Genomic DNA, 72,089 nt, shown 5'->3' with positions numbered 1-72,089 from the left:
GTTATGTTTTGTTAATTTTATAAACCACAGTAACGTCATGTGTATAACACAAATTATTTAGAGTTTAGAAATTGTGTAATTGAAGGAAAACCTAAATCTATGTTTTCTATTTTAATCTAATTTACACACAAAGAAAAGAGAGAAATATTTTTTATACAATAAATAAGGTTGTTAAATATATTAGTCTAAAGATGTTAAATTGTTTCTACTTTATGGGTTAACTTGTCTCAATTATCATAATAGCATTCTTTTTCTTTCAGTGAAGCTTAAAAGTCCTAACTTAAATTGCCTCTAACTAAGGGGTTGAAGAAGCTTTAGCTCATAATATAATTACATTTATTTTGTACCCAATCATCGGGGTATGTAATGAAAGAATACAAAACATCTCCCAAATTTTAAAGTACGATTATATTGTTAGTATTTTATTTAATTTTACGTGTTTATATTATAATATACAACGATTTTTCAATTTTCAATTTTGTATCATTTTCTATTTATAGAGATAGAATCAAAATTATAATATTGAAATAATGAATAAAATAAAATAAACTTATTTAAAATTTAGTACATAGTAGAGTAACTTATTTTAATTTTTATTTTAAAATATAATTTCTCTTCTACTACGATTTTATAACAGAAATTTATTTTAATTTGAAATTCGTTTAACTCTAAGTTATATTTAACTTTTTTTTTCTTCAAGTTTTTCACAAAATTACATTTACATTCTAATATCAAATAATTGATTATTTTGTAAAATAGATACCCAACTTATGTAGGATAGAATGATTTTCTAACTCAAAATATATGATAAATATATATTCATTTCTTATCATTTAATTATATTTCATTTATAATATAAAGAAAAAATAATTTTTTAAAATATATTAATTAGGGTGGTCATGGATTCAAAATCCAATCTAGACCCAATCCAAATTTAAATAAATCGATTGGATTTAAAATTCATATCCATTTTAACTATCAAAATTAAATGAATCTTTTTTAAATCGATTTAAAGTGAATTAAATTTATATTCAATCCATTTTGTTAATTAGATTAAATTCACTTTGTCAATTACATTAAATCCATTTTATGGACACATACTAACTTGGCTCGAACCAGGCCTAAACCGACTCAACCTGAACGCGGACCAACTCGATTCGACATCGGTCCAGGCCCGGACAACTCGACATCAGTCCGAGCCCAGATGACTCGACACCGACCCGAGCCCGGATGACTCGACACCGGCCCGAGCCCGAATGACTTAACACCGGCCCAGGCCTGGATGATTCGACATCAGCCTGAGCCCGTTTGACTTGACATCGACTCGGGCATAGGAGACTCGACATTGACCCGGGCCCAATCGACTCGACATAGACCGAGGCCCGCTCCACTCGACATCGACTCAGGCCCGTTCAGCTCAACATTGGCTCCGATCGACTCGGCTCAACATCGACTTGAGCCCAATCGACTCGACATCAGCCCAGGCCCGGATGATTCAACAGGGGCCCGGGCCTAGACGACTCGACAATGACCTGGGCCTAGATGATTCAACATCGATCCGAGCCCGTTTGACTCGACATCGGCCCGAATCGACATTGACCGGGCCGGGAGACTCGACATTGACCCGGGTCCGTTCGACTCGACATCGTCCCGGACCTGGGAGACTCGACATTGCTCAGCCCGCTTGGCTCGACATTGGCCCGTGCCCAATCGACTCGACATCGGCCCGTGCCCGGGAGACTCGACATTGGCCTGGGCCTGTTCGGCTCGACATCGACCCGGGCTTGCTTAGCTCGACATTGGCCTAGCCCATTCTGCTCGACATCGGGACAAGCCCGATGACTTGACATCAGCCCGACTTGCTTGACTCGATATCGACCCGGGCTAGCTCGACTTGACATCAGCCCGGGCCAGCTCGGCTGGACAACGGCCCGGGCGCGCTCGACTCGAAATCAACTCGGACCCACTCAGCTCAATATGGGCCCAAGACTGCTCGGTTAGACATCCATCCCAAAATGCAATTTGGATAATCCAAAAATGTATCCAATTTATATCTAATCCATATCCAATTAAATGGATTGGATTTAAAATCTAAAAATTTGAATTTGAAATAAATCCATTTAAATGGATTAAAATTAATATGGATATGGATAATTATGGATTGGATTTTGTAATTTGGATTTTTTGTCCACCCTTAATACTAATTGATAAAAAAATTATCACATCTTAAATTACTCACAAATTTTTACTCAATTTTTCACTTTCAATATTTTTAAACAATTTCATTTTCTATTTTATTTTTCTTCTTTCATTTTTTTACTTTCTTCTCACTCTCTTACCCAAGGTAACATCGCTGAGACCTACGACAACTGCTCTAGAGAAATAATTTCTAATACCGAAGTTATCAACAAATTCTATGACAATTTAGGGTGAGATTTATTTTCACAAGTTGCCATAGTACAAGTAAATGGCTCTACCAACATAGATATAATCCGATTGCAAAGTAATGTAACAAAAGAAAATGATGGTTTATTATTATCAAGACCTGGAAAGAATAATGGTTCTACCAACATAAATATACAGATAACTTATTTTGGATACAGTCATAACACATTGAATGCATTACCATATGAAGAATTTTCTTCGATTTTTTTTTCTTTTGCCATACCCGTAGGGTTTCCCAAGGCACGCCATTATGTTTGCCTTATTACTGTAGCTCCCCAACTGGTGCCTCATTGAGCCACAAGAAATGAATGAAGTCGTATAATTTTGCACTCACACTGACCTATTTATGATAAAAATAAAATAAAATAAAAAATCAATCACGATGAAAACAACACCAAAATTGTGAGTCAGGTATAACTTTTTGACCTTATATGGGGTTGGGTTAAGCCTCCTCATGTGGTCAGGTCGCATTATCTCTAGTTGCTTGATGCACCCCTCTCTAATGTCTCTCAGAGCTGGTAAAGTATCTTTCTTTTTATCTTCAAAAAAGAATTAGCAAGATGGTAAAGAAAAGAAAAAACTGAATATATGAATTGTAGATAAATGCCGGTAAGCACTTTATATATTTCAGAGTGCGACCTAGTTTTCAGATGACAAATAACCATTTCATTCAGGAACTCATAAAATAATACATTTTGCAACCGTAAGATTTACAGATGGAACGATATCTTCCTTTTCTTAGTTTAAATGGGTAATGAAGGTTAGTGTGGCAGCTTCAAAAGCTACAATACACTAGGTTAATAACGAATCATGGGATTGTCCTTAGAAACGATGTAATCTTATACAAACAAGATAGATTTAGTTTATGTATGGATAAATTTTTCCATAAATACTTATAGAAAAGAAAAAGAACAAAGAAATATTTTTCCATAAGCTAAAATTAATTTATAAATAAATTAAATTGTAGAAGCTCTTTTATACTAGCTTCATATTTTTTTTATAAGCATACTAGCTTAGATTCATATTAAAAAATTATTTTTAACTCATGCATAAACTTAATTTAGCTTGTAGAAACCTTTGTTTTATTTTTCTTTCTCTTTTTTCTCTCATAAGTGCTTGTGTTGAAATTTACTCAAACTGACTCTTGTAATACTATAAACTGATCTCCATGATTATTAATAACTAGTTCTATTCTCACCTGAACTGCCAGGCCAGTAACACCTCAGAAGCTCTTCAACTTGCTGTGGCACCACGTATGCTCTCTTGGATTCTTGAAAGGGATGACGGCACAGGATTCTTTCTCCCACCTATAAATAAAAGATAATAAAATAATTGTTAGGCCTTATTTTTATACTAGCAAAACCAACTTGCTTGGAAGCAAGACTGACAAACCAAGATGCTGGAACTTTACAATCTAAAATATGAGATAATGGTGCCAAGTCGGTCCATTATTTGGATTTATACTATGAAAAAGGATGAAGAACAGCAATTGAATATGGCATAATTTTCAGAACAGTATTATAGGAGGTTCTATCAAAAGTTGCCTCTATATTACTAAGTGCGCATTCCGTTTTTCATCCAATCCACCCACAACGAAACCCATATGACTGGTTTAGGCACTTCATCAGTGTGCTGAAAACAGTCACTTCAATGCTTAGTTAATACAAATAAACAATTAAATGCTTAAACCAAAGAATGACAGTTTTTTTCTGACTTGAGACTACTACTCCAAGGCGACAGTCCTAAAAAAGAAATCTCATTGACCAGAATTACTGACAAGTAACATTAACAACACCCACTGGGGGAGGGTGCAGAACATTGAAATAATACCTTTGGAGGGGGCTCATTTTCTCCGGTCATTATGTCAACCAGGGGATAACCTTCTTTCCCATACAACCTATAGCATCGCTTCTTACATGGAATAGAGACCTAAATACAGATAAAGAAACGGAAAATATAAAGAATAAATATCAATCAGACGATTACACTATCATGTCCAGTTTAGAATGATCAAACCTTTGACACATCTTCAGAAAGTTTGATACGAGGTTGATTATTTATTTCAACCAGCTTGAAAACAACACCTAATGCAGCTTGAGCGTAACACGTAACCAGATAGGTACCAATTCCAAAGGCATCAACCTCATGACCCTGTTGAGAAAATGCCATACAATAAAATAGAAACTACATAACCTTCGCGTAAATTTACATTTTTGTCAAGATCAATATAAAGTTTTAGAGTTTTCATTTTAAACCTCAACACACACCCACAGAAAATGAATATGTTCTATCACAACGAGAAGAAAAATCTATTAATAATTTCTATTCAATAAATTAGCAGTACCGTATTGGCATTGGTCACTATCATATATATGACATTAAGATTCCCTGATTATGGGCTTTTTGAATTTGAGCTGGGGCTAAACCGAAATGCTGGTTGTCGTTTCAAAGAGTGGCTTGGTAGCCACTTTACCACAACGAAGGAGGCAGATAAGATAATTTAAAGTATTCCTACGCTCTGACAGTTTTAAACATCTTTTTATTTATCAAGTTTTTATAAAACTTTGATTATAAATCCTCAATATCAGCGATGGCTACCTCTTCAATAAACAGCTGCATGGTCCTATGATTAAATAACTTCAGTTGGTTTATATTAACCATAGTTTATAGATTTTTTGGTAACATTTTTGTAGATTAAGATTGTGACTTCAGTTAGTAAAGTTATGTAAGTACTTCTGTTCTCAGTTACTCAATAATTAATGTCATCCAAATCATGGTAGGAAACCATGTTGCGTGTGTATCCCACAAAACTGCAATTTTGAAGGCAAAACTTACCAAAAATATAACATTTTTTAGGGGCAACCATATCAGTGAACTAAAACAAAGTTTCGTATTCCTCGCGTTTCTTAAAAATTACTAAATTACATAACTAAACTACCCATTTTTCAATCATTTTTTAGAAGGGGAAATATTATAATAACTATCCAACCATGTTACTAACTCAAAATTTGAAGATCCAATTTTATATAGCAGGAGAAATTATTAACACCACCAAAGCCAAGCCTTGATATATAGATGTAAATAAATGTGTGAGAAATTTGCAATGAAAATTTGTATAAAGTATAAACCAACAAATCATGTGCAATAGCTATAAAAGAATTTTATGCAACACTGAAATTACTCAATGTGAACACACCTACGCCGAGAAGCAAACGCAGACACTGCTCAATTGTTAGACTGATTGTGAATCAATAGTTCAGAAATAACAAGTTCCAGTTTTCATTGACTAATTACCTGTTTGTTTAAAGCATCTAGGGTTTCCTCATTAAGGTCATTACTTGCAGTGATTGCTAGCTTCCCAAATTCAGGCACTCCAAATTCCTTCTCAATAGAGCAAAAGAACTTTCTGACCTCACAAGACAAATATGCAAGGTCACCAGAGTCCAATCTAATACCAACTGCTTTGTATCTGCACGGTACATCATGAAGGCTCAGCCATGAATGGAAATTATATGATTCTTTGGAAATGATAGCTTTTTCTAAGGGGATGAACACGACTAAGAAATTAGTTCAAGCCAAAAGCATGACTCCCTTCGTTCCTTTTTGTCTTTTAAGGTTCTTTTGCAGGAACTAAGAAATATAATAAATTTTCTTGATCCTAATAAAATAGTTGCACAGTTTTCTATTTTACTCCTTTCTCTCTCAATCTAACACAATAAATCCATGTGTAAATTATTTAAAAATTATTGTAAGGGTTAAGGGTAAATACAATAAATAAATGTTATTCAAATTCTAAAAAGGAACATTCCAGAATTAAGACAGAAAAAAAATAACAGAGGGAGTATAATTTATTGGTTATAGAACAGGATGCGAGAAAGAAGAGATACTGCAGTAAATTAACAACAGGCTCAAATTGAAAATAACATTATAACATACAGATAATCTAACATTATTTGCCAACAGGAGAGAAAAAAATTTAATACAAGAAAAAACACACAAAAAAAGGTTTATCAACGAACAAGATATTTGCAACAATATACACCACAGTCTGCATATAGAAATTATGTAACAGAAAAAAACAGGACAATTTTCTAATAACTGAGGAAACATTATACATACGCACGCCCATGTAATAACATTTTCAGGAAAATTTTGCAGTAATGCTAAAAAATATCCAACCAACTACAACTTCGAGTTTAGATATTGCTTCCAATACATCCCCAATCAACATCCCAATGAGGATTTCCATTACATCCATTACTTCTAGTACTAGCCACTGGTGGCTACTATTGCTATTAATTCCTCCCATAACATCTATGCAATACTACCACATAATATCATTCTTCATTCATTTGAAAAAGAAAACAAAAACTTTGTATCCCTACCAACTAAGAAACAACAGAGACGAGGGAACAATAACTACAAAAGAAATTCATTTTAGTGTAAACCTTAGGGATACAACTGGATATAATAATAACATGAAATAATTCCTGACATACCCTAGATCATTGAGAGCTAATGCAACTGCACAGAAGTTAGGAACTCCACTTCTCATCACCTGTCAACCAATGCAAATGTAATGATCCGTAGAAATAGCTGAACTCATTTAAAAAAATACAGAATGAACCCATAAAAAAGCAACCTCGTCATTTGATATAAAGACATATGACATAATAATCAATATAACAGTTTGCACATTTGCAAAGCTTAACAAACTTTCAATGCTAGCATATACAATAAAATGATAGGCAGGCGGAAGTTGGAGGGCAATGTGTGTTGCAATATTCAAGAGTAAAATAGGTATCACATCACTTATGCACCTTAGGTATGATTTGCAACACAAGTCACCCAGCCAGTACTTTGTACCTCTGTTGCATAAGAACAATCCATTCAGTAGAGTTATACTCACTTTATTTGAAAACTGAAGGCACACTGACCAGTGATCAGTTTCTCTTGAGTATTGAGAACAAACTACCCACCCATCCTCACATTTGTTAAGCAAATAACTAATCTAACTCTTAATATATAAGGAGATAACTCATGTATGTGGTATATGTGCTCATGCATCTTTGTCCTTGATTAATTTGCAACTTAAGTTTATACATAGCCTTGAAGAAATGGGAAATAGGGGGTACCTACAATACCTACACAGATTTATAAGCACACAATAATTCACTCATCTTCCCAGTTACGTAAATCACCTATCACTTGTGTCTCAAAGTCAAATTGACAAAAGATCCCATAACTGATTCATTTTTAGTTTGTATTTCCATTTTTATTCTTAATCACAGCATCTTCATAAAAAAACCAGAACTAGTTCATAAGACATAAATGAGGGATAAAAAGATTTACCCACAATCATTGGACATTTCTAGGCAAAATGATGCCAAGATTATATATAATGGTTTTTTAAGAAGTACAAAATCAGTATACTTACATCATATGTATCTACAAGGGCAAGAAAATTATCCGGAAATGCCAATGCATATGATGTGAATGCTGCCAACTCGCTTTGATTGGTCTCACCAAAAACACCATTTGATAACTGCAGAGAGGGAACGCATAAGTATATTCACTGGTAAATCCATCTTTGGTTTTGTAAGAGTGCAAGAGCTAAACATACAACAGAGTGATGGCTTACAGCATTGGCATGGAATTTTTACTCAATTTGTTTTTCAGAAAGTGGGGAAAAGATTAGCACACATGAAAATCACGACCTAAAATACCTATATCATATTAGGAGGAATGATTATATTTTAGTTATATTATACGTATTCAATAAAGTTCTATTGTCTTATTTTTCTGGTTATCCAGGCTATATGATTATATTCCAACTTCATATGAAAAATTTAAAAGTGTAAAATATGTTTTCCTGTGTAGAATGTTCATTGAAGGATCAAAACACTTCATAATTCGTGTGTAGGTCCGTCAATCACATAAAACAATATCATGTGTAGGTCCCAAAGCTTAACTTGATAGGATGACAGGATTCTGGGAATGCATTCTATTAACATGTGTCACACACCAACTAATGGTAAAAACTTTTTCGACTTAAAACATGAATCCACCCAAAACCTTGTGCGGAGACTGAACACACCATGCTCCCCCATAGACAAAAACCCACCCAAAATTAGAAACAGGAGGTAGTACACAACTATAGCAGAAAAACAACATTAATGACGTAAATGTTTGAATCATGGTACCTGAATTTTGCTCAGCCATGTTTGAACCACAATAACAAAATCATCACATGTACTTGAACCATCTTTTCTGCGAAGTGACTTGTCTGTAATCTCGTCAAGGTTCTGCACAAATGTACACAAAAAAAGTAAGCAAAGGAAATATAACAGAGAGTGCCTCATTTGATTTAAGCCATATAAATTACAATAAACAATCAGCATAAATCACATAAAGGCGGCTAGAAATAACAAGCCAGATTTTGGACTGAAGCTCCGAATTTATAAAAAAAAAAGGGATCTACTACTCACAGGTTCAGGAAACAACTACAGGGTAAGGCAGCAACAACTACTATCCCTATATCCCCAGGCAGGGAGGGAGTCTTTTGTGCACTTGGCAACTGCTTTTTAAGGGTACCTACCTTAGTGTTTCATAGTTTTATTTGGTCAGTCAAAAACTCAAACTTTGAATGCGGTCTGGTCTGACTGCATATTATTTGGAAAAATGAATAGGACAAAATTTTCATATGATCTCTCTGAGTTCTCCAATTGTAATTGTCACACTCCAATCTTGATCCATAGTGTAAGTATTTTATCTTCCTAGACCTACATTTTCGTAATCTCCAATGAGGTTCATAAATGTGTATGAACAAATTGCAATGATTTTAATTGTTATGACTTACATATTACCACTGAACTACACAGCAGTGCCTCTTAACTAATCATTGTATTCTTCCAGGACAAATTTCCAACTATCTTTGTTATAACAAACGATCAAATTCAATTTAGTGCCTTTAGACATGTTGAAAGGAAAGATTAAACAAAAACTCTATTCTTTATCTATATAGGGAATATGTATTATATTTTACAAATGACAAGCATACTTATTGGAAATTGTTTACACAATCTTTAACCAAATATGTAACAAAATTCAGTAAATTGGTTACACACCATGTAAGAACTAACGAAGGCATGGGAATGAGTACCACGAAGGGGTATCCCAAATAACTTTCCAGCTGCAACATTGCTATTGAAACACATGAAAAAGGCAGGTTATGACCGAACCAAGCATAGCAAAGTCAGAAACAAAAAATCACCAAAACAAAACAAATTTTGCCCTGATCATTCAATTCGAGCACACTACCCCAAAATCTATATGTATAGGAATATAATATGAAACCTCGCTGACTTCAAGTGCTTAAAATCTCATTTTGTGCAAATAAAGTTTGGCTTGATCAAATTAAATTGCAGGTAAATAACTTCACTTATCATATATAAGTAGGTACAAGGGAGCTTGTGCAGGCCACTTGAACAGATTTGGCTCTATTGTACCCTAAACTTTTGGTCAGTGATCATGAATTTACCAAAGTCATTTGAACCATGCTAAAAACAGTCTAGCACATGGGAAACATTTAGTTTAGATCCAATTACAATGTACAAAAACTAACAGACCATGTCACCAAAACCATCCCTTTCCACCAAAATCAACAGCAAACAAAGTATCTTTGCTGTGATATATTACAAAATAACCCAATTTGAAACATATTTAATTAACACTAACAATAACACTCTAGATAAAATTGGCATTGTGAAGACTTTAGTCTGCCAAACCTCAAGCATGATATCTCTTCAAGTGTACCCACCATGCTAGAACTAAATTGCTTAATTGATAATACCTTGTTGCATCAAATCCACCAATATAGCAGTACTTTGATGCTCCTACTCCACCATCAGGCCCCTAAATTAAAAAAAAGAATCTCTTTTAATGAATATTAAAGAAGGTAAGTTTTCCAAAAAATTTACTAATTAAAAAACTAAGTAACCTGAGCCCTTCGCAATCCAAACTCTAGAAGAGTTTTGGATTTTCCAGCAACATGACGATGCCTTGCAGCATTAGTAGAAACTAATGATGCATAATTAATTAGATTCACAAAAGGTGTTTCCAGCAATTGAACAACCTGAATAATGAGTCAATTTAATTAAGAAATTGGTCATCTTGGAAAGCAGATCAATATTAAAATAGGGTAGTTAAAGGTGGGCAAGTACTCACAGCAATTGGGCCTTCAACTCTCATCAGGGGAACCTTGGGAAAAACAACTGTTCCCTCGGGAATAGCATACACCTCAACATCAGAGCAGTCAACTCCTCTAAGATAGTCAAAGAATCCATCCTAGATTTAATTGATTATTATTAACAAGTCAGAATATTTTGAAGTGAAAATCTAAATAAAACTGCCAGCAGCTTTAAACTTTCCACAGAATCAAAGCACATCCAACTACCGGCCATATTATTTCAGATTTCATGGCCCAATTCTGTTTTTAAAAAAGAAACAAAAACCCTCAACTCTTTCTATCCTTTTGATATCCTAAAGTTAGTTTCCAGCATATCTAGTTGAAAGTTCCGAAACAGTTGACATTAACGATAAAATTTCTGCTTTTATTGAAAATAACGTTACGCCTAAATTCACAGTAGACGGAAACTTCAAATCTTTACACTTAAACCATCCTATTAACAACCATAACAAAACGAGAAAGTTACAGCTATAACAAGTATCATAATTTACTTTACCTCACAAGAGGAAGATAAACTTTGCCTGACAAAATCAATCTCCTCCTCGGTGAGCTTGAAATTAGCTATGAACCTAATGCACTCTTCCAAACCAGCGAAGACGGTATACTCCCCACCGAACGGATTCTTCCTAAAATACAAATCGAACCTGAAAGCAAACACGATCCAATCTTTTCACAAACACAAATACACATGCATTCCAACATTAAAACACTGATCAAAAAGCCGAAAAGAATAACCACTACGCAGCCACAGATAAATCAAACAGTAATCCCAACAGAAGACAAAGAAAGCGCTCAATACAGCAAAAGCACAGAACCGCAACTATTATTCGCAGTTTCTCTTGCACTTCGTCTGCAACGAAACGCAAACGCAAACAAAGAACGAGGAATACTGACACAGCACGTTCTTGATGTTTGCCAGCTTTCCAGTACGCGTAAGCCATGGTGAATTGATAGAGATCCGTGAGCAGAGGCGTAACCATCGGGTTCGTAGGTCCAGCTATGCCGCCACTGGAAGGCTTCTTGCTCGCTCCGTTCTCCTTCGCCTCCATTAGGGTTCTGGCGCGCGCGCACTCTCTGCTGTGAGTATTAGTCCTTGTGTGGTCTCTGTTTTTATTATTTGCTGTCTTGAGTAGCGTTGCGTTGTTTTAATTTATCACCTCGCGCGCGTTCTATTTATATAGTTGGTTCTGATGCAAGCGTGAACGTCACGCACGAAAAGGGACATGCGGCGGCGAACAGAGGAGAGAGAAAGTGGCATATTTTTTCCGGAAAATTATACTTTGATCATCTTATACTTACACAATTCTTGATAATGAATTTAAAAATAAATATATATAATAAAAAATAAATTTAAAATTAAATAATATAAAAAGATACTAAAATAATAGTATTAGAAATTATAATTTAATTGTATAAAAAAATTAGTGGTATAAAAAATGTGGATTTTTCAACCTATCTTTACTCATATTTTCTTACAACAATACTCTAACCAAGTCTTTAGTCCTTCCTTAGTCCTAAGCCCAGAGCAGTGTTTGAACATTGAAGTACGATGAACGAACCAAAAAGAGAGAAAGATTCAAACGACAGACAGAAGCAGGTTGGTTAGTTGTTGTATATTCTCGAGGCCAAGTGCAGTGTTCATTGCACTGGCAAAAGCCAAAAAGAGGTTAAAAACTTTCTACAAAATATATAAATTTAATCACCAGTTTAGAAAAATTGTACCCTGTTCCGATCAGTGTCAAAAGTAATTTACTTTATCAACAACATAAACAATGCTTTTAATATTATAAAAAATATATGCATTAATGCATATAATACTTTTTATTCTTACAAATAAAGTCAACTTTATTAGTCATTTTGTTAATGAAGTGAAATCTTTAATGTTTGTAATATAAGATTAAAGATCACACTGAAAACAAGTTTTCCTTTTGTAGTGGTGTTTCTTATGGAAACTTTTTGTTGTCTTATCTTTTACATCAATTATATGATCATATTAAATCATGATTTTATTATAAGTGGATTTATATTATAAATAAAATATAATTAAATTTGGTTTTGTCTTTGAGTAATTATCAATTGATTTTTCAATAATAACTTATTCATAAAACATATGAATGTATCAGACGTAATGAGTTTTAGAAATTTGAAATATGAGTAATTTATATTTTAAGTAAATAATTAGTTTGAATTGATTTATTTTTTATGAAAGTGAAGTGATTTAAAGGTATTTCTATTAACTCTAATATACTTTGTCATAATACTTGAGTTTAAAGTAAATCATTAAAGTACTAATTTATGATGTTGAATTATTTTGTAGAAAAAAGTTGTTTGAATTTATGAAGTAATGACCAAATTTGTAATGCAACATTGAATGATTTTAACTAGGGATTTTTGTGGAATCCAAAATAAAAAGACTAAAGACTTGTACTAAAATATTATCATATCTTGTTCACTTTTTTATGTGCCTACTTTTTTTATTTAAATATGTCTAAGATATCTTATTCCGTCAATAATCTAAATGGCTCTTTCGTAGCATTCATTCTTAAGTTGAAAATGAAGTCTTTAACATTAGGAATTAATACTTTCCTCAAGTTAGAATGATTCTTTTATATATATATATATATATATATATATATATTATTAATTCAGATTTTATTATTATTAATTTATATTTTATTATCTTTAAACTATTTTACCGTTGTATTGCATTAATGGTCAATTTACAGGCATGTTAGTATTCATAGTTTATAACTTCCAGTAATTGTAATTATTATATATATGATTGAGTGAATCAAAATTAATAAGATCAGTTTTGCCATTTTGTGCAATTACGTTCAATCAGTTGCTACAATCTTTTGTCTTCTCTTATTTCCTTCAATTAGTTCCTACAACTGGTATCAAGAGCTAGTCTGTTATCATGAACTCTATCCAATTATCAGTCTCTATTCTTGATGAAAAAAATTACAATCGGTGGTGTGTGCAAATGAGAGTTTTGTTTGATTATCATGAGTTATGGGATGTCGTTGAAAGTGGAGTGTCTACATTAGCTGCTAATGCAACTGAGGCGCAACGATAACGAGTAGCGCATCGTGACCAGAAGAAGAATGACAATAAGGCTTTGTATCTCATTCATCAAGGGATGAATGACGAGACGTTTGAGCAAATAGAAGGAGCAACAACCCAGTGAGGCCTGAACAATTTTGTCAACCAATTATAAAGGTGATGATAAGATCAAGAGGGTGCGTCTTCAAACCCTAAGACGCCAATATGAACTGTTGCAGATGGAAACCACAAAGACTATTGATGTCTATATAAATAAAGTTATTGCCTTAATGAAGACCAATGGTGAAACACATTCGGAGCAGGCAAAGGTGGAAAAGATTTTGAGGTCTTTAACTCCCAGATTTGAACATGTTGTTGCCGCAATTAAAGAGGCCAATGACATTTCAAAAATGACAGTAAGGTTATTGTCTGGTTCTCTACGAGCGCATGAGCAACGGATGAATGACAATAAGATTGAAAAACCAATTGAACAAGCTTTACAAGCACAAGCCTCAATTGGTAGCTCATATCATAAACATCGTAGTTATTTCAGCAAAGGTCGTGGTGGCCAGAATCATGGAGGCGCTTGGCACGGGGAACGTGGTCGCGAAGGATGAGGAGGCATTTATAATAAATCAAATGTTGAGTGTTATAATTGCCATAAACGTGCCATTATGCAAATGAGTGCATATCAAAAGGTGATAATCATGCTGCCAATTGTGCTCAAGAAGACAGTAATCACATACAAGATGAAGAGGATCATACAATACTAATGATAGCCACATCAAATGAAACCCCAAACAATCAGACTTGGTATTTTGGATACAGGTTGCACAAATCATATGTGTGGTCAGAAGGAGTTGTTTGCAGATTTGGATGACTCATTTCGCACAAAAGTGAAATTCGGTGATGGCAGGTTCGTTCCGGTGACTGGAAAAGGGCGAACTCTTATCACATTGAAGAATGGTGATCATAGGTACATCTATGATGTTTTCTATGTACCTGATATGAAAAGTAATTTGTTGAGTATGTGACAACTGGCTGAGAAGGGTTATGATATGCACAGTTGAAAATAAATTATCAATTTTTGATAAAAAAAAGGTAATTTGATTCTTAAAACCTTTTTTATAAAAAAAAACGCATGTTTCCAGTAGATATTCAAATAGGTGATTTCAAGTGCTTGAATGCAATAATGAATAATGAATCGTGGTTATGGCATTTACGCTTTGGGCACTTAAATTTTCAGAGTTTGGAAAATCTTTCCAAAAGAAATTTAGTGAATGGTTTATTCATCACCCTGATCAATTGTGTGAGGCTTGCATTTTTGGAAAGAATAACAGGACACCATTTGTTAAGGAGCCTTGGCGTGCAAAATTTCCTTTGGAGCTTGTTCATACAGATGTTTGTGGTGGCCCGATGAACATATCATCAGTTGGAGGTAATAAGTATTTTTTAACCTTTATTGATGATTTTTCAAGGAAAACCTGGATTTATGTATTGAAAAGCAAGGATGAGGTATTCCACTGCTTTAAAATATTTAAAGCATTTGTTGAAAGAGATAGTGGCAGACAAATTAAGATGGTGCGTAGTGATGGAGGAGGTGAGTACAAGTCTAATGAATTCAAGAGGCACTGTGAAGAACTTGGGTTGCAACATAACATAACTTGCCCCTACACACCTCAACACAACGGAGTTGCTGAGAGAAAGAATAGAACAATCATGGACATGGCGAGGAGCATGCTTAAAGCGAAAGGTATGCCAAATTATTTTTTGGGCTGAGGCCGTAACATGTGCAGTATATTTGATAAACAGATCACCCACTCGGAGTGTTCCTAACACAACTCCGATTAAGGCATGAAGTGGATTCAAACCCAATGTGCAGCACTTGAAGGTATTTGAGTCAATTACTTATGCTCATGTTCCCAATGCAACAAGATCAAAGTTGGATGATAAGGCAGTGAAGACCATTTTCATTGGATATAAGCATGGGGATACAAATCGTACAATCCAATGACAAAGAAGGTGATTATTAGTCGTGATGTTACATTTGCCGAAGATGAGGAATGATAATGGAATGCAACAGTTGAAATGGATTCGAAAAAACGATATATTTACATTTTGAATGATGATGTGGAAGATAGAGTCACTCTTGAAACACCTGCAGTTCAACCTGAAGTTGTAATTCAACTTGAAGTTGCAATTCAACGTCCAATTGCAACTATGATGGAGCGACCAAGAAGGCAACAGCGACAACCTGTACATCTTCAAGATTGCGAAGTAAATCTTGATGATGAAGTTGATGACAATGGAGATTTGGTTCACTTTGCTTTTCTTGCAGAATCAGAACCTGTGAGACTTGTCGATGCCATTCAACACCCCCAAATGGCAAAAGGCTATGAATGAAGAATTGATGGCGATTGAGAAAAACAATATCATGACTCAAATTGGGAAGGTTGTTCCAAATCAGAATTAAGAGAGGATGTTGGTTATTAATTCAGATTTTATTATTATTATTAATTAATATTTTATTACCCTTAAACTATTTTACCGTTATATTGCATTAGTATTCTTAGTTTATAGCTTCCAGTAATTATAATTATTATATATATGATTAATAAGATCAGTTTTACAATTCTGTGCAATTAATTATATATATATATATATATATATATATATTCATTTGGGATAACCAGTATAAATGTTGTTTTTGATATCCAAGGCACGATAAAGATGGACTCTTCCATCACTATCACTATAGTTTTTAGACTATAGTTATAGATAAGGTTCCTACTAAGAAAAAAAAAATCTTATACATAGGAAATTATTTAAGTGGAGTACTATTAAAGGAAAAGGTATAGATAAGTTGATATAACTAGTGGAGTAAACATAGGAAATGAAGTAAATCATTATGCTTCCAAGTTTATATATGTATTAGTTATTTAATATTTTTTTTCTTGATATTTTTGTATTTGAGTTCTTAAAAGTTGATATGGTTGTGGTTGATAAGTAATAAGTCAATAATAAGATATACAAAAGATTGTACATTAATGATGATGGTTTCACTTTTATTTATGAGTATTTTTATTCAAAAATCTAGATTTCTTTCTTCATTTTACTGACTTTAAGTGTCAAATGTTAACCATTTTGAATGTTAGGTCGAGTCAACTTCACCCAAATAGTTAAATTTTTTATTTTCTAATTTTTTTTATGTCATCAATTGATTACTACTCCCACAACCACCAAGTTTATGTAAAAAAAACAACTAAAACATAACCTTGAAATCGGATAAACACTCATTCCTAGCATGGTAACCCCTTCTTTAAGAATTTAAAAAGCATATTTCTTAAAGTCAAATGTCCAAAAATTAACATAGACAAAACTTTGTTTAGCTACTCAGATCACACTCCTCGGTTTCCACTTTATTGGCCAAAGAAACGTGAGAAGTTCAAGTCCTATATTGAGTATATGCTAAGTATAGAAGATAGAATAAACATAAAATTTTTGAAACATCTTCCTTGACCTTTCAGTAGTTAAGATATCATGTCCACCTTTTATGTCGAAGATCATGCAACTATATTTAAGGGCAAGAATTACAATTGTATCTTTATATGAGTCTTGAATAAGTTATATTACATATTAATTATTGTTGCACTTTTTGCATAAACCATGGGTTGAAAAAAAAAATGTGATTGATCGATGACTTGTAGATAACTAAGATTTGTAACTTCATTGAAATAAATTTTCCTTTTTTGGTAATGATTAAAAACTTATGAATGAAAAAGATGCAAAGTTTCACAAATATGTGTTGTTTTTATAATTTCTTGTGCTTAATTTCAATCCAAGCATAAGTTTTATTTGTATAAGTAACTATAAATGAGAACTTGGTTAAAAACCAATTTTGATGAAAAAAATTCATAATATAGCTTGACTTGAGTTTAAATAGGAAAAATAAGGATTTATTAAAGTTTTTAAGTCTAATAATGAGAAAATTGATTGGAAAACTAAGTTCAAGAAATGTTTGTTCTTATTATAGTTGGTTTGATTTTAAAACTAAAGTTCCACTTATGGTTTGATTGTGTTATCATTATTGGTTGTATATGTCTTTTAATATAGTTTTGTGTTATTATGTGATGTGAAACATAATTGATTGCTCCTTAATATAACTCAATGTTATTGCATAATGTTTAACATAGTTGATTGATTATACTTTTTAACATAACTCAATGTTATAGTTCAATGTTAAAGTTGTATTGAAACTGAATGCTTACACTTATAAAGAGTGATTCATAACTTACATATAACATAACATAAAGAATAAAAAAATTAAAAATAAGTAAAAAAAAATGATAAATGGTTTAAGAGAAATTACTTACAACAAAGGATTAAATGTGCCTCAATAGAATGTTTTAGAGAAAATAAATTATTTTTTCTCATGTTTTGGGACAAATTATTTAAAGTAGGAAAAAGAAAACAACACTTAATACTTTATTTCTGATCTATTAATTATAGTATGTTTTGAGATGAGTTGCATTTCATGTCCTCGGTATCAATTCTCAATCAACTCTTCAAGTTTATATGTATCTTCATGTAAGAAGTCAGCAATTTTGTATGGCTCATCCTAATTTGTTGTCATATTTCCATCTGTTTGGTCTCAACAAGCATTGTCATGTTTTCTCCAAACAAGATCGTCTTTTTGGAAGTTATTGTCTCCAATGTGAGTATTGTATTTTAAATATGACAATCCATGTTGGCATATTACAATTTTTCAACATTGACCTCTTTTCTTTGCCTCTTACACATTTATACAATGTGAGGTTTTTGAAAGCTTCAACATTGACTTCCTTAGTTTGTCTTATCTCCTGCTCCCATGACTATGGATATGTGCTTTTTGTTTCTTTCCATGTTATCCTATTTAGCTTTTTTTTTTATGGAAATTTTTTCCTGAAGTGTGAATACATATGAAAAACACAAAATCCTTTATCAACTCTAGGTAAAAGATTTTGTCTTCATAGCAACAAACCCTTTGAAATGGAAAACATAACATATCAGGTGTAAGACATATAGGATATGAGATGAGTTTATACAAAATACAACTTTAATGCAATACAAACCTTGTGTTGGTCATAAATAAATGTGTAGAGACACACTCTAACACCCTTCAGATCTTTAATTAATATTCCAAGAACCATGACTATGATTCCTTATTCTCTCCCTCAACAAAAGCATATGCCAGTGGAAACAATTATCTTTACAAGCCTTAAAATAAATATATAATCTCTTGAATATTGGTAGACCATCCATTTTTTCAACTTTTACTTTTATTGTTGACCTAAGATTTATCTCAACAACTCATTCATTTTCTACATCACATTCAACATGCACATTGATAAGTTCTTCATGTACAAGTATCCTCATCTACACCATAATTTGATTCTTTATTAGGGTTCCCTAACCAAGAAGAATATTTAGAAACATTATCATCACTACAATTTGTAGAATATTTACAAACATCATCACTCTATTTGACATCACCTAACTCCATACCCACTAAACCCACATTACCAACACATCCATCACCATACTGCACATTTATTAAATCCACATCACCTAAATTCACATCACCTACAACAGGGTCATTAGCCTCCACATCCCCCTTGCCCTTTTTCATCACAACCACTTTTGCACAACATTCTCAGTCGCAACCTCATTCTTAGTCTCCTCATTGACCGCATTCCCAAACTTAGTGTCATTACTCTACACACTTTATATAGTTATGTTACCACATCCAAGCCCATTATCCTAATTAGACCTATATTCCAACATATCTTCTACTACCTCAGGTCTAGAAACCATATGTACCACAACCAAATGTACTTCATCATTTTGCCTTGCAATGCTCACCATATTAATTGCATGGTTTTCATCAAGTACAACCTATCTTTCAATACACACCAACCAATCAAATACCAGAATTCATTCACTGTAAAATATTACATTCCCTTTAGAACCCCAAACATATCAAAATATCTTTATTTATTTTGATCACATGACTATGTAGATGTCGAACCAACATATTTTACTCTCTCAATATTTATAAATTCCTCCAAGGTGAACTACAACTTCAAAAATTCCTCAAGTAACCAATAAATATATACAACTTTATCAAATGTGGATATGCACACATAAACCACATATATTACAAACAAATTTAACAACAACATATGCACTAACAAAGAACTTGTAGTCCATAGACAAGCACATGGTGGGACATAAAATCTTAATCAACTCACAAAGTGCAATCAAATTAAAAAGAAACTACACAGTTAAATACTTAAAACAACCAAAACCTCATCAAAACAATATTTTAATGCAATAATTAAGTCCTAAACCAAACACAACAACAATAAAAAAATCACAAAGTAGTATTAACCTTAGAAACCAAATTCCAAACTAGTCAACTACTCGAACCAATAACAATGAAACTACAGTTCACTACTACACTATCCAAAAATATGTCTTCAAATCTCGCAAACATTTAACCAATAAAAAATCATATATGTAAATTGTACTTTTTACTTCGATTTTTCCAACATAATATACTTTTCACCTTAGTAAATAACTACAGAGATCACACAATATCAAACTAACCTGAAAATGTCACATTAATACCACATCTCGCTTTGTCGTTAGTCATTACAATGAAATTAACATAAAGGATCACATTAACTTCTTTTAACTAAAATATGACTGAACTAAGAACAAAACAAATTGACGGATCACATTGAATACACTCAATAAATATTGAAGAAAAAATATATTAAACCTTAATTATATGTGTGCTTATTTTTTATCTAGACCTATGAAATTGAAGTTGTTTCTAAAAATATTAATTTTTAAAAATTATACTTTATGATCTAATTTATTTAAATTTGTTTTTAAAAAATTAAATTTATTTACACTAATATTTTATCATGTAATTTTATTTAAATTATACTTTAACATTAGTTTTTTTTTATCTAAGTTTATATCTCAAACAATTACTTTTAAATAAATTTATTTAAATTAAAAAAATATCTACAAACATTCATATATATATATATATATATATATATGTTCGCAAATACTCAACAATTAGTAAACTAAATAATGACACAGATTTGTTCAGATAGAAAAGATATCACGTAAGTAATCAAAATAAGAATAAATTATTCTTTAAAAAATATTAAATATAATTAATATTTTTAAATTTAGTTAAGATCACCTTTTCTACTTTTTAATTTGAAATTAATTTTTTAATCGATAGTTTTGAATTTTATTTATTTTAGTCCATTTTTAATTATTGTTAAAGATTTTTATAACTGAAGATTATAAACTATTTATATGATAATTTATTTCAATTTTACGCGTTTTCCATTGGACACTCTACTTTCTTTTTTAACGTATTCATTCTAATAACGTTTAGGTAGAAAATGTTTGAATAGAATAATTTTTATAATATTTTTTAAATTGTAAGAACGAAAAATTAATTCCTAAATGTGAAGTTGTAATCCCATACAGTTTCTCTAAAAAATCACTTATTTTAGCGCATAAAAAATATTTTAAAAAATTTAAACGGGAAAGTAAGATGGTTATTCTATTGTTAACATGGCTTCTAGGATTATCAAATAAATAAGAATAAATATATTTTGAAAAAAAAATCATAAATGAATTCATTTAAACAATATAAATTTAAATTTGAACTTCAAACAAGTAATATAGTTGAAGCCATTTTTCAACCCTCGAGAATGGGTTCTTTGTTACCCGTGGTGCACGGATACTAGCTGTAGAAAACTTTGAAACCATTCTTCACGTAAACATGTTTTTCACTAATTTTATGGTAAGAAGAGAATTTTCCACAAATAAGTTGAAAAGAAAAGAAAATAAAAAGTTGCATTGAATGAGGCTATGAGCAATGTTTCTTAGGGATTGGGACTTCCAAACAAGAAGACAGTTGAATAGACGAACAACAGAAAAGTTAAATGAGTGGTTTTCTTTTTCAACTTTACAGAGATTGGAAAATAAAGACAAACAATTAGGACTAGACTTGAAAAAGATTTGCATAAAAGAAGACCAAAAGATAGACTCAACTTTGTAGACTTTTTGTTGTTTCTTCTGAATTTCTTATAGTCTAGTACATTGATTATATCCTTCTTTTATATTTTTCTTGTTCCTTTTTTAATTCAGAATTCTAGGTTAGTGTAGACTTTGTATTGCATAGACACAGCACCACCAAATTCTTCTTTGTGCCTTTCAAGAGATGAATTTGAACAATGTTTGGATATGAGAAATGGTTTAGATTAAAAACAATATGTTCACTTATTTTTAATTAAAGTTATATTTATTACTTTTTTAAAAATTTATTGAGTTTAACTTTTTTATTCAAATGCAAAACATATATTTTAATATTAAATAATATTTAGTAATTCAACAATTTATATTAATTAAAGTTATTTTTTTATCAAAAGAAAATAAAAATATATAATCAACTTATAGGTATTATTGTGCAAAATAATAAAAAGTAATAATAATAACAAACTCATAACTTGGAAAAGTCAATAGTTATTTTGTGAGATATAAGAATGTTATTTTTCTTTCAGTTTAGTTTATTGAAATTTTATTTTCGGGATTTAAACCCTGTATCAATTAATGATGAGAGCCACTTATGATATGTTTGCACTTTTTTAAAAATAAAAAGTAACTCTATTTTCTAGATGATTCTATACTCTTCTATGTCCAAATATATCCCCAATTTTATTAGGAATGATAAAACAGTTAGTCCAACTTATTTTCGTTAGATTCGTTGTTAAAAGTGGAACAGATTGAATTATGATCCGTTTATGTTTATAAATTGAAATTGATTATTCGTATATTATAAATAAACAAATTGTTGAAGAAAGTGTTTTGATGTCTCTAAATCCAAATGAAATGTATGAAAATATTTATTGTTGGTTGCGTGTCTAAATGTATTTAAATTTGTTAATCCATGTAATGATCTAAAATTGTTTGATTTTAATCCTTTTGGAAAATATGTGTTTTTTACAAAAAAAGTGAAAATTCAACCCGTTGAAATGTCGATTCAACCGGTTGTTTTACACCTCATGTATTTTGAAAATGATTTGAAAAAGTTTGACTTTGTTGTCAAACCAATTTAATCGGTTGATTCGTGTTATTTTTGAAGACCTTAACATAATTTTGTTAAGTGGCTTTAATATGCTGATTTTGGCTATTATATTAAATGTTTTGACCAACTGATTGGAGTTTAAATAAGTTATTTTACGCTCTTCTTAATCAACTAAAACAAATCATCCAATTAAGTTTACCAAGATTTTAAAGAGCTTTCTCAAGTGTGTAATAAGATTGTCCTGTATTAACCCGTTACTTTTAAATCTTTTTTTTAAAAAAAAATCTCTATATTGTAGCAGTTTTGTTTAATTTGGGACAATTTATTTGGTTATAACAATTGATATAATTTTTTGGACAATAAAAATACAAGGAACAATAATAAAATTGAATCAAACTTTAATATTATAATCAAACAAGAATTAATACCTAATAAATATCAAATTTTTTTATCGACAATAAGTAATAAATAAATATGAATCACTTTAGGGATGATTCAACCCTTGTACAAGAACTCACCCATAATCTTCATCACAAGTCTTACTCCAAAGTCTGTCAAAACAGAACTCTTTTAGCTAATCCAGAGGAAGACATTTATGGGAAACAGTCAAACTGCATGAATGAATACATCATAAAATCATCCTCATACAACCCAACGGATATATGCACCAATCAAAAAATGAAAAATTCGCAAACGGTGACTTAAATGTAACTCATGACCAAGTCTTTGATTGAACTGATATAAATAATAATATCAATAATAATCCTATGAATCAAATGATATATAAATAAACTAATATATATAAAGTTTCATATATTTTATTGACAACCACCAATTTTAATTCTAAAAGCATGACATTCCTCCTAAAAAACACCATAAATAAAAAAGGACAGACAGACTGACATGTTGTTCACCTGCAACCCAACATATTAGTAGATTAGACGGATGAAATTAATATGAATTAACGGAATAAAAAATTAATTTGTTATCTTAAATAAAGACGGGTTAACAACCCACAGAGTCCAAACCACTTTTACACCTATAGATTTTAAGGTGGATTGGACATGATGGGATCATGTATAAATTAAAGGCAAAAATTACATGATAGACATACATTATATTAAATCATAAAAATAATATCAACAAATAGAATATTATTTTTTCTTAAGTAATTCATCTTAAATTTTTTAAGTTTTACTTTAAGTAATTCTTATATGTATTTAAATTTTTACTTACATTTATGGCAATTAAAAGAAATTAATAATTGAATTAAATATTAAATTTTTTCCAATTCTTTATTATTGAATACCGTTCTTTATAGAAACAATAACAATAAAAATTAAATTCTTCACACAGATCCATTTCATTTTTATGAGAAATAATTACTTTTTATCAAGTAATAAGTTAAGATTATACACGGAAGATGCTTTAATAAATAGTTTGGATGGATATTGAAAATCCTTCTAAAAAAATAATAGATTATTTCTCGTAATTAACATCAATGATTTTGGTTTGAGATATCCTTCCACAAATTCCAAATTTCTTAGTTGGCTATCTACAAGAAGGAAGAAATTAACCGGCATATACGCATCGAAATTCCAATTGGAACCCAAAAAGGATTTTGTGTGCATGTTTCTTTTTCTGTTAACGTTGCTCGTGAAATACTAGATTTTTAACTCTTGCAGGAAAAGAAATGTATGAAATATTATTAATATATTAATAAATAAATAAAGAATTGTAATTTATGCAGGGTATAACTTAAATTTTTTTCTAATAAAGATGCATGAAGTGTTTTATAGTGTAAAAATTTCGATTTTTATGTTAAAATCTTATGTTTATGTTTATCTCAAATGTTTTTAGAAGTCTTTAGTATAAATTCATGTTAGGATCAGCTAAAATATTTGAATCACTTTTATGTAAGAGTTGTTTTTTCTAATCATGAAATTTTCTGACATTATGTTTGTGAGATGATCTGGTGCATTTATTTAAAATTCTCAATAGAGTATAGATGAAGTTCATAAATATTATTATTAAAATTCATAAACACATTAGAATGACTCACAGCATGACCACCAGAAACAAAACAAAATTATATTAACAAATGGCTTAACAACCTTAATATTGAAATGTTTGAATAATAAAAAAATTTATAATAAAGATATTTTCATCAAATACAATTTATATATAAATAAGTTAATACAACCTTAAATTGAAATGTTTTAATAATAATAAATAGTACAACAAACATATTTTCACCTAATACAATTTGTAGTCGTAACTTGATATTAATACTCTATTTTGGGATTCTATTCAAATTTCAATGAAATTCTGACAAACTTCAAATAAAAAAAAATCTGATTTTTCAGTCTTGTTACCAATTATGATTGGGGCGCTTTGTCCCCCATCTGCAGTCTTACAAAATCTCAGTTAAACAACATAAAGACATTTAAGATTTGAAGCAAACATTTTTTGTAGCTCATAACATTCCAATCACCCAATTAACCGCTGGGTCAGAATAATGTTGGGCTCACTATTTCTCAACACCAGTCCAGACTGATCACTTCCAGGGATGCAGTTTTCCAAAGAGCTGTTGTCTTTAACTGCAGATTTTTGCATATCAAAGGAAATTGATGCTGTAGCCAACGTGCCTGATTCAAGTTTAAGGAGGGAAGAGTTCAATTAGTGTGAGATAGTTATTTCCCAATTAAATAATTTCTCCAGAAAGAAATAATGATCACCTTGAGAACAACCTAATGGATTGGTATCTGAATGGTTTGCATTTAAAAGTTGGTGCTGCAATATGTCTTCTCTGCACATCTGTTTTATAATTTAAAAGGGGAAAAGTGTAAAAAATGAATATTGTTATACTCTTAACTAGGCATATGTAACTAAAAAGTGAGCTAACCTCAGAAAAACTTCTGAGTTGAAATGATCTTATATTTTCAGGAATATGAGATTCCAGCCTAAAAGAAGTTTCAGAGTTGAATAAATATGATGCAGCGGACATGGATGGTTGATCTGCCACAATTTGTTTGTTAGGCAGAGTGGATGAATAGGGCATGGGGTTTTCTTGTTGGATAGGCAGAGTAGCAGTAGTGTTTGAAGGGATAGACCTGTTTTCTTCACTTGGATCCATTCTCATCTGAGGCAGTTGCGGGGGTTGCAAACCTTCTGGAAAGAACATAGGATGCAAACTCAACCTATTTCTCATTGACAGCATCTGGTATTAGCAAAAAACCATATTAGAAATAAGCTGAGCACTATTTCTCCTTTTCCTTTCCCTTTAACATGCTCAAAATTTAAGACTCAGCACATAAACAGTGGGTTTTGGTAAAAGGGGATACGTATCATGAATATAATTGAAGTATTTCCTGATGCATGTTGTATGCAACGCAACATAATATAGTGTTATTCACAAATTGATGTTTAGTTCAATAAACAAAGTATCAACTTGTACTAAATAAACTGTATTTTATGATTGTTCAATACTCTGATCGCAGAGCAGAGCATATTATAGCAAGGTTGCAGAACCAAACATAACAAGCATAAATTTTTTGTTATGATCACAAATGTTTGTTTTGTAAATTTGGTATCGTAACATAAATTAATGAAAAAAAATATATCAATGTCCCTTTACTTATAAATATTCTATAATTATTAAAATATTTTATAATGTTTTGTTAATGTATCATGATGTATCGTATCCTAAATTTAAAGAAATTACCCTATATCAGTGTTTGTATCACATACCCGTAAGTACCTGTCATATGGAAAATAACGTGTACTTCAATGTTGAGAGACCTTGAACCAAACTTCTTAAGGGTATTATTAGTCAAGCTTGAAATTAAGCCCACAAATATTGTTCATTACCAAATCCATGGAATATTTCCTCTCCTAAACCAGAAACTTGTTCTTGCTGGTGAGCTTGAAAAAAAAAATTGCGAGCACTAAAATTTCAAAAATAAATATATTTATATTATTTATTTATATTTCAAAAAAAGAATTGGGACATATATATAAGTTTTTTTGAAATTTGGAGGATATGATAGAGAAAAAAATCTATAGGCTTATTTTAACTGTGTTAGTTATTGTGAAGCTAATTTATAGTGACAATTTTAGTATGTGTCCAGTAATTAAAGCATCCCAATTTCTTCAGTTCTTTTAAGGATGTTATTAAAGCTATCTTCACCAAATTGCATAAAAGTCCTTTCCGAAAGTTCTTATAATTCATGCTAGAGTAGCACTGACAAAGAACACACTAGTGGCCAGACTGTTACTGCAGACATACCTCAAAATTCAAATGTTTAAAATATTGTGGATACTAATCCTTGCAATTATATGTAGTATCCAAAGTTTCTTATAAAAATAAATAACTAAGACATTATTACTCATTATTTCTAACTTCATGTAATTGCAATCTAAGAAAGGATGCTCAAGAATTAATTACGCCTCCAAAAGGAATTGGAGTAATAATGAAAGACACAGAAAGAGACACAGACCTGTACTTGCAGCTGAAGTTGTTTAAGGTATTCAATAGCTTCATCAAGCATTGAAGCCTTATCAGTCTGCCACACAACAGTCCTCCACAGTCAAAGAACAATGAATCGTGTAGCTCGCTAATCAAACAATGTAGAAGAAACCAGTGTACCTTGTTAGAATTTGGAATTAGATTTTGCAAAGCCTTCAATTTCTCATTGATCTTACTTCTCCTCCTCTGCTCTCAACAAACCACGCACCAGACATAAAAGCCAGAAATGAAAATTACTCAACCATGAAAAAAAAAAACAAAAACCCAAACACACAAAAATAGATCATCATTCAGGGGCAGAACCAGATTATTTTATTGGAGCTGCAGTTGCATTCACCCGAATCTAGCAAATTCATGCCAAACTAGTTCTTTCTTTGTGACATTGACCAAATTTGGAAACTAACTTCTTTACAAAATCGACAGGAAAAAACTGCTGTGACCTTGACAGATTCGGAGACTAAATTAATGAAATATATATTCATAAATCCTTGGTCGAGCATTAGATCAAGCAGGTTGCCACCTCAGGATACAAATTATAAATTTTCTCTGTTTTATTTCACACTGGCTTTAAAAAAATATGTGAAGATGTTTTTCATCTCAGTGGGTGCAATGCAGGTGTAGTGCAGCTGCCCCACTTCACAACGTAATTACGTACCTGCCACGAAAGGAGAAAATTCAAACCTTTTCAGACAAGTTATGAACTTCCGCAGCTCTGCTTCTTTTGGATGAACTCCCAGAACGAAAACACTTCGGTGGAATTGGAACCTCATCTACCAACGCCTCACCCTCCTATATTCAGAAAATATATATAATAATACATAACAGCCACACACAGCACACCACAAAACCTATAATAATTATAATATAAAATGAGTAATATGAGAAAGTGGAAGCAGCACCTCACTCTCGCAGTCGTACTCATCGGTTTCATTATTAAGTGGCACCGAGGAAGAAGAGACGTTGGCAGCAGAAGAAGGGTTGTAGGCGGAGATCCCATCTTGTAGTGCATTTTGTTGTGCAGTTTTGGAGGTGCAGAAGCGAAGCATGGAGATGGAGGGAGGAAGGGAGATTTGGTGGTGTGTGGAAGAGGAGGAAGAAGAGAAGAGATTGTATTGTTTTGGTTGAAGGTAGGAGAGAAGAGAAAAAGGTGAAAGGAGCGTTAGGAGTTTTCTCTTTTGACTGTTGGGGATTGGGAGTTGGTTGCAGAGGCAGGTGTTTATGTTTGTGTTTGTTAATGTAATGTGGGTAATGTAATGGAAATGGAGGTGGCTAGTTTGAGAAACCGATGGAAAAGAAACGAAGGAAATGACGTATGACATGGGGAATTGTGAACTGGTTTGGATCAAAAGTATGGTTCGCTGACACTACCCACACTGCCACGCGCCATACCACCTATTATCTCCAACCCACTTTCACCATCACAAACTCCGTTACGGAACCCCTCCTCCAACTATCAAACCATCTCAAACTTAATTTTATTTTTTCCAAATATAATTCTTTATAATATTTAACATTTTATTATAATATCTATTTTGATTTGAAAATAATTTTTTAATGTACAATTTATAATACATTTTAAATTTATATAATTCAAAATACTAGTAAGAGGTGAAACGAATTATACAATTTGAAAGATATTACCAAATTTAAAAAATACTTTCTAGATTTTATAATTCATAATGATTTTTTTTTTTAAAAAATAAACGTATTTTGGATTGTAGAATTTTGAAAAGGTATTTTTGGATCTGGAGGTGTACATAGGAAAAAATAACATTTCCTAAAAAATATATTTTTTAAGGACAAAATGATTTTTTTTTCTGACCTATGAGTGTTCGGAGAAGCTACAGAGGTGCAAGAAGAAACAGCCAGCAACGAAATATGGAAGTCAATATTATTATTGGGTTTGGGTAGCCTGTCCTATATAAAGCCCAACTAACTGGACTTGAACCTGATATTAACTTATGGCCATTGCATTATGCACCCCATGGTTTAAAGTTGCACCTTCACAAGGGTGATGAAATATCCAAAATACTCCCGCTTCAGATTTATAAAGTAACTCCCTTTTAGATCGGATAATAATGCAAGAAGATTCTGAATATCTAGAATCTGTCTTGAAATTTGGTGTAAATTCTGAAAGTATTTAATATATTGTAAAGAGAGAAGTTGATTTTTTTTTTTTTTTTTTTTTGTAGAAATACAACATCGAATGGCACCTTAACTCAATCCTTTCAAAATTGGAGTTGGTATGTAATTATTGGGTGAATGTAAGGACCGAGAAAAATAGTCTTAGAGTAGAAATGGTACATAGTTATTCAGGCTTCATTTTAAAAGAACCACCATCTCTCTAGAAGTTTCCTTTTCCTTTTCTCTCCCTTCTCTCTAAGATTCTGACCTCCTCACTCATCTGTTTGACGATCGGAGTCCATCATTAGACTCCTGGTAGCGAGATCTACAAGATTGCCCGATCAGAATCTTAGATAGAGTAAGTTCATTTTTTGCTCATTTTCTGAGTTAGTTTTGAAATAGTTAGGGTGCCTTTTAGTTTAAGTTTGCATGTGAGGTTTTTATCTTCAGAATTAGTCTCTGTTAGATCAGGGTCATAGTGATATAGTTAGATTTGTGATCAGAACTTTGTGGTGCAGGTTAGATTATCCTTAAGATTAAGATTTTGGTGGTTGGAGCTCTTAGTGAGATGTTTGATGAGAAGTGGTTGTTTGATTTTAAATGATGATTGATTTAAAGAGCATATATTTGGAATTAATTATGTATATAAGTAAAGTTTGAGATATATTTGGATTGTTTAGAAAGTTTAAATATGATGTGATTGAGTGGTGCATTGATATGTTAAATGATGTATGTAATGAGGTTAAAGTGTGATCAAGACATAGTATTTTCAGGAAAGGAAATACCGTGTTGAGATTGTTATTAGGGTGTATTGATTTGTGAGTGTCCTGTGAATGAGATGATCCTGACTCTACTGATATAGTGGAATCAGATAGATGAAGTTATTCAGTTGGTGAGAGTCGAAGGAGGTTCATTTGGCTGAGTCTGAGGTTTGAAAGAACTGATCAGAGCAGATCAGATGATGAGATGATGAGATATTGAGATAATTATGTGCATGACTGTGTGGACTTCACAACAGTAGTATGACAGGTGCATGTCTCTGGATGCTAATTTCAATACACGAGTCTTCCGGAAGTAGAGTCAAGTGTCTGAGTATGTGAGTCAGTAGAAATCTGATAGGAGTAATGTGGATGATGAACGTGATAAACACTTAATGGTTATGTGAAATGTTTGAGAAATTGTATGAGAATTTATGAATTTTGTGTATCAATTTGAAATTTAAATTATATAGAAAATTTTGTTATAGCTAGCTTACCCTGTTATTCGTTTTGTGTTTGTTTCTTTATCTGTGATGATCGTGTGGTACACGGGAGTAGACGAGATTGCAGGTAATAGAGCTCCTAAGTGAGCAACTGGAGGATGTGAAAATTTTAATTTGAATGCTCTGTTTGTTTTTAAAACTTTTGATGTATATATTAAAATCCCTATGAAGAGGGATATTTTTTTTTAGATACAATTATGAGATAGTTATATATATTCATATGTTAAGTAGATAGTGTTTATTTTACTTTTATTTTATTATATATGGGTAAAAAATTAGGAATGTTACATTTGGTATCAGAGCAGTTCATCTTTAAGGTGACCTGAGGGTAGTGGGTTCGTTGTGTTTCTTCTGGTAATAGATTATTGTTTGAGTTTAAATTAGAAATATAATGAAAAGTTTTCTGATTATTTTATTTTAAAAAAAAATTGTTTTTTTTTATCTTATTGTACTTTGTTGTGCTCTAGTTAAATGTATGTTTTAAATAAAAAATTTAGTATTAAGAATGAAAGATCTTGAAAAAAAAAAAAAAACTTCAACATCTATTGCACTGTTTTACTTTTATTTTGGTTTAAATATAAATAAACAAAAATTGTGATATTGTAAATCTGAGTTTGTGGTCATTGTGTGGTTAAAGGGTCTCTTGCATACAATTAAAAGAAGAAGATGCTTTATGTTGATCTCAAATTCATAAGGAATATGAACCTGCTAGTTATTTTAGGAAATATGAACAACTAAATTTAAGGAGACAAATCCCTGTGATTTTGAGATTATTGTTTTTAATACATAAACTCTTAGTATTAATTAATAGCGATATATGACTATTATAGAGAAGAAAATTACAGGAAGAATAACATATAAAACTTCCTAAGATATACAATTAGCACCATAGTTTTGACACAATTAATTATGTTGTTCTCTTTCGTGATTCAATATAGATTGTTTGTTTCAGCTTTTATAATTTCTATGCAAGATGGAAATATAGATTGTTTGTGTTTCAGCTTTTATAATCTCTATGCAAGATGGAACTAGTGTAAAATAAAAAATAGGTGGAACATTCCTTGTTTCTTAAAATAAATAAAAAGTTTTCTTGTTTTTGTGTATTGCTTGTTATCTTAGTTTAGCATCTTAAATAATTTTAAATATGTACAAATGCAATTATGCTTAGAAATCATTGGTCAAGAAACTTTCTCATCTGTGATAAATACTGAAGTAATGGATGTTGTTTGAAGTTAACAAAAGTGGTTTTCTAAGCTTGCTATAATGTATTATGTTGAAACTTTGCTTCTTTTATTCTTGTGTGTTATATTTTATTTAATTAAGTGTTTATTTATTTATTTGAAAGTTTTCCTTTAGATTAAAAGTTTTACACTAATAATTATTTTGGTGTAATGCTTTATATATTAAAAGTATTATGATTTTGTTGATAAACTCAAATTCTATATGATTTTGAGACGCTTGTCTTTGTAGGATCTAGATGTTATCTTCTAAATGAATTGATTCTTTATCAAATTCATTTTATAGGAATAGGAATATAAAACAATAGTTTCAAAATCTCTAGAAAGTAAAATGGATAGTTACCCAATAAGTGTAGAGCAAGTGCAAGTTAGATTTAATTGTGTCAAGGTTTAGTTTCAGATACATATAAGTTATGGAGAGTAAATAAGTTGTATGTGGGATGTTACATTTGATATGGCCTGTTGAAGTTTGACATTGTGTTGTTTTATGTGGTTACAGTGGTGATTGTGTTTCGATTGTATGATGATTCATGAAGGTTTGTTTTGATGTGTATTTGTGATTTGTGTATCCTTTTATATGTGACTTGCTTGTTTTCAAGTTTTAATTGTTTCTGTTAATGGTTGTTTACAAGAGTGAGGTTGGAAAGAGCACAAAATATTTAATTTTATTGTCATTTGTTCCTTGAAGAGTACCTATGTGACCATAATATTATTATTATTTGCTACTTGTAAGGAGACTTAATGTTTTGAAGATTCAACCATAAAGATTGTTGCTTTACTTGTATTGAATTTTACCTACTTGAAGATTTTCTCTCGTTCTTCCCTTTTGTCTCTCATTGTTATACATTAGTCCCTTTATATATTGTAGTAATCACCTAGAAGCCACAACACACTGAAATAAATTTTGTTTTTGTACGAATGTGTGGTTGTAAAGTTTTCTTTTTCACCATTCTTGCATTGTGAAACAGTCACTTTTATTGTCACTTGAGATTTTCTCTTGCACATGATATCATTGTTTGAAGATTCATATTTGAATTACCTATGATACCAAAACGAAAGAGAATATTCTAGCTAGCTTTACTAGATAAAACTCTTATTGGATGTTAGTTGAGATTGATTGCCACTGTAAATGTTATGTTTGCAATGGTATGATTTTACAGGTTTTCAAGTTAATAGTATGCACATCTTTTTATAGTGCATTTAACTGAATTATCATCACTGGTTGTTGGACTGATAATTGATAATCAATTGTATTGAAGTCATGACTCTTAATCTTATTTATTCTCATTCTAAGCTCTGGTCATTTAAGATAAGAAGTTAAATACTAAGGTTATTGGTAATTTTCCTATTATTGTTAATATCGGAACCTATTGTTTATTTTTAAGGAGTAAATGCTTATCTTTTAAAAACTTACTCAAGATACCTAATATAAAAGTGAACTATTTGTTATACTTGGATGGGAAAATAGTAATTCAGTACTCTTTGTATTTTGACAATATTTTCTTATGTGGGTTTTACTTCTATGGGAACTATATATGTTCAAACTTTAAGATGTGTGCATGCAAAGCATTTATAATTTTTAGCCTCTATTATATTTTTTCATGGGAATTGGAGGGTTAGTCATGACTTTTGGGAATTGGTATTGTGATTAAACTTTTGTGTTTCATTTCAACTCCATCTCTCTTGATTTTCAAGTGTTTTTTTTATATACCAGTATTATGTATAATAGTTTTAATTACAAGTCTGATATGGATTTGTCATTCTTTACAAAAAATTTGAATTCCCGAGTATTCGAGACAACTTTAATTCAACTACTTTCTTTTAGTGATAAACAAACTCAATGAATTCATATATGTTTTGCAGTACTAAGAATTGAGGTGTCGATCCTGATGGTGATATTCCCCATCTTGGTTAGGCTATGGTCAAATAAGTCAAAGTGAGACTTATTATAGGGTATCATAAATTCATAATAACTTGAGAGTTTAGCTAATTTCACTTGCCCGATGCACTAAATCTGAAGTTTCATTAGACACATTAGCCAATGTGTTTGTTGTGATTTGAGAATTCTACAAGAACCAAACCTACATCATTCCTTTAGACTCTACATCCTGACCCTGGTTTCTAGATGTGAAATTCTCTTATAATGCTCACTCATTAAAGTTAAAAAAAAAAGGCTAAATTCATGGAACTTATACTTAATTCTTAAATTTTGTATACCTGTGTAGAGACAAGAACATTTTTATTAACAATGACACTACTTCTTGCACTATTTTTGGTAGTTGAGCTTCACGAGACAATTTTGAATGTAGTGTTAGTTTGTACTAGAAGATTTGTGTTTGTACATGTGCATGATATTGCTAGCTCACTTCAATAGTAATTTGTTGGCCTTGTTTGAAAAAGATTAATTTGTTTGTTTTTCCTTTATTCTTCCTTATTTGTTCTGCCTGTGATGCAATATGTGGGAGTCATTGATTGGGTTGGCTGGATTAGAAACCAGAACCATTGCATTGGATATTGTAGAGATTTTTTTTGTTTTTCTTTGATGTTCTCTGGATCTTACGGTCACAATTCTCTTAATTTATTTCATTTGGTTTAAATAAATACAACAAATTATTCTTCGTGTGATTGTTTCAAATTAAGTATGTCTTGTCAGGTTTGATTGACTTCACTTGTGAACAAAATATATTTATTTTAACATGTGATAATAGCTTCATTCACCAAAACACAAAACACAGTAACATATGGGTATACAACCCCATAAATAGATCCTTACTAGTTGTTGACTTTGTAATTTATTATTGCCATCATTTTTATGAAATAAAAAAAAAATTGCTTACATTTAATAATCGAATTTCATGTCCATGGCTAGACACTAGACACTGCATTTGTTTTGAATCCAATGTATGCATACATCTGGTTTTGTTAGTATAATTTATTTGTTGGATTTGTGTGTCGAAAGTACAATAGATAATTTGTGTGGAAGAATCAGGGATGATAAGTTTAGTGATGCAACTTACGAATTAGAAGGAACCATTAGAGAAACGAAACCTATCCTTATCTCTTTTCTGGTAAGTCAATTTTCGGGGACGAAAATTTTTCTTGTTGGGGAGAATGTAAGGACCGAGAAAAATAGTCTTAGAGTAGAAATGGTACAATTAAAATGACACCTGAATATTTTATTATTAAAGTGAAAAAGCTATATAAATAGAAAATTAGTTATTCAGGCTTCATTTTAAAAGAACCACCATCTCTCTAGAAGTTTCCTTTTCCTTTTCTCTCCCTTCTCTCTAAGATTCTGACCTCCTCGCTCATCTGTTTGACGATCGGAGTCCACCATTAGACTCCTGGTAGCGAGATCTACAAGATTGCCCGATCAGAATCTTAGATAGAGTAAGTTCATTTTTTGCTCATTTTCTGAGTTAGTTTTGATATGGTTAGGGTGCCTTTTAGTTTAAGTTTGCATGTGAGGTTTTTATCTTCAGAATTAGTCTCTGTTAGATCAGGGTCATAGTGATATAGTTAGATTTGTGATCAGAACTTTGTGTGCAGGTTAGATTATCCTTAAGATTAAGATTTTGGTGGTTGGAGCTCTTAGTGAGCATCTGCTCAAGTCCAGGTAAGGGAAGCTAGTCTTATTCTTTTCATTAAAACCCTAGGTTAGAAGATTCTGGATGTGGGGGTGACGTGGTCACCAATTCCAATTGTTTTTGTTTGCAGGATTGTCTCTTTTGAAGAGTAAAGTAATATATTGACTAAAATAGTTGACTTTGAATATTTTATATTGATTTTAAGGTGAATAAGTTGTTGAAGGGGTTTGTGATTGAGAATTGAAAGTGTTTGAATAATAATATAAATGAGTTGAACTTGTTTTAGAATATTCTTTTGAATTACTTAATGAGATGTTTGATGAGAAGTGGTTGTTTGATTTTAAATGATGATTGATTTAAAGAGCATATATTTGGAATTAATTATGTATATAAGTAAAGTTTGAGATATATTTGGATTGTTTAGAAAGTTTAAATATGATGTGATTGAGTGGTGCATTGATATGTTAAATGATGTATGTAATGAGGTTAAAGTGTGATCAAGACATAGTATTTTCAAGAAAGGAAATACCGTGTTGAGATTGTTATTAGGGTGTATTGATTTGTGAGTGTCCTGTGAATGAGACGATCCTGACTCTACTGATATAGTGGAATCAGATAGATGAAGTTATTCAGTTGGTGAGAGTCGAAGGAGGTTCATTTGGCTGAGTCTGAGGTTTGAAAGAACTGATCAGAGCAGATCAAATGGATTTACCCTGTCATATGAAGATGATGAGATGATGAGATATTGAAATAATTATGTGCATGACTGTGTGGACTTCACAGCAGTAGTATGACAGGTGCAGGTCTCTGGATGCTAATTTCAATACCCGAGTCTTCCGGAAGTAGAGTCAAGTGTCTGAGTATGTGAGTCAGTAGAAATCTGATAGGAGTAATGTGGATGATGAACGTGATATACCTGTTATTCGTTTTGTGTTTGTTTCTTTATCTGTGATGATCGTACACGGGAGCAGACGAGATTGCAGGTAATAGAGCTCCTAAGTGAGCAACTGGAGGATGTGAAAATTTTAATTTGAATGCTCTGTTTGTTTTTAAAACTTTTGATGTATATATTCATATGTTAAGTAGATAGTGTTTATTTTACTTTTATTTTATTATATATGGGTAAAAAATTAGGGATGTTACAGTGAACACCAATAGAAAGCAATTAAATATCCTTTTTTCTTCTTCAATTCTAATAAAAAATATTTTCCAGAAACTTTAGCATGAAAAAAAAATCACAAAAAGAATTAAAAGAAGAGAGATTATATTTTGCTGCAAGTTTACTTTCTAGGTTTATGAGTAAATCAAGTAGGCGTAAAGGTTAAAAAGGGAAAAAACTATCTTCACAACTCTCGTTTTACTTTACAACCTTTTAATAAATCTAAATAATAATAATAATAATAATAATAATAATAATAATAATAATAATACATTAGATCAAGTTATTTAAATAAAATATAAATTAAATTATTAAATAAAAAGTTAATAAAACCAGTTGTAAGGAAAAAAATATAAATTTATGCGATTGTTAATGTATTATCTTGTATACACTTTAAAAATTTAATACATTATTATTATTTACGGTTGTAATAAGGATTTCAGTGTCAAAACATATTTTCTTCAAATGATGAAATAAGTCATATTCTATTTTGAAGTAAAGTCTTATGTTTAAATTTTGTTAATAAAAAAATATAAAAAAAAATTAACAAAATACTCGTTAAAAAAATTATCATTTTTATTTTATAACAAAACTTTGATAAGATACTTTAGTATATTTACATACATATATAGGAAAAATAAATGCAAAACAAAACATTAATTATTTTAATTAAATTTTCTAACAACACTCATACTTGAATTCATATATTTATCTTAATTGAATGAATTGAAATAGGAATAAAATAAATCATACCCCGCTCACAAATTATTGTTGTGTAATTTTTATTTAAAAAAGTTAAATTTAATGTACTAAAAAAATGAATGTATTTTAATCATCTAAAGGGGTTAATATTAAGAGTGAAAATGAATTTAGTTTTAAGTAAAGTCTTATATTTAAAATTTGTTAACAAAAAATATAAAAAAAAAAGAAAATTCAATAAAATACTCGTTAAAAAAATGTCATCTTTATTAAAATATTTTATAACAAAACTTTGATAAGATACTCTAGTATATTTCCATACATATATAGGAAAACTAGATGCAAAACAAAACATTAATTATTTTTAATCAAACCTTCTAACAACACTCATACTTGAATTTATATATTTATCTTAATTGAATGAATTGAAATAGGGATCAAATAAAACATACCCTGCTCACAAATTATTGCAGTGTGACTTTTATTTTATTTTATTTAAAAAATTAATTTTAATATACTAAAAAATGAATGTTTTATTTTAATAATCTAAAGGAGTTAATATTAAGAGTGACAATGAATTTAGTTTTAAGTAAAATCTTATGTTTAAAATTTGTTAATAAAAATATAAAAAAGAGATTTCAATAAAATACTCGTTAAAAAAATTGTCATCTTTATTAAAATATTTTATAGCAAAAATTTGATAAGATACTCTAGTATATTTACATACATATATAGAAAAAATAGATGCAAAACAAAACATTAATTATTTTTAATCAAACCTTCTAACAATACTCATACTTGAATTCATATATTTATCTTAATTGAATGAATTGAAATAGGGATAAAATAAACCATACCCCGCTCACCCATTATTGCAATGTGACTTTTATTTTATTTTATTTAAAAATTTGTATTTAATGTACTAAAAAATTAAATGTTTTATTTTAATCATCTAAAGGGGTTAATATTAAGAGTGACAATGAATTTAGTTTTAAGTAAAGTCTTATATTCAAAATTTATAAATAAAAAGAATATAAAAAAGAGATTTCAATAAAATACTTGTTAAAAAATTGTCATCTTTATTAAAATATTTTATAGCAAAATTTTGATAAGATACTCTAGTATATTTACATACACTTATAGGAAAAATAGATGCAAAACAAAACATTAATTATTTTTAATCAAACCTTCTAACAACACTCATACTTGAATTCATATATTTATTTTAATTGAATGAATTAAAACAAGATAAACCATACCCCACTCACTCATTATTGTAGTGTGACTTTTATTTTATTTTATTTTAAAAATTGCATTTAATGTACTAAAAAATGAATGTTTTATTTTAATCATCGAAAAGAGTTAATATTAAGAGTGACAATGAATTTAGTTTTAAGTAAAATCTTTTATTTAAAATTTGTTAATAAAAAAATATAAAAAAGAAATTTCAATAAAATACTCGTTAAAAGAATTGTCATCTTTATTAAAATATTTTATAGCAAAACTTTGATAAGATACTCTAGTATATGTACATACATATATAGAAAAAATATATGCAAAACAAAACTTTAATTATTTTTAATCAAACCTTCTAACAACACTCATACATGAATTCATATTTTTATCTTAATTGAAACATGTATAAAATTTTAATTTTTCAACAACAAAAATAAGTTTTTTTAGAACTAATAATTTTTTTTTTCAATTATTTTTTCTTATAATGCGGGCTGGCCTGCGAACTACCTCTTATACGGGGCAGATCACGAAAATAAGCTCACACTCCTTATGCGGAACGAGAGTCTTTATGAGACAAACCAGTCCGCATTGACACTCCTAAATTTAAAAGTATAATTTTTTAAACAATAATAGATTGACGTATTTAGATGACATCTAAGTTCACTTGATAATTAAATATATTATTTTTTATTTTAAAATTTTCTTTATATTAATTTTTGTTTGAAAAATATAATATTTTATAGTATTAGAAGAGGTTGTAAAGTCAAAGTAAAAGAAAAAAAATTAGTGTAAGAAACCTTTTCTTATTTTGTGAGAAAAAAAGTTTCTAATTTTTTCTTTCACTTCCACTTTACAATCTCTTTTAATACTAAAATATTTTTCTAATAAAAATGAATATAAATAAAATTTTAAAATAAAATAACAATATATTGTCAAAAATATGAAAGTAGATCTCACTTAATCGTGTAACCATTGCTGCAAAACGAAAAAAAAAATGTTAACTTGTGAGAAAAAAGAGTTACATGCCGAACGATCTAATTCAAAACAGGTCATAGTTATTACCAGAATTAAAACCAAAGAAAAGGTTTCCATGGCTCTAATCTAGAATATAATCAAAGTTATACGCTTCCACAGGGAAAAAACTAGTCGATAGTTTTGGAGCAAAACAAATTATTATAAAGTTCAAAGCATCTTATGAGCAACAACCAAATAGTTATCATCCGTTGGAGCTTGGAATGACTTTGTCCAATATCATCCCAACTCCAAGTACCATAAAAACTTCAATTAAAAGAAAAGAAAAAGAAAGTCTTGCATGAGTTCAAGTTCGTTAATTCTCATAAAGAATCAAGTACGCGCTCACTGCATCCATAAGTTTGCTCCATGAAGGGAAAAAGAAAGTTGCAATACCGGAACTATTCTCTGCCACCTTCACCGTTAACTACAGCTCCAGCTCCAGCTCCAGCTCCAGCTCTACCACCTGCATTTTGGTCATTCTGCGTTTCCAACGCAGTTCTTCTGCACACGGGGCAAAGGTTCTTGCGGTTGAGCCAAGTTTTGATGCAATCAAGGTGAAACTTGTGCACGCATGAATGCAGCTTCCCGATTTCCTCTCCGTTCTTAAATTCTTCCTATAGATGGAAACAAATTTTGTAAAACTTAGACGTGAACATGATAAAAAGATGGAAAAAAGTACTGTTTATATCCGAGAAAATAATAGCCTAACTGGTAATTAATAGAAAATTGGAAATGAGATACAGAAATATGTATTTTCACAACTATTATTAAAGAGTTTGATGTGTTGAGTTAACGTCTGAAAATAACTATGAATGGAAATTAGAACTCACCAGACAGATGGGGCATTTTTCTTTGTTTTCTTCTGAATCATCTCCATCATCAACCAAGAAAGTCTCATTATCCATGTACTGTGCTATCGTTTCCAGACTCAGTCCCGAGGATGGCGATGTCCCAAACAGTTCAGGGTGCTCTATCTGCCTCAAATAATTCTGTTTAGAGAAATAAGCAATAGGAAAACAAGTGCAAACGCCTTGCTTCCTTTCACATTAGAATTTAAGAAATTCGTAGGAACTTAACAAATTTTATCCTCGGAATAGAAAGGAATAGAAGTTTCAGAGATGGACAGTGAAATGCTGTTTGCTTGATAGATTTGCAAAGGCAATTTGCAGATGTAAAAGTTCCAAAGTCAAGGCCTAATTCAATTTCGAAGCTTATCGAAAGTTTTGGAAGATTTTAAAGGAATTATGGAAGAAGAAAGAAAAAATGGAGAGAGAGAGTAGAAGCTATGATGAATAATGAATAGAGAGCTAGATAAAAGAAAAGGTGACAATGAAATAGACGTGGAAAATGAATGCATGAATCTATATCATACCTCAAACGCACGTAACACAAGTGAGTAGTCAAGGATCATCAATTCCTATAAGATAGAGACATAAGACATTTTTAATTACAACGATTAATAGTGACGACAAATTAAAAGCAGAATTACCTCATCAGGTACTGACATATACGCACTCGAGGAGTAAATTAGTAGAAAGAGAAAGTAGTTGACGAGAAAAATATGTCATTAAAAAATAAGAAAAAGGATACAGAACATACTTTAGAATTGAAAAAAAAAGTATATAAATTTTGTTATCAGTTTATTTATTTTGATAGCAAGTTGTGTTTACAACAATAATTTAAATTATATTTGAAAGGATGTCTGGGTTAAATCTTTATAAGATGGTCTAAACACAATATATACCGAAGGTTTAATTTGTGCCATCGTATATAGAATTTGATTATAAGAGAATGAAGATATAATTTTGCGAAAATCTACCTCGAACCTTAGAGCCTGACCATAGCGTAAAGAATCAAGGATAGATCGAACCTGTATGAAAAAAACAATATATGAAAAAAAGTTTACTAGGTGAAAGCTAAATTTAGTTACCAAATAAATTAAGGTGGTAAATAATATTATGTAATAATATGCATCTCAAAACTTTAATGCACCAAAGTTTGTAGGATGGTAGTATAAATTTTAATGGATGTTAATATATCAGGTTTCAAAGAGTCATGATATTGTGAGACTTCCATTTTTTTTACATTCAAATATAAATTATTATGCAAGTCAGGGTGTAAATTGAGCCGAAAATTTAGGGCTAGCAAGAAAAATAGCAGATTTTTGTTATTATAAGGTAAAAGCATTGAGCGTACGCATACCTCATTTGGAAGCCTTCTTCTCGTTTCCTCAGAAGGAAATTGTGGTAGCGGAAAAGCGGGTTCATGAATGACAGTGGGTGGAATAGCAGGCGATATAAAACCATGGTGGTTCCAAGAGACAGGACTACTTTCTGCAGCAGGATAGTGCATTCCTCGTGAGCCCAGTGGAGGAACCCAAGTTGAAGAGCTAGCATGATTACTCAGAGGGTAATATGTATTTGCTCCAGCATTACTAACTATGGCACCATTTCCCACAATTCCAGGTAGTAATTGCATTGGTGCAGATACCGGGGATTGGAAGGGGAGAACAAAAGAAAGAGCCGTTCTAGCAGTATCTCGACCACTATCAATGTAAGACCAGTTTGGTCGATAAGTTGGAAAATTACCCAATGATGTTACGACAGGACCAAACATGTTGTTTCCATGTTGATAAAATGGAAGCATAATGTCGACTCCAGGGTGTGGAAAGGGGGAGGATACTGAGTGAGCAGCATTCATGGTGGTCATGGTGTTTCCATTGAAGGTAGTACTAGACATGAAGGAAGTACTGTGAAAAGATAGAGGCTGAACGGAATGTGAGGGTTGGAGAGGAGAGTGAAGGGAATGTGTTGGAATAAAAGGTTGAGCACCATAACCTCTTCTATGATTGGTATCATTCATCCAGTCAGCTCTAGTGTTGGTTGGTGGAATAGTTGGTCCTGCATTCTGTGGAATCACATTGGGGGTAGCTCTCACCTGAGACCCAGAATCTGGTGTTTTAGGTTCTTCTATATGTGGAGAGGCATTTCCAGGGAGGCTTCTTTTTCTTGTTAAGTTGACGCTGTTTGAGTTGCTTCCATGCACGCTACCTGCAGCATTCGAACTTGGAATCGTAGCAGGAGATATTGTTGCACCCTGACTGCTTATGCCAAAGTTCTGACACAAGTTTACATCTTCTGTAGGATTTGTAAGAGTTCCAGCAAGGGGACTAAAAGAGGAAATGTTTGATTCCGGTGCTATAGCATTAGGGGTTTCCTGAAGTGGAGGATCAGTTCTGGCACCATTGTTGTTGGCACCTTGCTGAGGGAGATTCACTTCTGGCTGAGGAAACCCTTCCTGATCAGTAGCAAAGAGGGGAAATAAGGGAAGCAGCCTCTCCTGTGTTTCACTGGAAGGGAGAGGCCTCCAATAATTTTGGTTGTTTGGATTAGCATCTCCAGCTGAGCCACCTTCAACAAAATGGACATGAAATAGTTAAAGAGTGTTCACAAATAAATGTCGGAGAGAGGAATGATCTCACACCATGAGGGTTCATCGTTGCCAAATTCACTTCTGAAGGCTGAAGATTCAAAGGAAAGACAATGATGAAGACTAGGTAATGTGTTTTCTACTGAGTCACTAAACCTGCTTTAGAGCCATAAGAAAATATTATTTCGAGTTATTTGCACAACAATGTAAACTGCGTCAATGAAATGATATAATTTATCCTATAGGAAATGAAAAGACATGTTAATTCATGACTGAGATATTTTAATTATATAATTCTTTGCCGATAAAAAAAAATACACTGAAATTTTTTTATCCGCAAACTGAGAATAATATATGAAAGGAAAGAATTAATACGTTTTAATTCCTGTAAATATATGAATAATTTTGGTATTTAATTGCTAAAAATGGAAGTCAATGTTTAATTATTATCAATGTATATATATAGTATCAAACTACAAAATATGATTGAACAAAGAATGGCTATTTATTTTTCTCCTGAGCTTGTAATAAATGATTGAGTTTTATAAATTAATATGCAGCCTGTAATGAATTGAATTACCTTTCGTAGCCTTCATGCAATAAACATAAGAACAGAGACAGGTGATTTCTATTAGTTGTCCACATGATAAATTAATTATATCTCAATACTTACAATGTTATAAACATTATGAATGTTACAAGTATATTTATGAATGAGTGAAAAGCTATAAGCTAGAATGTTCTTTTGAAAGATTATATTTTGAATCTCCCTAAAACCTCTTTGTGCTATTTTGAATGATATTATGGACTAATTATATATAATCTAACAAATGCACTGTAAAAATGTGAAGGGTACTATAATGACTACAAAAATCATTTGCAGTATGAGAGAATCGACATGCATATTTATGTTAGAACATAAATAGAAAAAGACTTAACTATTACTTAAAAGAACATGCAAGGGGGAATTAGTACACAAACATGATCATAATAAAAATTGCATTGCAGATAACTAAAAAGCTCTACTTTAAAAATTTACCATTAAAACTCAAATCATACATGTATAAACAATAAAATTGGGTGTACCTTTCTCCGACCGCAGAAAATCCTTCCTCAGATTGTGCCAATTCCTAATGTACAATTAGACTCAGTTTTCCTTGATTTTAACATTTAAACATAAAAAAAAAATATCATTTATAAGAAAACATATATGGTAACACAGAAAAAAAAATTGGGAATTTCTCTTAAGGAATAGATGAGTAAAAAACAACTTAAAAAAAACAAAATTAATGGGAATAGTTTCATATTAATTTTTTTTAGAAATACAATTTTGATCTATAAGAATTAGAGTACCCTTTGGACTCTAAAGCCATAAAAAAACAATTTGCTTCAAAAAATCAAATTTTCAAAAGAAAACCCTAAGTACCAAATCGCTTAGGGCAAATCGGTTAATAAAATAGAAATGGGTTTCTTAAAACACAATGAAGGGTCAGATAAGGGAAAATAAAGCATGCATAAGTGATCTGAAATAACACATCCACCCACATACCAAAAACCCATTTTTTTAAGAAAATGAACAATCAAAAGGGAAAAAAGGGATAAAAGTGACATGTATACAAAGAGGATATATAGAGAAATGAAGAGGATACCCAAGGGCATTAGATCTGCAGAAATAAGTGCCCTGAGCAGCAAAAGTTGATAACTTTGCTGAGTTATCTGTGAAGCAAGTTCTTTGCTCTGTATCTCAAGTGTGTGTAGCTTGAAAATTGAAGTGAATAGTGAAGGGTGAGGGTGTTTCATTTATAAGCATAACTAGTGAGGTTTGTGTTGCAAACGCATATTTTGGGTTATTATAGAAATTCTCTTTCTTACGTTGATTTTTACATGAAGGGAAATGGAACTTGTTAATTTCAGAAACGCATATGAAAAATGCTGGCATAGGGAACTACAGACAAAAAGTCCAGATGCCATCCTCGTGTTTTCTCCCTCTTTTTCCACTCTCTCCTCCCCTACTTCATAACTTTACAGCCTTTGCTGGTTTCTCAACATTTTTCTCAAATCCTTCACTTTTTTTCAAGAAAATATATGCAATCAATTAATAAAACATGGAAAAAATTAAGTATACTCTTTATGTATTTTGTTAAACAGATTTCAATGTGTTCTTCCCATTACTCTTTTAAATGTCGTGTTTTATTTTTTTTTAATTTAAATTTTATTTTTAAAGTTTAAGAATTACTTTTTTTATTTATATGTTTATCCTTATTTATTATTTAATTAATGTAAATTCAAAAAAAACAAATTTTTATAAATATTTTATTAAATTTTAAAATTAATTACATTTATTAATGCACAGTTTATAATGAATGTTGTATTATTTTTCCTCAGTTTAATTATAACTGCCCACAAGCATTAAATAGTTTCTTTATTTCTACTCTTTTTATATTCATTTAAAACTGTTTTCTATTTTTAATTTCATTTATTTCTTTAACGTTGAGTATTATTTACATCTTATCTGGCTCATTTCTCTTGATTTAAACTTTGAGGGAATTTGTAAAAGAAAATCAGTGATCGTTTCCATATATTTATAAATCTTACAAGTCTCACACGTTTTAGAAGTTAATATAAAAAATAATTTATATACATATTCTTATCTTAATCTACTGAAATTTCTTTGAGTAACAAAATTATGATTAAAAATTAGATTTTAAAAAATGTCAAATATTTTGAATGTAGATTGATTTAAAAATGTAAATTTTATTATTACAAAAAATATTTTTAGTGATTACCAAAATTAGCCACTAAAGTTAAAAAATTAGTCAATAAATTTATTTGCGACTAAAATAGGAACAAACATAAGTGATAGCCAAGTTGCATTTCAATTGTATATTTTAGACTTATTATATATGGCCAGGTTTGTAAAGTAGGGTAGTGGGGGGTTTTATACTTTTTTTTATAACTAATGAATAAATAAATAAATTGGGAGTATTTAAGAGATGCTACAACACTTAGAAAAAGACTTAACTACTAATTGTAGCATATCCTTACTTAAAAATTATATTTCACTAGTGAACACCTTATATTGGACCACATCCACTTTTTAGGTAGGTGCAGGGTACATTACACTTTTTGTTGTGCTTTAAGAGAGCTTTGGCTAGGGTATAATTTTTTTTATCGATAATAAACAATTAAATTAAATCGATTTGGGGTGATCCAACTCTCATACAGAGAATAAAAGATAAAAGTTCATTTCCACCTTCGTATTTCAAATTCACAGATTAATCATCTACTTCCTTTCCAACACTAATAACTAAAGAAAAAACCAGCATTAAATCGAGTACATACATACCAAGGGTTCAAGACATCATTCAGTGAATGAGAAACTCACTAACGGTATCTTTGAGTTGATCCAAGACCAAAAACCTTGACCTGTGCCAGAGAAAATACTTCAGTATAATCAATCACTGCTTCTTTAAACAAACAATTATTCATGTATGTGTCTATATGTTTGGGTATAGATCAGATGTTGATGGGGTTAACTTAAAAATTAAAATAAAATCATTTTCTGTGACTAATTTAGAATTGTTATTAATAGTATTTATTAATGCTATTATTATTTATTATTGGTATTATTATTATTATTATTATTATTAATAATGTTACTAATCTCTCAATGATTATGATTATTGTCATATTAATTATATTAATTTTATTGTTATTAATAATTTTATTATTCTTATTATTATTAATGTTAATAATAATTATAATAATAAAATAATTATAATTTGATTGCTAAATGTGATCATTAATTTGTAGTGATTTAGCTATTAAAATGAAATTGATCACTAATTTGTAGTGATTTAATAATCAAAATTAGAATTGATCGTTAATTTATAGTTATTTAACAAATGAAATCCAATTGGTCACTAATTTGAAGTAATTTACTTGTATTTTACAATAAAAATCAAAATTGGTCAATAATTTTAATTATTTAGCGACCAAAACTAAATCAATAGTTATTTCAATCAGCAATAAAAAAATCAATAAATGGGAACCACTTCAGGGATGATCCAACCCTTTTACAAACTTACATAAAATTTAACTCCTAACTCGACACCCAAAACCGCCGAACAAATGACCAACCAAACCAAGCACTAACTAGCTTTACCGAATCAGCCATATACAGACCAAAGGATCCAGAACCCAATATGGTTAGGAAAAATAAACTTCGCGATACTTTGTAACAATCTAATAACGTACCTTTACTTGCGCCTTCATAATTTTCCTTCAATTTATTTTGATCGCTAAACTTGATAACTAAATTGCATTTTGAAGTGGATAAAAAATGATAAATAAAATGGAACTCTAGTGCTCCAATCCATTTCCAGAAGAAGTCCTAAACAATCTACAACTTACTAAAATAAAAAGAGTGTGTAGCCACTAAATAAGTAAAAAATAAAGATGGGGTATAAAACCCAACCCTACAACATACACTAATTCCTAAAATAAATAAGACATTATATTTACATCAATCTAATGAAGAGCAGCAGATACATAGGTGGCATTCCACAAAGTGTGCTTCCAAAAAGCTTAATATATAAACTTGGTCAGACATGTGAGGGGTTAAGACACCTAGGAAAAGTTTACTTTTTTTTTGTTTTTATGGATTATCCAAGTCAATGTCTTTACTTGCACGAGATTAAAAATTTCCTTCACATCTACTTTATCCTTCGTATATAACATATACCTATAAATATTGAATTCGTATGTAACATATAACTATGACACTTTTACAAGGTGTTGTACAAATGGAAGAACATTTAGTTTCCTGAATTAGTCAAATAACTTATGGTCCTCCTCATTGCTTCAAAGTTGACACTTCTTGTATGCCAACTTAATGGTGTACTCTTGTGACTTGTTGTTATTCCATACCCACATATCCTCTCTACTTCTATCTAACTATATATTTTCTAATTCTTGCATTAGATTTGGGACTTGTGATCTTTCCCACTCAGACCACTTTCTTCTCCGAGATAACTTTCATTCCCATGATTTCCCATTCCACGTGCCAACCTCCCCTAAGTAGCTTCCTTGTGTAGAGAGTTTGTGTACATTCTAGGTAACATTGCTCTTATTTGTAGCCTTCTATCATCTCATAATTTTATTTGATTTCTTGCTTCTATTTTTTAATGTATATTACTATCCAATTAGTTTTTATGTCTCTCCCACATTTTTTTTAAATCCGTCTACCACCACGAATTAGACCTATTATTATTTCTTTGGTTAATATTTCTCCAAAATCAATATTTTAATTCTAGAACACCATTTCACATTCCATTTTTTATCATCAACAAATAATTAATTAATTAATTAAAGAAGAATTTTAAGAATGTCTCCATCCTTATACAAATTTCAAACCATCTTACTTACAAAATCATAAATATATATATATATATATATATATATTTTATCAGCAAGAAAGATTAAATAATATGAACCACTTAAGGGGTGGTCCAACCCATATACAAACCAAAACACAATAAAATCTCACACCTCTTCCAAACAACATAATCCTCACTAACTTAGGACTACAAACAACCCAGCTAAAGGAGCAAACCTTACAAAAGCTCACTTAATTGAAAACATACAAGCAGCAGGATCCAAACACCATTCAGAGTAAGAAAAACTAGCAGAAACAGACTTTGAAGTTATCAAAGACCAATCCCTTAATTGTGACAAGGTGAATACTTCTGAAAGGTCCAACACTCCACCTTAACATAATTTAACAAAGGCCAAAGTTTTTGAATGCCCCTTCATCCCACATTCCATTCCTTGATTTTCCATGTCGTAATCCATTTTCACTTTCCTAATAGGGCTATATACTGAATAATTCTACATCTCTAACACCTAGACAGTCTTTGTCCCTTGGTTTGCATGTGTTTTTCTAAATTGGGTGCAATTTATTGATACTTCATTTATCTCCCATGAATCCTAGTCTAATAGTCATCCGATCGAGGCAACCTAACTCGAAATTATAATAACTTGCTAGCTTCCAATCACTAAGAAGGAATTGACTACTAATCATTTTGATTAAAACAACACGATACAATAACAAAATATAAAGAATTAAATTTGAAATCAAAACTATTAAGTAATTAAAATTATGTATCCTATATAACAATAATATAAAATTTATTAATAAAAATAAGTATTTCTTCAGTTTTAAAAGTTCATACATTATATATATTGGAATAGGATAACTATTATTTAAGGTGTCTCATACTCTCTATTTCTCTCTTTTCAATTTATTCAAATACGTATACTACACTTTGGTCATTACGCCTTTCCAACGCAGTTCTTCTGCAGACGGGGCAAAGATTCCTGTGCATGAGCCACTGTTTAATGCAATCAAAGTGAAACTTGTGCTCACATGAATGCAGCTTCCCAATATACTCTCCGCTGCAAAATTCTTCCTATAGATGGAAAAAAATGTTGTAAAAGAAAAATTAACACAACACAAAGATGTGAACATGCACACAAATTCCATACAATGAGAGTTATGGAAACATGATTAAGAAGTAGCTAAAAGTACTATTTATATATGAGAAAATAATAGCCTGATTAACAGGTAGTTAATAGAATATTGGAAATGAGGTACATAAATATTTGTTTTCACATCTATTAAAGAGTTTGAGGTGTTCGTTACCGTCTGAAAATAACTATGAATGAAAATGTAGGACTCACCAGACAGACGGGGCATTTTTCTTTATTTTCTTTTGGATCATTTCCATCAACAACCAAGAAAACTTCACGCTCCATGATCTGCATTATCGTTTCCAGACTCAGTCCCCTGGATGCTTGCGGCGTTATCTGCCTCAAATAATACTTTTCAGAGCAATGAACAAGCCAAATATTTTATTCTGAACTAGATTGAAAATCTACTCTTTTCACTAGGAAAACAAGTGAAAATGCATTGCTTCCTTTCAAACTAGACTTTAAAAAAATGCTAAACATAAGTTGTAGGAACTTTTCAAATATTATTCTCAGATAATAAATGGAAAATACCAATTTGGAATGAATAAAACTTTCATAGATGGACAATAAAAAGCTAATTGCTTGATTGATTTCAGGAGGCTATTTGTAGTTGTAATGGTTCCATAAGTCAGGCTTAATTCAATGTCGAAGTTTATCAAATTTTTTGGAACAACATAGAAAATTAGTCAAAAGTGACTCCGCCTTGTTTATTTGGGGGCTAAAGAAAGGAGAATTCAATCAGAATTGAATAGCGTATACCAAATAGAACACATTTTTTTATTAGTAAAAAAGTGCATTGTGTTTTCAATTAAGTGAACTTTTATAAGAGTTATTTCTTCGGTTGGGTTGTGTGTTGTTCTAAGTTTTAGAAGGTTAGGTTGTTTAGAAGGAATGAGAGAACTTATTGTGCTCTGTATAAGAGTTGGATCACCCCTAAAGTAGTTTATATTTATTTATTTTTTTCTTACTGATAAAAAAATTAATCAAATTCATATAAAAAAAGTTCATAGAATACATGTATAAGATTTATTGACTAGTTGGGAAGTAATATTGGAGAAAGGTATTTTTTGAATAATTAAACTCTATTTATTAAAAATTGACAAATTAAGGATGACTAGTTATACTAAATGAAGTACTTGATCAAACAGGAAAAAAAAAGGAAAAAAAAGGAATTTAAAGACACGTTACTCTATTTCTATTTTTGAGATTTCTTTGACTGCATGGGATGAAAAGGATGCACTAGTGAAAAATGGAGGGGATGGAGAAGGTAATGTGTGTCAAGTGATTAATTCGGTTGTTACAAAAATTAACTTGGAAAGGTGTGGGGTTTCGGTTGATAGCAACCTCGGTAGCTTTTGCAGGATGGAAGTGGAGTCAACAAATCATTTGTTTTTTGATTGCAGGATCGCTGGACTTATCTGGAAACAGTGTTTTACATGGTTGGGGATTATGTCCAATGATCATGTTGATCCAATTTCCCACTTCTTGCAGTTTAATTTGTTAAATACATCTGCCCAGGTTAAAGCTGTTTAGAGTAGCATTTGGATTGCAGTAGTAAATGAAATCTCGAAGCACATGAATAAGCATATTTTTCAAGGTGGAGTGATTGACCATTCAGAAATGTTTACTTTAGCTCAATTAAAGGTTTGGTATTGAGTAACATCTAAATCTGTTTCTGCATGTTTTACTTATTCTAAGTGGTGCATTTATCCTATGGCTTGTATGTTTTCAATTAAGTGAGCTTATGCAAAGTTTATTCCTTTGACTCGGGTGTTTATTGTTTTAAGGATATAAAGATTAGGTAGGTTAGAAGGAGTTTTGAGAAACTGTTGTGTTATGATTATGTAGAAAGGTTAAGTCACTCCTAAACTGATTCATATTAATTTATTTTTTTATGCCGATAAAAAAAAAATTGTATCTCAAGTGTAGCCCTGGAAACTTTAGGTGGAGCAGCAGCTAAAGAGGGTGAGATGAGGATTGGAGAGTGTGCTCTTGAATTAATTTAATATTAAATGGACACTTGAGGGTGTGCCTAAACCCTTAATCAACATAAGCATTCACTGGGGCATAGCACATCGGGAAGAAAAGGTTATCAAAGGAACATAAAAAGCCCACTTTACAAGGCAACTCACCACACCAACCACTTATAAATAAGTAAAAAAATTGTGTTTCAACTTTAAAAGGGATATATAATTTATTTTAAACGAACAATATTAGTTCAAATATGAGAATTAAGTGTTTAAAATATAAAGGGCAGAAATAATTGTTTGTAAAAAAATTAATGTTTAAAAATATATTTTAACATAAAAAAAGATAAGATGGAAAGTAATCATAAATAAAGACCAGTTATGCCAAGCATACAAGAAAAATATACAAATAGGAAGAAAAGTAAAATCTAACCTCGATCATTAGACCACGACCACCTCTAAGAGAAGAATGCAGGAGAGATCGAAACTGTATGGAACAAAAATGCAAGACAGTTCACTAGGTGAGAGCTAAATTAGTTACCAAATAAATTATGATGGTAAACAAACAAAAATTTGTGCATCAAACCTCGAAAGAAAGAGTGATAAAATTTGCAACTTAAACATACGTTCAAAATGTCTATTAAAACATGTATACCACACTCAAAAAAAACTTTGATGCATCATAGTTTGGTTCACTTATACAAGAATTTTTCTTAACTGAAGGAACTCGATCTTGTTGTTCTTTTGTGGTTTATTAAGGGAAGAGGAAGCAGATGATTGTTTAAGGATGTACAATTTTGTCTGAAGGATTAAGATTCTTCCTTTAACTTATGTCACTGTTTGGAGAGTGATTGAAAATAAGATTGCTACCAAGGTTAACCTAAAGAGACAATGAGTTCATGTTGAGAGCAATCTGTGTTGTTTGTATAGGGTGTTAGAGGAGTCGACACGTCATCTATTCTTCGTTTGCATAGTCGCTTGACTAACTTGAAATCTTTGTTACCCTTAGTTAGGAGTGAGTTCTGTAAATCTTCTCCCTCATGGGTCACATTTCGAGTAGTTTAAAATTCTTGATGCAACCACTTCAGTTAATCTTATTTTGGGTAATGTTTGGATTGTGTTGGTAAGCGAGATTTGGAGGCATATGAATAATTGTTTATTCAACATATGAGTGGTAAACTATTCTGAAGCCTTCTCCTTGGCACAGGTTAAGGGTATGTCTATTTTGATTTGTATGAGGGTTAAACCACTCTTAAAGTAGACCACATTTATTATATCTTCTTGCTGATAAAGAAGATGGAGGGGGTATAAAAAATGAAAGAAATGACATTAGTTAATGGTGAATGTTCCATGGCTTTTCTATTTAAAAAGAACAAGAGATCCAAGTATAGAAGAGGATCAAAACGTGGCGCAGGGGCTAAGATTATGCAGGTGCCTAAATGTGAAGATTGAATGTTCAAAATTGGGTTGGAAGGTCAACATGATCGCCGGTCGATGAAGCGGCAATCTCCATGCGTGCTTAGTCGGTGGTCGCCGAAGATATGCAAAGGTCAACATCATCGCCGGTCGATGAAGCGGTGATCTCCTTATGTGTGTAATCGGAGGTAGCCGAAGATATGCAAAGGTCAACATGATCGCCGATCGTTGAAGTGGTGATCCCTATGTGAGCGTAGTTGGTGGTCGTCGAAGTTATATAAAGGTCAACATGATCGCCGGTCGATGAAGCGACGTTCTCCATATGTGATGAAACGGCGATCTCCATGCGTGCGTAGTCGGTGGTCATCGAAGTTATGCAAATGCCAACATGATCGCCGGTCAAGGAAGCGGCGTTCTCCATGCGTGTGTAGTCGATGGTCGTCGAAGTTATGCAAAGGTCAACATGATCGCCGATCGGTGTAGCGGTGTTCTCCATATGTGTGTAATCGGAGGTCGCCGAAGTTATGCAAAGGTCAACATGATCGCCAGCCGATGAAGCGGCGATCTCCATGCAAGCGTAGTCGGTGGTCGCTGAAGTTGTGCATCATCGCCGTATCCGAAGAACAAAAGATCAGATAACTGGAAATCGCCGAGGTAGACACATCGCCGGGTTCTCCAGAAACCTTTTTGAAGTTGTTGGAGCTTTAGGTGAGTAAGTCCATATGTGTTGGTTCGATAAAGATGTATGTTAAACCTCATAATGAGCAATGAGATGAAGGGAACGGCTCGTCCGTCGACGAGGGGATTTCCCGAGTGGATCCTCGTCGAGAGCGGGGTTTCCTTAGGTCAGAGCATACATGGCGAGTAGCATTGGTGGCAGGCGATTTTGGAGAGATTGTGCTCCTCGTGGCACTTAGTGCTCACCAGAGTAAGCTACATGGCGAGTTATTCCCTGCACGGGTAATTTGTCGTGTGGCGAGGTGAATGTAGATGGCCTCGGTTCTGGGGGTTTCGGTAAAGTTGAATGTTGCTTTGAGGTAACTTGTTGGTTATATTTTTGGGTATGTTTTTCTCACTTTATGGTTGTTTTGCTCCAACCATAAAGGAGAGTTTCTTTTGTGGATGATATAGGAAGTTCACTTCTGGTTCTGTATATGGGTTGGGATACCCCTAAAGTATCCCTTTTAATTTTATTTATTCATTGCTGATAAAAAAAAATAGAAGAGGATCAAAAAGTTGTAACTCTTCCATTCTTTTTTTAATTACAACTAAATCCACCAAAGTTGTATGTATTTTATCTTCAAAATTTATGGGTAATGATATATTGACAACCCTATTTTATATACAACCACATTACAACTCTCAATACTATTATTTTAATATTTTTTTTTATTTAATTACAAATTTACCTTTTATCATATATTTATATATAAATCAATCACATAAAAAATTCTTATGGTTGTCAAAATTTCATTTTTCAAAATTTATATATTGATCCCACAATCAAATAAGAAATTCATATATGGATATAAAAACATACTCTTATATTATATAATAATAATAATATTTGTATAGCTTAATTATAAGAAGGTAAAAGGAATTGAGCATACCTCAGATGGAAGTCCTCTTAGCACTTCAGGAGAAGGAAATTGTGGTCCTGGCCTAAGACTATGAAGGTTCTGAGTGCTAGAACTACTTGCTGCAGCATAATGGGGCATTCCTCGTGAGCCCAGAGGAGAAATCCATCTTGAAGAGCTAGCATGATCACTGAGAGGGTGGTTCGCTCGAGCATTACTAACTCTGCCACCATTGCCCACATTTCGAGGTAGTAATTGCAGTGGTTCTGATTCAGAGGGTTCAAACTGATGGGGGAGAACAGAAGATAGAGCCCTTCTAGCAGTATCTTGTTCACTATCAACGTAAGACCTGTTTGGTCGATAAGTGGGAAAATTACCCACGGATGTAACTGCAGGACCAAACATGTTATTTCCATGTTCATAAAATGGAATCATAAAATCAGCTCTATCGTGAGGACACGGGGAGGATATTGAGTGAGTAGCATTCCGCACGGTTAGGTTGTTAACGCTGGAGGCAGAACTGGACATGAATGAAGGCCGAACGGAATGTGAGGGTTGGAGAGGACACAGTTGGGAATGTGTTGAGGCTCCGTTGAAATGAAAATTCCCTTGGCTTGGTGTCGGACCATAAGACCCTCTTCTTTGATTAGTGTTAGTCATCCCGTTGGGTGGAGCAAAAGGTGTCCTTGCATTGTTTGGATTAAGATGGCGGGGAGGGAGGAATTGATACTCTTGCAGCGGAGGAAGTGATGGTGGTGACGGGTTCACATTGTTGTTAGCTCTCATCTGAGACTCAGTAGCAAGTCTTTTGATCTCTCCGTTCTCTTGACGCATGTTTGAACTTTCACCCTGATGAAATTCTCCAGAAGCATGATCAGGGAGACCTCTTTTTCTCGGAATGTTCGGTGAATTTATGTTGATTCCATGCACGCTACGTGCAACATTCGAACTTGGAATCACAGCAGAAGATACTGTTGTACGGCTTAAGCTAAAGTTCAGACACAAGTCTAGATTTTCCAAAGGATTTGGAGGAGTTGTAGCAAGGAAGCTTGAAGAGGAAATGTTTGATTCCGGTGCTACAACATTAGGGGTTTCCTGAAGTGGAACATCAGTTCTGGTACCATTGTTGTTGGCACCTTGTTGAGGGAGATTCATTTCTGGCTGAGGAAACCCTTCCTGATCAGTAGCAAAGAGGGGAAATAAGGGAAGCAGCCTCTCCTGTGTTTCACTGGAATGGTGAGGATTCCAATAATTTTGGTTGTTTGCATTAGCTTCTCCAGTTGAGCCACCTTCAACAAAATAGACATCAAATAGTTAAAGAGTGTTCATAAATAGAGGTTGAAGAGAGAAATGATCTCACCATGAGGGTTCATCGTTGCTGAATTCACTTCTGATGGCCGAAGACTGAAAGGTAAACTGAGTCACTACACCTGAATTCCCAAAATACTATCAATCATCTTAATACAAACTGCATTACACGTAATTAAAAAAGCTCTACTTTAAGAATTCAAATTAAAACTCGTAATCACGAATGTAAGTAAGGTTGTACAGTTTTTTTTTAAACGAGTTGAAGTAGCAAGTTTAATATATTCTTTTTTACAGATTTACAAAACAATAAAAATATCCCTTTCACAACTTAATAAAGAAGTCTTTCTCAAAAAAAAAAAAACAAATGTAAGCAAGGAAAAAAAAGAGGAACACGTAAAAAGTTACAAGGTATATAGCTCTTCAAACAAAATATTGATATGATAAAAAAAACACTGGGTGTCGCTTCATATTTAATACATTACTAATTTATATATATCGACATCTATTTATAAATCATCCATTTACTTATACAATAATTGCACAGGTTGTGGATAGAAATTCCTAATTAAAAAGTTTAAATGAAGAATATAGTTCTATTTTCTCATCAAAGCAAAAAAAATAAAATTATATGTAGCCCACAACGATATTAAGCACACAAAATAGGTCACTCATTTGTACTACAGTAATAATCCAAACCTCAACATGCCAAATTTTTTCTTACAAGGTCATATATTCAAATCTCATTTAACCCTTTTAATTCAATGAACAAATTTTTTTCTTCTGACATTTTATTGATTTTGTAAAAACTGGAACATAAAGTTGAGAGTTGAGATCCGACAGCAGAAAATTTGGAAATCAACTCAAATTGTCTAAATTCTTAATTTAAAATCCTAGAATCACTCCGAATTTTATAATTAAAAAAGTATACTATTAATAAAAAAATTATCCTGAGATATTATATCTTGAAGAAAAAAGATTGAATATCTTTCAAAAATAGACAAGTAAATAAAGAAAAACAAAAGTAATAAGAGTATGACAGTCTTGATCTAAGAATTAGAGCACCCTTTACTCTCTGCTATAAAGTTTAATTTTGCTTTAAAAAGCATTTCCCACAACCTGAAATACCAAACAGCTTAGGGCAAATCGGTTTACAGAAAATTAAAAAATCAGATATTTTTTCTGTCAGTAAAATCGGATCTTTAAAGACACGATGAATGCTCAGATCAACGAAAATAAAACATGCAAAAGTGGGCTGAAACAAATAGATCCATGCACAAATCAAAAACCCATTTTTGAAAAACAAAAATCAATCATGAAAGGGGAAAAAAAGAGAAAAGAGAGCACAGAGAGATGAAGAGGATATACCCAGTAGATCTGGTGAAAGAAAGGGCACTGAGCAGCAAAAGTTGACAGCTTTGCACAGTTGGTCTGTCACGCAATTTCTCTCACTCTGTGTCTCAACTCTTTAAGATTTGAACACTGAATTAGTTAAGACTGAGACTGCTTTCACTTATAAAACACAATTGATCAAGGTTGTCTTGCAAACGTAGAGTTTGGACTATTATAGAGATTATCTTTTTACGTTGATTTCGCTTATATGGAAATGGAATGCGTTAGTTTCAGAAACGCATATGAAGTATGCTGTCATAGAGCATCATTGAAAAAATGTTCCAATAGCCATCCCCGTGTCACCTTTCTCCCTCCTCTCTCTCTCTGCTACCTGTCAGCGTTTCAGTATTTGGTCGTTTGTGAAATGTTTTCTGATTTGTTTTTCATTTTTCAAGATAATTCAGTCAATGAAGAAAAGAAAGAAAGTATTAAATTTATTCATTTATTTCTTTTCTAAATGAATTTAAATATATTATTTTTAATATGTTTAATGTAACTTCCTACAGGAATTTAATAATTTCTTTGTTTCTGCCTTTTTATATTCATTTAAAATGTGTGTTTTTTTTAAATTATATATTACTTTACAGGAAGGTTTTTTGCGAAAGTTTTTCCTTGTTATCCGTTGAATGAAGTCGTTTATTTTTCTGTATTTTAAATTTCAAACGAGAGGTTTAGGTCTATGGATTAAAAGCTGTTTCTTTTTTATTTATTTCTAATAGTCATTTACCAACATTTTTCTTCTTTCTTAGTCAATTCTTCGGTCAAATTATTTTTAATAATTAAAATTAAAAAAATTATTGATAAAGAATAAATAAAATAAAATAAAATAAAAGTATTTTAAAGATATTTTAACTATTATTAAAAAAATTAAGATTTTAATCCATTAAAAAAAGAAAAACTTGACCTTTCCAACACACATCTAACACAAATATTTGTAGAAAAAATATTACATTTGTCAATGACTGAAATGGTAGATTAATTTACAAGAGTATCTTTTCTAATTTAATTAATAGTGTCTTTTCTAATTTAATTAACAGTGTCATCATTTTGTTTTGTAAACATTACCAACAAATCTTTTGTATTTTGAGAACGTTGTTACATTTTATCGGCATTGTTACATATACATTTTTTGAGCTTTTATATAAGATATTGGATATATATTTAAGTGTTTTTTTTAATTTATTTATTTATTGTTGATAAAGAAATAAAAATAGATTAAGTTAGACTTTTGTAAATTAGGATAGGATACGAAAGATAAGTGTTGTCATCGGTTGATCTCGGATGGACTAAATGTACAAACTCCTCTTCTACTTTGTTTTCAATTGTTGCTTCAAGGTGTCGCTTTCCCGGGACAAAGAGGGTTTTACCTGTTGATCATACTCCGATAATCAAGTCAGTAAAAGCATTCAAATATCAAATTAGTTTTAATCTTAAGTATTCAGAAACAATGTACTCTACTAGGGGTTTCAAGCCCATTTTATAGATATCCCTTAAATAGTTTTCTCCAATCTCAACAGAGCGAGATTTCAATAGGGAGAATATAATCTCAACAAAAAAAACATATAATTATAACACAAAAACATATTGTCTACGTGCACATTTATTCTCAGGTGTTTAACAACAATAAAACATTATGTTCACATGCACCTTTATTCTCGGTGCTAACTACCTTATTCTCAACAACTTTTATTGGTATTTAATTAACGTATGTGTTATAAACAAACAATGTCTTCTATTTTAATTATCTTTTCGAGCGGTCTTACCAACTCTTGGACTAAGCTCATGGCCAACACTTTGGACCCATATTGACCTAAAAACCGAGTTGACCATACCAAAGTGCTTGGATCGAGATCCCGAACACTCCTGTCCAAAATTATGTGATATCTCTTTAAGTATTTCTTCTAATTTATTTATTTATTGTTGATAAAAAAAATAAAAATAGATTGAATGAAACTTTTGTAAATTAGGATAGGATATGATAGAACAGTATAACTCATTTTCTTGTGCTTTTTCTTAAAGGCTCTTGAGTGACCTGTATTGAAGTTTGATTTAAGTTGGAAGCTAATTTTGTCATAAGGGGTTTAAGAGGTTTTTAAAGTTTTATTTGTCAATAAGAAATAAATTAAATAAAATTGGATACTTAAGGATATCCAAATCCATATAAAAAACAGTGTGCCTCCAAAATGTACAAACACAAAAAATCCCCTGTGAAAGTGAACCAAAGATAAACTATTCCATTGTCTATTTGTGATTATACACAAAAGATAGGCATGGTTGATGAAGATAGTGTTGAAGAAAAATTATATTGAAATATAAGAGGATAGAAAAATTCTATGTTTGTTAATGCGGTTCATGATAATTATATATATATTCTAAATTTTAATATATATTTTAAATTGTATTTTTAATAATAATTTTAATTTGTTTATATAATTCAGCTTCTACTATATTAATAAAATAAATTTTTTATTTAATATCTTTAAATATTAATATATGATTTAAAATAGGGCCACTAAATGTATAACTAAAATTTAAAATAATATAATAAAGTTTATTTAAATGGTTGTACTTTTATATTTTCACATTTGAAAAGTATTTTCGATAAATCATGAATTACTATAAACAACAGTTTTATAATCTTTATATTTTGCCTTAGACTTTAATTAATATTTATATATATAATTAAAATGAGATTTGTTTGAGGCAGATAAGATAAATTATGGATGTGTGGGGGTGATAGAGCTAGATAAAAGTTAAAATACTAGATAAGATAAATTATGGATGTGTGGGGGTGATATAGCTAGATAAAAGTTAAAATATTAGATAAGATAAATTATGGATGTGTGGGGGTGATAGAGCTAGATAAAAGTTAGAATATTATAAAATATTTTTTTTTTATCAGAAATATATATATATATATATATGAAAAAAATAGAAAAAAAAATATTTAATTTTTTATCAGAAAAAAAAATATAATTATTTCAGAAATACCTTCATCCTTATAAAAAATTATTGTGCAAAAATATCACAACAAAATCAAAAAATCGTAATAAAAGTTCTTGTAATTGCAGAAAGAAAAATTGCAAAACCTTCCATCATCAAACAAAACACAATCAGCAGCAGATTACTTAAATCCAAATCAATATTTCCATCCAACCTTATAGACAGTAAGCATAATGAAAATAAATAAAAAAAATTGTTTAATTTGTTGTTTCTTTAGAAAAGAGTAGATGAGGAGAAAAATAAGTTTGTCGATAAAACTAACTTCAAAAAGAATTTTGCAGAATATTTGAGCTAGTAACATAGTATGAAGGAACTTTTTTATTGCGGGGAGAGGGAGCTTTAAAACATAAATATGAGTGAAACTAGCTTAGTGAAAAAGATGAGATAAGAAATAACTACTAAGTCCACGTTATTCATATCAAATTTATCAAACAGTGAAAGTTTGAACATTCATAATGAAGTGTTCCATATGTAAACAAACGAAAAGGTTTGTGCATCTTCGACCATCGAGCACAGTGAATTTTTTTGGTATAGAATCCACTTTATTTCTACATTCTATCCTTCCAAACACACCATTACGCAAAGAAATAACCATATTCATTTGGGATATTAGGCTGAATTTCCAACGCAACTCTTCTGCACACGGGGCAAAGGTTCTTCTGCATGAGCCACTGTTTGATGCAATCAAAGTGAAACTTGTGGTCACATTGCTCCAGCTTCCCGAGATCCGATTCGTTGTCAAATTCTTCCTATAGATGGAAACAAATTTTGTAAAAGAAAGGTTAAAAGAAGACTAAGACGTGAACATGCCCACAATTTCCACAAAAAGAGAGTTAAGGAAACAATTACCTAAGCAGATACAAATACTATTTAGATCCAATAATGGTATAGTAGAAATGAGATACAGAAATATTTATTTTCACAATTATAATTAAAGAGTTTCATGTGTTGAGTTAACCTCTCAAACCAACTATGAATCGAAATGTAGCAGGACTCACCAAACAGATGATGCATCTTTGTTCATACTCTACTGGACCATCTCCAACAGCTTCCAGGAAAGTCTCACGTTCCATGTGCTGCATGATCGTATCGAGACTTAGTCCCGTAGACGGTTCAGCGTTCTCTATCTGCTTCAAATAATTATTTTTAGAGCAATAATCATGCCAAGTATTTTATTCTAAACTACAATGGAAATCTACTCTTCACTAGGAAAATAAGTGCAAATCAGTAGAAACAGAATGTGACGGATCAGATAAATGTCATGAGAAAAGAAGAAAGATAGAAATTATGATGTAAAAATGAAAAACAATTGTACAAAATTTATTTATTTATTTTTATAATTTTTTTATCAGTAAAAAAATGATATAAATAAATAAAGAGGTACTTTGGAAAACCTTAATTCATTTTAAAAAATAAGTATACATAAATTAGACAACAAAAAGTTCATTCAAAATTACTATAAACCTACAAATTTTTCGCAACATTTAATCCTTATAGCAACAAATATATAAGATAAAAATAAAATCTTTTAAGTGTGATTCACACAGAAAAGACTAAACCAAAAAAAATTATCACTTTCATAATTAAAACATTAAATATCATCCGACAATAACATATGTTTTATAGCAACCTCAAGAAGGTCCTGAAACGCAGAACTATCACCACACCATCATCAAATGAGGCACTCTCAAGCTAAGCTATGATTGTTTTGGTTCTGTTGTTTTAAGTAACATGAATGGAATTAAAGTTAGGCACTTGGAGCAGACATGCTTTGTTGGTCAAAAGGAAGAATTCAGGTTTAGTGCAGAAATTGGAAGCTTCTAAGGGAGTTATATAAGTTCACTGTCACGGTTATGTAAGCCAAGGAAAGGGGGTCAAGGTTGATGCAGGTGCAGGGCTAATCTGGCCAGAGCCTATGCAGAATATTTTGAACTGTAGATTTATTATGTTCTGTTTTTCCTGGTGCCATTTCTACAGCCAATTCTGCAGCATTCATCTGGTTTTGCAGCTGATGTAAATGCTGTAGTCTAAAATTTTGTTATAGTAGGAATGTTTAAAAAGTTAATTCTATAGAGGTGGAGTTTATTGTTATCTATATACGGGATACCCCTAAAAGTATTCCTTTATTTATTTATTATATTAATTGTTGATAAAAAAATGTTTTATAACAATCATAATTCAAAATGATTTGCTATAGAACGATTTGCTATAAAACATATGTTAAATCATTATAAGATGTCTAAACACAAGGTAAAACACTATAAAATTGTAACAGCATGCAAATATTTGTGTGAAACTCTACCTCAAAGATTAGACCGCCACCATTGCGTAGAGATTCCAAGATAGAGTGAACCTGTATGAAAACAAAATGAAAATAGTTAACAATAATAAACAGAACAAACATGCATTTGACGCTTACTCTTTAACACCTTATGGGATACAATAAAGAGGTGTAGATAAGGTAAGTAATAGAAAGTGATAAAGAAATTAAGAGGAGTTAAAAGTCAATTATAGATGTGAATATATTTAGTTATTTTCCCCTGAACATCAATCTTCATTGTATCATGTGAACTATTTAAGATATAAACCTGTAGGGAAAGACCTGACCTTCCTTTTTTTCTATATTATATATAAAAGTTGTTTTATTAACTATATCGTTACCCTAACAAATGCACTTGAGGGTGTAAAGTGAGCCTAAAAAGTAGGGCTACCTTAGAAGGTAAAAGCATGGAGCGTACCTCAGGTGGAAGCCTTCTTCTCATTTCAGAAGAAAAAATATCGGGTGGAATTGCAGATGCTGGTGTTTGCTGAGGACTATGATGGTTCTGAGTGACAGAACTGCTTGGTGCAGCAGACTGGTTCATTCCTCGTGGGCCCCGTGGCTGAGCCGAAGTTGAAGAGCTACCATGTTCAAAAAATGGAATCATAATATCCAGTCTTGTGTGTGGACAGCGGTTGGGAGGAGTAGTCCTCACGGTTATGTTGTGAACAGTGGAGCTACCACTGGGCATGAGTGAACCACCCTGAATAGATATAGGGCCACCAGAATACAAGCGATGGAGAGGTTGCTGAACGGGATGTGTTGAAGCTCCGTTGAAATACAGACTTGCTTGGCTTGATAGCGGAGCATCAGAAGCTCTTCTCCCAATATTAGTATTCTCGTTTCTGTTAGCACCCGTATTCGGTGGTGGAATAGGTGTTTCAGTATTTTGTGGGCTCACATTGTTGTTATCTCCAACCTCAGACTCAGTAGCAACTCTTTTAGCCTCTTCTGTCTCTTGTGGACCCCCGTTTGAACTTTCACCCACAAAAAATTGTCCAGAACTGCAGAGGCTTCTTTTTCTTGGAATGTTCAAGGTGTTCGAGCTGCTTCCAACATGGAAGCTTGAAGAGGACATGTTAGATTCTGGTGGTGGAGCATTCAGGGCTTGCTGAAGAGGAACATCAGTGCCGACACCAATATTGTTGTTCTCACCTTGTTGCGGGAGATTCAGTACGGGCTGGACATTAGGAGTTTCCTGAAGAGGAGCAGCAGCGCTGAGAAGATCGTTGTTGGAACCTTGTTGAAGGAGATTCTCTTCTGTCTCAGGAAACCCTTCAAGGAGCCCTTCCTCATTTTGGTTGTTTTCGTTAGCTTCTCCAACTGAGCCATCACCTTCAACAAAAAGGACATCAAATTATTAAAGAGTGTTCACAAAGAAAATGTTGGATAGGGGAATGACTTCACCTTGAGGATTCATTGTTCCTAAACTTGTGAAAGTCACTGCACCTGCATGAGAGCCCAATCAAAATATTATTAAACATAGTAATATTATTTCAAAATACTTAACTTATTTGCACGATTCTGCTATAAGTGCCACTGCAAAGCAGCAGCATCTAAATGAATTGATTACCATTTATCCTATTCAGAATAAAAAGGCATGTTCAATGCATCACCGAGCATAATCTAAGAATGGATTGAATATATTTGAAATTCCTGTAAATACATGAATAACTATGGATAAATTTGGTTTATTTAATATGTAGTCATATAATAAATTATATTACCAAGAGATATATTTCTTATTCAACAGGTAAAGGGGATCTCAATCCGTTCCCACCTCATCAATTATATCCCAACCCATTTCAACTAAATGTTGTATATAACAAACTATGACAGATGAACAATATAAGCTGATGCTCGTTTGAAAGTACTTTTAATCTTCTTAACATCATCTTAGTTTAGGCTGCATATAATCTCACAACACAAAATGCAGTGCAATTGAATGTAAAGTGACATGTGTAATATGCAGTATACAAATCATTTGTAGAATGAGAAAATCAGCATATATATTATCAACAAAAACAAAAGAATAAATAAAATCAAAATAGAGTACTTAAGGGTACTCCAAAGTTAGACCTTAAACTAGCTAGTTCAAGCTGTAGCTATGACCCTTCAAATACCAAATTTAAAAAGAGCCTCATAGTATCCAACCAAATTAAAAATTACAAACCATGTACTTGAGTAGTTGATTTTATATATATATATATTCAAAGGTATAGAAGAAGACTAAATTATTACTTACAAGAATAAGCAAACACCAATTAGTAAACATTATCAAAATATAGATTGCATGTAAATAATTAAAAGACTTAATTATTATTTTACTTCTTAAAGTTCATTTATTAAAGTTAATTTAGTTCCGAAATTTTTAAAAAGTTCAATAATCTTTTTAAATAATTTAATGTGATTTTTATGTTAGATTATTCTTATTAAAATAGATTTTTCTCATCAATTTCACTATTGGACATTCAATGATAGTAAATTATTTTTTAAAAAGATTGAAACCATAACCATCACATTGAATTATTCTTAAAAGTTAAGAATACATTAAACTTTAAAAAAAAAAGAACAAATTTAACTAAAAATATTTTAAGACACTATGAAATTGATTTTTGACATGAAGAAAAAGTAATAAATCTATTTAAAAAGACTCAAATTTAAATATTTAAAACTAAAACTCATAACAACAAATGAAAGTAAAACTTTTCTATTATTTTCAATTAATGTCGTTACTATAATCATAAATGTCTTAAAGTTGGCATATATAGTATTTATTTATAAATCATTAATGATTGAAGGTGATATAGGTTTTTTTTTATCAATAAATAATAAAATTAAATTAAGGTAACATTTTAAGGATGTTGTAACTCTTATACAAGAACTATCAACTATATATAATTAATTTAGTACATGTACATCAAGGTAATGAAGGTGACACGTATGAATAAAAACACCCAACTAGTACGTTTATATGAAGAAGAATATGTTCTTGCGACAAGTAATGTATTTCCTACAACCTATAGGTTCATCCTAAAGCTATGTGCTCACACACGATGTTAAGTACACGCAAAAAGAAGGTCACTCATTTGGAATTCCACTTAAAAGAAATTTGTTTAAACATAACATAAGTATTTTTAGAATAAATACTTTTGAAATAAATTTTTATTTAAGAGGCAAATAATATTTACTTATTAAAATAAGAAGAAAAATACTTTTTTATTTAAAATAAACAGATTATTAAAAATAATATAAAAACCTACTTATTTTTAAAAATACGAACAGACAAAACTAGTCAAATACTTGAGTGAATACCTTATATGAAAACTGTTTCTTTCTCTAGTTCCACGTCAATGCGCATTAATTATTTGATATAAAAAATTATTAATATAAAAAATTATTAATAATAAAAAATTATAAAATATTTTTTAAATTCGTATTTAACATTAATTGTTAAAGTTTTAGCTATTAATTATTTTAAATCTTAAGTTAGTTTTAAGTTTTAAATTAAAAAAAATTAAAAATTAATTTAAAATAAAAAAATAGTTAATAATTAAAACTTTGATAACTAATGTTAATATAAATTTAAAATTATTTTATAAATTTTTATTAATAATATAAATTATTTTAAATATTAATAATTTTTAGTTTATATAATAGTGTTTAATTCATTAATAATTATAATAATTAATTATTTTTTATTTTTAAATTAATTATTATTAAATAATTTTTTTGTAGTATTAATAACCATGCGATCTCTAAAAATATTTGTCAAGTGATTAATGAAATATGAAAATATCACTTTTTTAAAAATTCAAAAAACATAAAATTTATAGATCTTTTCTATAAAAAAAATCCTTTTTTGCAATGTGTCAACTCCTGATTTACCACTTTGTCTTAATTTTATTATTTAAACATAAAAAAAAGCATATCGTTTATTAAAAAACATCTGAGATGTTATGTTAAAAAAATGAGAATTTCTTTTAAAAATAGACAATTAAAACAAAATTAATAAGGGTAGTTTGGTATAAATTTTATTATTTTTTAAATACGATTTGATCTATAATTATATAGCATAGACACAACACGGACACGAAGATACGTATAATCTCTAAAATGTAGAACACAGGGATACGAATCTATATATTATATATGTTTTTCATGACTAGTTCAAAATGTTTTGTTTCTTAATTTTATAATCATAATAAAAATTTATATAATAAATTTGAGTTTTTAGAAAATTAATATATTTTTCTTTTTTAAAATTATGTTAGAACCGTACTAAAATTTTTAAAAATCCAACAAATACTTTTTGAATTAGACACTTCATGAATACGTATCCTGCGAGTGTCATGCGAGTGTCAGTGTCCAATACAAGAATCTGACACCGATACGTTATTTAAGAGAAGTGTCTGACCTTTATAGTTTATAATAGAATTTTATCCTTTTAAAAAATCGTGATTGACAATCGTAAAGAAACAAAAAAAAAATTATCACTAAAACCAGATCTTTAACGCAGATCAAAGAAAATAAAGCATTCACGTATCAAACACCATTTTGAAAAGAAGAAGAAAAAAGTCATCAAAATCGAGAATGAAAAGGGGCAAAAAAAAAGGAGAAAAGAGAAGCAATAGAACAGTAAAATGAGATATAAAAAGGATAGAGAGAAGAGGATACCCAGAAGATCTGTAGAAACAAGAGCAGTGAGCAGCAAAAGTTCACAGCACTGAGCAGCAAAAGAAGTGAAGAGTGAAGGCTGAGACCTCTTTCATTTATAAGCACAAAAATCAGTGTTGACGTGCAAACTATTGTAGAAATTCTCTTTCTTACGTTGATATTTCTTGCTTTCATAAACACATGTGAAGCATCTGTCACCATTCTCCCTCTTTCACTCACCTTTTTCACTCTTCTCGCTAGTTGACAACTTTTCTGTATTTGGTGCTTTGTGAAAAAATACTTTAACTCCTCCCTATCCTTCGTTTCTTTTTTCAAGAAAATATGGTCAATGAATAATAGAAAGAGAGCAATAAATATTTAAATTTAAATATATTATTTTTAAGCTGTTTTATTGTAACCACAACCAGCATTTAATAGTTATATTTATGCCTTAAGCGTTATTTAAAACTAGTGATGACAAAGTCGCTTTAATTACAGTCACACAATTAATTAGATGAAAACTTCAAATTTTGGTGTCTAGTTCATCCATTTCCTACTATATAATAATAATATGTTATTTAAATTACGAACATTTTTAAATTAAGTTTTCATCTAACACTACAAGGAAATCATTGAATAGAAACTAATTCTAAAAATAAAAAATAATCAGTTGTCAATGAATAATAGAAAGAGAGCAATAAATATTTAAACTTAAATATATTATTTTTAAGCTGTTTTATTGTAACCACAACAAGCATTTAATAGTTATATTTATGCCTTAAGGCTCTGTTTGGATTAGGGAGGGGATGTGTGAGGATTTGAGGGAGTGGATGTCTGAGGATGTCTGAGGAAAGTGTGAAGAAAGTAAGGGTGTTTGGATTGGGGTATGTTAGGGTGGATGTGTGAGGAAAGTTTATGGGAGTTTGTGAGTAATGTAATGGTTATGAGGGAATTTTAATTTTTTTTAAAGGTGTGAAATGTTACTTTACAAATTAACCCTTGCCTATTAAAAAAAATAATAATAAAATGAGTTGTTTTTGTTTAAAAATGAAAAACTTTCACACATTTCCTAGATTTAAAAATTACAATTAAAAAAATATATGTTAAATGTAAGTATGTATAATATAAAAACTATAATTAGAAAAAAAATATGTATTCAACAAATTAAATAAAAACAAAACTTCAAGTAATAAAATTGAAAAATAAATCAAATATTATATAAATAAAAAAGATATTATTTTTTAATATTAAAAACCCTCTAGAAATGAAAAATAAAAAATATTACAACAACAAAAATATAACGTAATTAACAATAAAAAAAAATTTATAAAAAATTATAATAAAATAAATTATAACTCATAAACATAATAACTATATAAAAAATATATTAATATAAACATAACAAAAAAAACAGAATTTCAAATAATTTCTTTAAATATTAAACATATACTATAAAATTAAAAAATAAATCACATCTTATATAAATAAAAAATTACTATTTTTTAATATTAAAGAACCTCACAATAAAGCAATCTAAAAAATACAACAGTAACAAAAATATAACTTAATTAACCATAGAAAAGGATTCCATAAAAAATTATAATAAAAAATAAGGATAAAAACGTATTAGTAGTATAATCCGATATAGTTAAATAATTAATTATTATTATTTTCTTTTATTAAATAATTGTGTTAGTTAAATTTATTTAATAACTAATATTTATAATAAAGTGTAGTTTGATACATAAAAATCAACATTTTATCACCATGGGTATGCCTTTTCAGAGAATATGTTTTTGCATGCCTGGGTCATCTAAAAAGTATTGTGCTCATTAAACCAAATAAAACATAACATAATACATAAATACATATTTTAATATATTAATTATATTTTCAGTTTCTAATGAATAATTTAAGTTGGAATAAAATTATTTTAAGTGATGGATTGTTTTTAGGGATTTTTTTGTATTAAATAAATTAAATATTTAGTATAAAATAAAATGAAAAATGTTTAGTATAACCTTTTGGTGATGACCATGATCCAACCCATGTAATATTTTCAATTTTAATTAGATATAGTATATTCTTTTCTTTAAAAAAAACTAAATCCAACCACATTTAATAAAATATATGATTAGAACTTGAAAAATAGGTATCACCTGATCTACTCTAATAATTAATATATAAATGGAAGATTTTATTTAACTATATTTTTTTACACTGATTTATAATATTTTATAAAATAATAAACAAACTTAAAACTTCTTTAAAATTTATTATGATTTGTTTCTTCATTTTAAATATTATATATATATATATATATTTTAAACATTGTACAATAATTTTTTTAAAATACTAATACATTCAAATGAAGCATTGTGATACATTCAAATGAGGGTAAATTTGGAAATAAGGGATGCTGACATGGTTTTCCCTCTACATCTCTTCATTTTGAGGGGAGAAGATATTTACTGTTCACAGGTATATCCTCTCCTTCATTTCCCTGCACATCCCTTGATCCAAACCATGAATATCCACTCATATCCTTCCTCTTGAACAGTACATCCATGGAAGCAAACAAGGGGTAAACGTTATTTAAAACTAGTGATGACAAAGTCGCTTTAATTACAGCCACACAATTAATTAGATGAAAACTTCAAATTTTGGTGTCTAGTTCATCCATTTCCTACTATATAATAATAATATGGCTATTTAAATTACAAATATTTCTAAATTAAGTTTTCATCTAACACTACAAGGAAATCATTGAATAGAAACTAATTCTAGAAATAAAAAATAATTAGTTGTCATAGTTACTAAATTAGAGACCATTTTAGATATTAAAATTGGTATCTAATTAGCAATGAACTTTCGTTGTTAATTAGATAGCAATTTAGAAACTATAGTCTCTAATTTAGTCATTATAACAATTAATTATTTTTTGTAGTGACTTTCTTGTAGTGTACACACTATATATTCATATAATATAATGTATATCTATATAGAGGATTCATCTTCATAACTGTTTTTTGGTGTACACAATTTTTTTTTATTCTACCCTTATTTAATATATCAAATTTCATTAGTATAATAAAGTATTTTTTTCATTTCATATGAATTACTTAAAAAATAATTATTTTTTTTAATTTTTAAATTAATGTTAAGGAACAATTTTTATATGCAAGTTAAAACTCCCCCAGACTTCCCTCTATTTTTTTTTATTCTAATGCAACAACAAAAAGAAAAGGAGAGCATACATTCATCCTCATTCGATTTCCATACAAAATCTCACATATAAAATAAAATAACATCAATTTTCAATCACTCTCTCCATTCCATTTCAACCAATTTTATTTCTTGGTAAATTCATTATTCTTTTATATCTACCATCAAGTGAATTCTAACTTTAACATAAGCATCACCACACTCTCCAATCCCAAAACTATCAATGGAAGAAGACAAAAAGCTTGAAGAAGAAAAGAAACTCAAACTAGAGGAGAAGAAAAAAGAGGTTGATTAATCAATTCATCATTTCTCTTTTACATGTTATTTTTGGCTTTTCAGTTTTGACTTATCCAAAATTATTTTTGTATGTATGTTAAATTTTTATCATCCTGAAAGCTAAGTAAAAAAGAAAAATGTGAATATTTAGTCAATATAGATAAATTTATATACCAATAATTTTTTTAGTTTATAAAATAGTCTCTAATTTAGTCAATATAGTGACTAATTATTTGGTCTCTAATTTTGATTACTATTTCATGTTTTTTCTTGTAGTATTCCTAAATCATTCATAATAAAATTATATAACATAAAAATTAATAAAATCTTCTCAAATTATTATACTATTAGAGTTGACTAAGTTGATTCGAGTGATAGAAAAGATTATTTTTTTAAGAAAGTTAAAAATTATAAAAGTATTTTAAACTTTTTTATTAAATAAATATTTTTGTTATTGTTGCATTAGTTTGGGCCTAGTCAATATTAATAGAGTCTAATTAATATTGGATAATAATAGATTTGGCTAAACTCTAACACAGAAAGTCATTTTTAAAAAAAATATAAAATTAATTTTAATTTCTTTTTTTTAAATTGTGTTAATGTTGAATTAGTATCGACTTAGTCAACATGATGCCAACAAATAGAAACTCTAGATTATTTTTAATCTAAAGGTCCAAATTTAAAGATGATAAAAATTTTCACACAAAATTTCCCTCTTTCTCTTTCTATATAAGTATTCTCACACTCATCTCCCTCATTCACACTCATATATCTCCTCACACTCTTCTCTTTTTTCTACATTAATCTCCTTTATCCACATAACCACCTTCTTCATCCACATTCATTTTTTTCATTCGCGTTCATCTCCTTCACCCACACCACACACAACCTTCATTCATACCATTCTCCTCATCTCTTTAATTCGCGCTCATCTACTCATCCTTATCCATCTCTTAATCTACAACAATTTGTTTCTTTATTTTTTGTTTATATTCTTTTGTTGAAGATGGAGAAGTTTTATGTTTTTTTTTTTAATTATTACAATTTGAAATAATATTAAAAATATATTTTATTTAACAGTAACTAAAATTTAAAATAAAAAAGGATTAACATCTTAGTTGAACCAACACTACTTAGAGTTGGTCTTCAAAAACCGAGAGTTGGTCTTCAAAAATCGACACTAATGAATTAACGTTAATGGTTTAGAGTCGCACACACATTCGTCACAAATCTACGTTATTAGTTAGTTAA

At 30.6% G+C, this 72,089-nt stretch overlaps 5 protein-coding genes across 5 annotated transcripts; all 5 read right to left on the bottom strand.

Annotated features, from left to right (window-relative positions):
• Positions 1-2,509: 2,509 nt before the first annotated feature.
• On the bottom strand, positions 2,510-11,994 carry LOC137808293 (nicotinate phosphoribosyltransferase 2-like). Its single transcript, XM_068609325.1, has 15 exons — positions 11,588-11,994; positions 11,190-11,337; positions 10,672-10,791; positions 10,445-10,579; positions 10,298-10,359; positions 9,573-9,648; positions 8,649-8,750; positions 7,883-7,990; positions 6,945-7,003; positions 5,740-5,914; positions 4,462-4,596; positions 4,276-4,374; positions 3,644-3,752; positions 2,872-2,984; positions 2,510-2,785 (listed from the first exon to the last, which is right to left on the bottom strand). The coding sequence occupies exons 1-15, from the start codon at positions 11,740-11,742 to the stop codon at positions 2,708-2,710; spliced, it is 1,674 nt and encodes a 557-aa protein (XP_068465426.1). The 5' UTR covers positions 11,743-11,994; the 3' UTR covers positions 2,510-2,707.
• Positions 11,995-25,238: 13,244 nt separating this feature from the next.
• LOC137808292 (transcription factor SPATULA-like) lies at positions 25,239-28,788 on the bottom strand. The gene is made up of 7 exons (XM_068609324.1): positions 28,323-28,788; positions 28,105-28,212; positions 27,544-27,609; positions 27,395-27,460; positions 25,801-26,115; positions 25,634-25,712; positions 25,239-25,543 (listed from the first exon to the last, which is right to left on the bottom strand). The coding sequence occupies exons 1-7, from the start codon at positions 28,740-28,742 to the stop codon at positions 25,386-25,388; spliced, it is 1,212 nt and encodes a 403-aa protein (XP_068465425.1). The 5' UTR covers positions 28,743-28,788; the 3' UTR covers positions 25,239-25,385.
• Positions 28,789-39,884: 11,096 nt separating this feature from the next.
• On the bottom strand, positions 39,885-45,275 carry LOC137805963 (probable E3 ubiquitin-protein ligase RHG1A). Its single transcript, XM_068605839.1, has 8 exons — positions 44,820-45,275; positions 44,257-44,300; positions 43,225-43,326; positions 41,944-43,151; positions 41,561-41,611; positions 41,114-41,158; positions 40,572-40,715; positions 39,885-40,355 (listed from the first exon to the last, which is right to left on the bottom strand). The coding sequence occupies exons 3-8, from the start codon at positions 43,235-43,237 to the stop codon at positions 40,140-40,142; spliced, it is 1,677 nt and encodes a 558-aa protein (XP_068461940.1). The 5' UTR covers positions 43,238-43,326; positions 44,257-44,300; positions 44,820-45,275; the 3' UTR covers positions 39,885-40,139.
• A 4,197-nt stretch (positions 45,276-49,472) lies between these two features.
• LOC137805678 (probable E3 ubiquitin-protein ligase ZFP1) lies at positions 49,473-53,580 on the bottom strand. Its single transcript, XM_068605616.1, has 4 exons — positions 53,473-53,580; positions 52,102-52,155; positions 49,912-50,037; positions 49,473-49,640 (listed from the first exon to the last, which is right to left on the bottom strand). The coding sequence occupies exons 1-4, from the start codon at positions 53,578-53,580 to the stop codon at positions 49,473-49,475; spliced, it is 456 nt and encodes a 151-aa protein (XP_068461717.1).
• A 7,066-nt stretch (positions 53,581-60,646) lies between these two features.
• LOC137805677 (E3 ubiquitin-protein ligase MBR2-like) lies at positions 60,647-69,906 on the bottom strand. The gene is made up of 5 exons (XM_068605615.1): positions 69,810-69,906; positions 63,100-64,016; positions 62,664-62,714; positions 61,360-61,488; positions 60,647-61,110 (listed from the first exon to the last, which is right to left on the bottom strand). The coding sequence occupies exons 1-5, from the start codon at positions 69,904-69,906 to the stop codon at positions 60,937-60,939; spliced, it is 1,368 nt and encodes a 455-aa protein (XP_068461716.1). The 3' UTR covers positions 60,647-60,936.
• Between the last annotated feature and the right edge of the window lie 2,183 nt (positions 69,907-72,089).

Source organism: Phaseolus vulgaris, chromosome 3, assembly GCF_000499845.2.
Source record: "Phaseolus vulgaris cultivar G19833 chromosome 3, P. vulgaris v2.0, whole genome shotgun sequence".
Taxonomy (NCBI): domain Eukaryota; kingdom Viridiplantae; phylum Streptophyta; class Magnoliopsida; order Fabales; family Fabaceae; genus Phaseolus; species Phaseolus vulgaris.
This window is presented reverse-complemented; position numbering and strand designations above follow the sequence as displayed.

What these genes read in the sequence shown, in the direction of transcription:
- LOC137808293 (XM_068609325.1), bottom strand. Translation starts at nt 11,742, where the DNA reads ATGGAGGCGAAGGAGAACGGAGCGAGCAAGAAGCCTTCCAGTGGCGGC. An exon ending in CCTTCGTTAGTTCTTACATG is followed by an intron (nt 8,751 to 9,572) that starts GTGTGTAACCAA and finishes ACATTTGTGCAG; the next exon opens with AACCTTGACGAGATTACAGA. An exon ending in TAGATGCTTTAAACAAACAG is followed by an intron (nt 4,597 to 5,739) that starts GTAATTAGTCAA and finishes TTTTCTCAACAG; the next exon opens with GGTCATGAGGTTGATGCCTT.
- LOC137808292 (XM_068609324.1), bottom strand. Translation starts at nt 28,742, where the DNA reads ATGTCATACGTCATTTCCTTCGTTTCTTTTCCATCGGTTTCTCAAACT. An exon ending in AACTTCAGCTGCAAGTACAG is followed by an intron (nt 26,116 to 27,394) that starts GTCTGTGTCTCT and finishes TGCTAATACCAG; the next exon opens with ATGCTGTCAATGAGAAATAG. An exon ending in TCCATTAGGTTGTTCTCAAG is followed by an intron (nt 25,544 to 25,633) that starts GTGATCATTATT and finishes AACTTGAATCAG; the next exon opens with GCACGTTGGCTACAGCATCA.
- LOC137805963 (XM_068605839.1), bottom strand. An exon ending in GAAGAAGGCTTCCAAATGAG is followed by an intron (nt 41,612 to 41,943) that starts GTATGCGTACGC and finishes TTTTTCATACAG; the next exon opens with GTTCGATCTATCCTTGATTC. An exon ending in TTGTGTTACGTGCGTTTGAG is followed by an intron (nt 40,716 to 41,113) that starts GTATGATATAGA and finishes TATTTGAGGCAG; the next exon opens with ATAGAGCACCCTGAACTGTT.
- LOC137805678 (XM_068605616.1), bottom strand. Translation starts at nt 53,580, where the DNA reads ATGGAGAACACCGCTACACCGATCGGCGATCATGTTGACCTTTGCATA. An exon ending in CTTCCTTGACCGGCGATCAT is followed by an intron (nt 52,156 to 53,472) that starts GTTGGCATTTGC and finishes TGTTCCATACAG; the next exon opens with TTTCGATCTCTCCTGCATTC. An exon ending in AAAAATGCCCCGTCTGTCTG is followed by an intron (nt 49,641 to 49,911) that starts GTGAGTCCTACA and finishes TTCCATCTATAG; the next exon opens with GAAGAATTTTGCAGCGGAGA.
- LOC137805677 (XM_068605615.1), bottom strand. Translation starts at nt 69,906, where the DNA reads ATGGATGTACTGTTCAAGAGGAAGGATATGAGTGGATATTCATGGTTT. An exon ending in AGAGGATATACCTGTGAACA is followed by an intron (nt 64,017 to 69,809) that starts GTAAATATCTTC and finishes TTTTTGTTGAAG; the next exon opens with GTGATGGCTCAGTTGGAGAA. An exon ending in AAAGATGCATCATCTGTTTG is followed by an intron (nt 61,111 to 61,359) that starts GTGAGTCCTGCT and finishes TTCCATCTATAG; the next exon opens with GAAGAATTTGACAACGAATC.